The sequence below is a fragment of the Phalacrocorax carbo genome, chromosome 10 (assembly GCF_963921805.1).
Source record: "Phalacrocorax carbo chromosome 10, bPhaCar2.1, whole genome shotgun sequence".
Lineage (NCBI taxonomy): Eukaryota > Metazoa > Chordata > Aves > Suliformes > Phalacrocoracidae > Phalacrocorax > Phalacrocorax carbo.
The window spans coordinates 1,081,329-1,151,114 of record NC_087522.1 but is presented as its reverse complement, the minus strand read 5'-3'; the positions used below and the strand labels follow the sequence as shown (position 1 = coordinate 1,151,114).

The 69,786-nt window shown below is 50.3% G+C and overlaps 1 protein-coding gene and 1 long non-coding RNA gene across 7 annotated transcripts in view; both read left to right on the top strand.

Annotated features, from left to right (window-relative positions):
- Positions 1 to 12,888: 12,888 nt before the first annotated feature.
- Positions 12,889 to 44,639, top strand: RBBP6 (RB binding protein 6, ubiquitin ligase). 6 transcript variants are annotated; one of them, XM_064461319.1, is made up of 18 exons: positions 12,889 to 13,551; positions 21,093 to 21,192; positions 23,142 to 23,180; positions 23,848 to 23,884; positions 28,675 to 28,719; positions 31,087 to 31,175; positions 31,298 to 31,394; positions 32,247 to 32,386; positions 33,297 to 33,469; positions 34,202 to 34,305; positions 34,738 to 35,090; positions 36,175 to 36,271; positions 36,352 to 36,430; positions 36,524 to 36,581; positions 37,492 to 37,854; positions 38,214 to 38,315; positions 39,743 to 41,491; positions 42,641 to 44,639. In XM_064461319.1, the coding sequence occupies exons 1-18, from the start codon at positions 13,386 to 13,388 to the stop codon at positions 44,214 to 44,216; spliced, it is 5,367 nt and encodes a 1,788-aa protein (XP_064317389.1). In that variant the 5' UTR covers positions 12,889 to 13,385; the 3' UTR covers positions 44,217 to 44,639. The 6 variants fall into 6 exon arrangements, with proteins under 6 accessions (XP_064317389.1, XP_064317390.1, XP_064317391.1 ...); XM_064461322.1 differs by lacking the exon at positions 12,889 to 13,551 and adding an exon at positions 13,638 to 14,096; XM_064461320.1 differs by lacking the exon at positions 23,142 to 23,180.
- An 11,961-nt stretch (positions 44,640 to 56,600) lies between these two features.
- LOC135315103 (uncharacterized) overlaps positions 56,601 to 69,786 on the top strand; it is a 25,415-nt gene continuing 12,229 nt past the window's right edge. Inside the window, exons 1-2 of the long non-coding RNA XR_010374549.1 lie at positions 56,601 to 57,142; positions 57,635 to 57,703. This is a non-coding gene — a long non-coding RNA (uncharacterized LOC135315103). The remainder of the gene's footprint in view (positions 57,143 to 57,634; positions 57,704 to 69,786) is intronic.

Genomic DNA, 69,786 nt, shown 5'->3' with positions numbered 1-69,786 from the left:
AATAAAACATTTTAACAAAGGGTGAAATTAATCTGGGAACAATTTATGGAAGGATGTGCAGAAGGTTTTAAAATGGAGGCCACAAATAATGCTTGATTTCAGCTTGCCCTTACTGAGGGCAGTGTAGCAGTGTGCACAGCGCGGTCCTGCTTCTGGGGGTGCAGAGCCGTGCTGGGGGAGGCAGCAGACCCGTGCCTCCGGCGGGGAGCAGGCTCAGGCAGGGTTTGCCCACAGGACAATCTCACACAGGCGGTGGTTCTGGGGGGGTGCAGGAGCCCCCGAGCCCGTGGAGCAGGGGATGCTGAGAGCGCTGCCTCCGGCAGTGCTGGCTGCACAAGGTGACACGAGTGCTGGTGTGACGAGCGACCCCGCGGCGTGTCCTGGAGTGCTCCCACCAGGACCGCAGCTCGCGCGTATTTATTCCCTTTTTTGAAGTGTAAGCTCAGAAGGAAAAGTACCTGCATAGAAAGAGCTGGATGAGGCCGTTATCTCTAAGGGATTAACAGCTGCTGGTGACTCAGAACTAAGATGACTCAAAGAAAGGCAGCATCCAAGGGATAAAGTCAACCACCACGGTCCCATCATCAGCCAATTCCACGAACTCAGCACCGTCTCCTGAGTGCTTAGCGCGACCGCGCAGGGAGTTTGCAGAGGAAAAGTGCTCCATTTTGGCTCGCCCTCTCCTGAAGCTTGGCATCTGTACGTTGTGATAGCTGCCACGCACAGCCAGCCGGGCCTGGCCGGGGCTGCGAAAGGAGGGCTCGAGAGGATACAGAGAAGGGGCCTTTGATCCCTCTAATTAAGTCTGATTTTAAAATGTATTATGAAGCTAAGAATTAGGAGGAAAGCTGGGCTTGCTTTGATGTGTGTGGGTGGATGTGGCTGAGAGGCTGCACTGAGGGCCGCGATTAGGGGAGGCGGGAAGGGTTTGGAGCAAGGACCTGGGAGCAGAAGGGGCTGATGAGCAGCGATGGGGACAGAGCTGTTGGTGCTCCCATGGGAGAGCCCTGGAGGTGCACGGCAGCACCGGGGAACTGCGCAGCAGCTGCCTAATTCCCTGTGGGTTGCTGCAGCAAAGCCGCGGCTGCTCCGTGCCGGCAGGACCTTCACGCTCTCTGCGCTCGCTTGAGCGAGGGCACTGAGAAAGGCCACATGCGTGGGGCTGTGTTGTGCATCCTCCGCTCCCGGTTTTACTGCCAGATGTGACCGTGTGCGTTAACAGGGGACGTTTCCTGCCCTTCCCAAGGGGAACAACCACCGGTCACGGGCACCGGCGCTGTTGCCGGCAGCCATCGCCCCAGCAGCCGCTCGCAGGGCCGGCCGGTGCCCGCAGACCCGCTGCCCTCGGGCCCCGCGCTCCGTGGGGCCGCAGTCCGCCGAAGGACCCGGGTCCGCAGCGGCGACCCCCCGGGGTCACCGGGGGCCGAACTCCCACCCGGAGGCGGGGGGCTTCTGCAGCTGGAGGCGGCGCTTCGCTGGGTGCTGAGGCCAGAGCCCCCGAACCCCCGAACCCGCCGCGCCCCGCACCGCCCGCCGCCGCCGGCCCCTCTCCCGGTGCTGAAATGACCCCTAGCGGCGGCCGGGGCCGGGGCCGGGGCCGGCCCGCGGCGGGGTGGCTCGGGAGGGAGGGAGCCGGGGGCGGGGGGGGTCGTTTTCTTTAAAAAAAAAAAAAAAGAAAAAAAACAACAAAAAACGCGAAGTGCGACCTCCCTCTCCGTGGTTTCCAGTTGCTGTAGAAATTCTTCCCCTGCCCAGGTTTGGGAGCCTACAGAAACACCAGCTCCACAAACTATGGCTTCTCTTCGCTTGCCCCAGTGCCATGGTGACTCTGGAGCCTACTGACGGCTCTGGCAGCAGTGGGGCTGGCTGTTGGTTGCTTCACTGGGGAGCGTTTTGGCTTACGTTTATCTGCTCGAGTAGCATCAGCCTGTTCTGCCCAGCTCCTCTCCTGCCAGCCAGGCCCCCAGCAGGAGGAGGAGGTGGACAGGCACCATCTCCTCCAGGGCCTGCCTGGTACTCCCCAAACTTGGCTTTGGGCAGTTGCGAAAGTCCTTCCCCAGTACTGCTGCAATGCCAACAGAAATGAGGTGATGGGAAGCGCTGCCACGTGTCCCAGCACAGGCACAAGTGCCACAGGGGCTGGTATTGACCAGCAGCGCGGTAGGAGGCACGTCTCCGTCCTTGCTCCAACATCCCCACCTCTCTCCTCAGCTGGGTGCAGAAGTGACCCTGTCCGTGCAGGAGGCAGGCAAGAGCCCGCTTGAAAGCGCAGCCTCTGAACTGAGTGGTGACGTATTTTGCATTGTGAAGTGGCGACACCTTTGCCTGTCCCTCTCCCCAGCATCACGGCAGCCTTGAGCCTCAGATGCGAAAGGAGAGAGCTCTGAGTCACCACCATGGCCACGGGCTAAACGTGGCAGGTCTGGCCAGCTCGGCTGGGACACTCTGGGTGGTTATCTCCATCTCCTGAACTTTGCATTGCAATGGTCCTTTAGGGGAGAAGCCCAGGAGCCTGTACCCTGGACCTTCAGGCTCTTCCACGTGCCAGAGAGGCCTCCATTAGCACACCACCTTCCACCCGGTGGGGGTCCCCCGTCAGGGCCATGGCAAAGCTCTGCGAGCAGGGGGACAGGCAGAGGTCCTGCCTCTAGCACACAGGAGGTAGGGAGGCAAAACCCTAAAGTGAGAGGTAAACCCAAAACCCAGCCCATGGAGCGCCCAGAGACATTTTCTCGCCGGTGCTGACAGTGTTTGGAGCAAGGGCAGACCCAAAGGGACAGTCGTCTCCTCCCGGCCGTGAGCCGCCATCCTCCAGGCTCAGCGGGGCTGCAAGCCCCTAGAGCCGTTTCGTGCTGCTGCCTTTGCTGAAAGGCATCAGGCTCCTTCTTTCACGAGGTGGCAATGGTGAGTTAGTTTGGTCTTTTCTTTCCCTGAGCAGAATAATTAGTGACTCAAAATTCATTGAGCAGCAAGGTCACCCCTGGTGCTCTCCATGCTGAGAGCAGGGATGAGGTTCAGAGGTAGAGCGGTGTCAGTGACGGCGAGATAACGAGCCGGCATCTCCCCAGAGCCAGCAGATTCCCCGGAGGAAGGGGAGACATCCCCACCAGCAGCATGATCCCTCTCTGCGCCCACGATTCCAGGCACAGCGAGCGATGGGAGGGCTGAACTCTGCTGCCCTCAGAAGAAATGCTGGCGTGCTTGCTTCCAGACCGAGCCCTCTGCTCCGCCGCTTGTCTGGTGGTCGGGTCGCAGAGGTCTGTGCTGCGATGCCAGCCCCAGAGGTGGGATCATCTCATGGCATCAATCTGCGATAGGATCAAAGGAAAAACCTCTGCAGAGGAGATCTTGCTTTAAGTTGGGATCGTGACCCAGGGAGAGCACCATCCCACCAGGACAGTCTCCGCTGTGGGGCGCACAGTGCTGGGACTGTGAGCCTTGCCTGCTTTCAGGCGTGAGCAGGGGTGGTCCCAGGGCAGGCTTGTTAGGGGGAAACCTACTGATTAAGTTCTTTATATGGCTTTTATGACTTCTTGGATCAATTAGCTCTGATTATTACAGAAAAAGTGACTTTTAATCCAGAATACTGGTGATATAGGGAGGAGGTGTTTGCCCTGCTATACGTCTCCTGATTAATTTTGTGACGATGGCAAACTCCTGCTGAGGAATGAGCGCTCATCATCTTTCTGACTTGTTGATAGAGTCAATTTTCTCCCCCTTAGTACAAAGGGTAATAAATTCAGACATCCATGTAAATTCATGGCAAAGCATAACCAGACTGAAAATTGCTGGCCTTCGCACTGAAGAGTTTTACTGTTTTACTTCTGTCCATCATGGCTCACATCTAGGGCTTTTATACATGTATATTCCTGTGAACACACTGGTGTGGTCGCCCCAGGGCTCTCGTGGGCTCAGGCAGGCTTGGCCCCGTACCCGGGGCTGAGCGATGGCACCTCCCGCCCGCCGCGGCACTGCCCGGCGTTGGGATCCGCTGCAATCCGGGTCAACGCAACTCCGCTGGTCTCCTCCGTGTGTGGTTTGGGCTGTGTTGGAGGGTGCAAGCAGAGCTGCGGAGGGAGCAGCTCCCAGGACCAACAGGCTCAATTGGTAATTACAGGCTGGGGTTTTGCCTGTTTACTTCCTTGTTTGTTCGTCTCCCATGACATAAAAGCACAGCTTTTGCAGTTTCCCTCAACTCTAAGTCCCTCGAGCCTAAGGGAGCTGGCAAACATCAGAAACTTGAAGTGGGTTGCAAATTCCAAGAGGACTTTGGAAAACAACTGAGGAGGCAAAGCAGATGGGCTGTGCCAGTGCTTGCAGACTTGTGCTGAAAGAATTTCCCAGTGTTCCAGGGCACTAACACCCAGACATGCTCTGTCCAAAGGGACGGCTCTTCTGGTCAGGTTTCCACCGCTGGTCAGCTGTTGGTTCCGTGTTTCCTTGTACTTCTAGGATTTTTCCTCATGGCAATGGGCCTCCCTTATTCCCTGCCTGGTTGTGGGAGAGTTATGGGGCTGACGGTGTGCAGCAGCCTTGGTTTTCTCCCCAGAGTTCTTCATCTGGGGTTCAAACACCTGCAGCACTGATAGGCAGGAACGATGCACAAAACATGGGCTTTATTAAGATGCCAAAGTTTTCTGACGAGAACTAGGGAAAAAAAGGCAGCCGGGCTGTGTAAGCCCTGGGCTGGGTGTCGCGGGGTGGCTGGGCTGGGCGATGCCCTCCCTGTTTAGGGGCCGTCGCTGTGCGCCGCTGGCTGGGCACCGCAGCAGAACCTCACTTCATCTTGAGCTCACATCTGAACTGCTGAGAGACTCCTTGTCTCCTGCTGAGAGACTCTTCTGCCTCCTAAACCTCTGGTATTTAGGTGACATTTTTGCAAAGAGATGTAATACATGCCTATCTCTGCCACAATGGCATGGTCTAAAGTTAAATTATTAACTTAATCCATGATAAAATGTCTTTTTTATTTTTATTATTATTATTTAAAAAAAGAAGCCAGACCTTTGCACAGTGCTACCCTGAGAGCACCCTGGGGGCAGTGAGCTCCAGTCTCGCCAGTGGGCTGGTTGAGGGGGTCTGTGCAAGCCCAGGTCTCAGGTGGCCGCGGGGCTCCAGGACCACGGGTGGGAACATGCCACGCGGTGAACGAGACTTGGGCTCTCCACGTCTGTGAGAAGATCCTGACTCCAGGGTGACACAGAGCCACCAAGGTGTCCGAGTCCACCCCCGCCCCCTGGACCTCCTGCAGGCAAGGCGGGGAGAGCCCATGCCAATCCTCAACCAGGGCAGGACGCTAACCACGGTAAAAGACACTACCTTACAAAAATCCAAAGTATTGTTTGAGCAGGGCACCTGGGAGGGGGTGGGTGTCCCCAGAAGGCTGTGGCAGCAATTGGCTTTGAGCTGGGCACAGCATCACCGCGATGCTCGCCGGTGGGCGGCCAGGCTGCCCCTCCAGCCAGGGCACCGGTGCTTCCCAGGGCTCGGAGCTTTCCCAGTCCCTAGATGGCAACCTGTGCCCAGCTGGGGCTGGAGTCTGGGCCACTTGCTCACTGAATCCTCCAGCTGAGGAGGCTGAGGCAAAACCATGGGTTTCGTTTCAGCTGGTGAAGCCGCCCGGGCGAAAGGAGCAGGGGCTGGGAAGCGAGAGGCTGCGAGGTGTTTCCTGGGGAAGGCAAGCAGGAGCAGCAGGGCGATGAAAGGTGTCGCTTTCTCTGCACCCAGGGGCTGTTTTGCACAGGTACACGGTACTGGTGCCACGTGGGGTGGCAGGGAGTTGGGACCCCCAGTGTACAGGCTGAGGGAGGCACGATGCAGAGCCTGGGAACCCTCTGAAGCTGTGTGGCACTGCTGCCTTACACCTGTGCCTCTCAGCCCTTCTGGAGTGACAGGCTTTCCTGTCTTCTACTGCACTTCAAGGCTTAATTAACGTTTGAGAAGCAATTTACAGATGAAAAGCACAAACACGTAACAATCCCAATAAACAGGTTGGTCAGGAAGATGCTTTGCTGGATGTTTTATAATGGGAGGACAAGTTTCTGTGGCACTGGGGTCTCCAGCAGGGACAGAGGTTGCCTGCCTGCAGCAGGGACATGATCTGCCCATGCAAATACAGCTGGGCCGAAATGAGTGTCTGCTACCACGCAGCTCCCGCCTGCCTCCGTGCAGTAACAGGACAAAATCCACCCAAAATTTTCTTCCCCGCTGCCTGGGATGCCAGACTTCCGCGGAGGCATTGTATTTTTGTTGCCATGATGCACTGCAAAGGAGCTGTAGGAAGAAGTGACCCCAAGGCACGCGAGTGTTTCTGGTGGCCTGTGAGAGCAGTACCAAGTCTGTGGGGAGAGTTAAATCCCTTGTTAATCTTGGGAAATACCTGTGGCGCTGCCAAAAAGACCAAAGACAGTCCTGTGAAATCAAACTGCAATTCAGTGTTGTCGGATCTCTAGGTCCTTCTCCTTTGCCTGCTGATTATATCTTCTCCCTTTCGCTTCATAAACTGCAGAACGGTTCCTTGCAGATATCCATAATATTTATTAACATTTAAAATAATGAATAACACCTTACCTGTGCCCCTGGGCCCGTTCGTCGCGTCCAGTGCCACCCCAGAGCCATACCTCAGCAGAGCAACGGTAGCGCGAGGATGTACGATGCTGCTACATCACCGAGCACCGGCACCCTGATGCAGCGTGGCTATCGCTCCGGTTATAGACGGCTGCTTGGTGCTGCAGCCCGGGCTGCTACGGACGAGCCGGGTGGATCCTGACCTTTAATGGATTGTCCTGGAACTCTAATGGATTTTTTTTTTTCATTAAAGAGTAGCTGGGTAGTTTACAGTTCACTGGTGGGTGACAAGGCTCTGAGGAGATTTAAGAAAACGAGTTTCCACATCGGGGTCATGAATTTGAATTTGGATAAGTAGATAATGGCCAAACTGGGCAATCCACTGGGCAGCCGTGGGGTAAAAGGAGCTTGCGGTCTTTCTCCAGTTCCCAGGCATGGGTACAAAGGTCGTAGCCGAGTGCCTCTGCACCCTCCCAGCAGAAGGGCCAGTGATGCAATTAGGGGTGGTGGCAGGGCACAAAATAAGAGAAACCTGCTTCTTCATCCCATAATTATTCTGTATTGTTCTGAGAATAACTGGAGGATTCAGAGCTCCCCAGCTGGGCTCTGAGCCCCGCACATTTCACGTGTATTCGCCAGGCAGTGCCCAAACCACCCTTCTTCAGTCTTGAATCACAGGATATTTATTAAAAACAAGAGGATGTGTTCTGATTAGCTTTGGTCTGTTTCTGGCAAAGTTCCTTCTAGCTACAGTGGCAAAGATAAGGAAAAGTCTGGATTTCTTTCTCAGCTGATACTATTGTCTCAGGAAAGATACCTGGAGGGGTGGGTAGCCTAGGGGTGGTCTCACAAGGTGCGTGCCTCCCCTCCTTCATGCCACGCTGGCATCTGGGATTCTCCCTCTGCCCTTGCAAAGGCCTTTCTCTCTTGGGAGGCTTTGGGAATCATGAAGCCAGACGTTAGAAAGCTTTATGTCCTCTGCAAAACCAGAAGGATCCAATTCTGTCTGCTTTTATGCTCTGTAGCTGGAAAGGTGTGCTGCACGGGCAGCTGGGGACCGCAGCACGTGAGGGAGGTCCTGCCTGCACGAGGCTGGCTTAGATCCGGGATGAGCAGGGGTTTAAGCTTGCGGGTGAGAGGAGAAATAACAGAAGTGTACAGAAATTGAATCCCACAGCTACAATATGGAACTAAACCAGCTAAGAGTGGGCACAGCCCAAGTGCAGACCTCCTCGCAGAAGACCACAGCGCCATATCCGTGTGCCAGCTTTCATTTCAGAAAGGAGTAGCACCAAAACCTTTTGGAGTCTTTGAATTATCCTCATCGTGCCCGAGGGACCAGACTTAGAGGTGGAAGAATACAGCCAAGACCATGCGTGATTCATCCACTGCTCTGAGTTTTAATGCAGTATGCCGAGGATTATACTAAATTATGAAGATTTGCTTCTTATTCTTGGCGTCTGTGAGCATTTGAGCAAAGTTAGCCAGAGTTCGAACAACAGTGGGGGTGCCACGCTTGGGAAGTATGTTGGTTTATGGCAATAAACGTAAATGGTCAGTGGATATAAAGGCTAAAATGGAAATTTGGTGAATGTGATGTGCTTACTGTGTACAGATAGACATTGGCGTGCTGGTTCCAAGATCAGCTTTCTTCCTTTATACAGCAATGCAAAAGTGCAGACTTTTGCATGATATTCCTCTTGTCTAATTAGACACCTTCATTTACCACCTTCTAGGCTCCAAACTTTGATCATTGTGCTCAAAATGTAGTAATTAATCAATGGTAATAACTTGGTGTGATGTGGTGGTAAGACGTGGTTTGGTGTGTCTGTGCTGCACGTGCATGGGGCAGAGAGAAGCTAAGCAGAAGAGAGCAGGAGCAGATAAGAATCAGTTTTGGGGTTGGTTTAGTTTTGGTTTTTAAGCATATTAATGACATTGTCATCCTTAATTAAAGCTTAGCTTTAACGAGTGCCTGCTCACAGCAGCTGTGCTACCTCGGAAGCTGCACTGATGACACCGAGCTGGGGAACTGTGACTGAGAGAGCAATGTGGATATTCCAGCAAAACTGGCCACGTGGGCCCTCGGCTCTGCAGGCGGTGATCCGGGCTCTCAGGCCCTGCGTGCTCGTGGCAATGCAAGGTCCTCTTCTCTTGCACAGACTCACAGCTAAAGTTAAAAAAACAAAAAAAAAAAGAAGTAGAGTCTTTGCTCCTGACAAAACAATCCAAAGCAGGAAATGCAAATACATGCCTTCCCACTATGCCAACCGGCTTATTTGCATGCCCTTTTCCAACAGACCTGCTCCTGTGGCTACAAAGCTGTCAGAAACAATTTGTCCCTTCTGGTTTTGTGGGGGGGTTTTTTGATTCTTTCTGTATTGCTTAGCTGTACAACAGGTACTTTGCAGACACTCAGGAACAATTCTGGCTCAGGCAGCCCTCAGAATTTCAGGATTAAGGCAGCACGGACAGCTGCGCTCAGCAAAAGGTGCTCAGTACAGCGCAGCAGGACTGCACAGAGATAAGCTGTTTCCTAATCAACAAAGTGGTAAATGAGATGAAGTTCCTGACACAGCTCCTAATAATCTGTAATGGTAAAACACTGCATTTTTAAGCTACATTAAAACAAATAGTTTGTCTTTATTGTTCTTTTTTAACTAATGTGTATGACCTAAAGCAGCGACAACAAAACTTGGGTAACCCATTTTAGGTTGTTTTTGTAGAACGTAGAGGACAATTTACTGCTGAATGCATTAGAAAGAGTTAAAAGTCACACAATAAACTTAAAGTTACAAAAATAGTCTTGATGCCAACAGGTGTGTGGAGAACACCAAGCCTTAGCGCTGCTCTCGTTTTTGAATGACTTTCAGAACAGAGCCCAGCTCGCTCTGAAAGCCACAGGGTATTTCCTCACCTCCCTAGGAGTTCCCAGTTTGCTTTTTGAAGTTATGAATGTGAGTAACTGAGAATATTTTCTTATGTGCTGCAACAGCAAGCTAATTGCTTGTTATGACACGAGCATTTCTGCTGAGTGTGATAAACATTGTTTAACAGGCATGTCAAACCTTTTGTGTAAGATGAATTCGTCTAAGTAGAGATACGGCAGCATTGCCATGCTGGCAGGATCTGGTCGCACATCCTCCTCTGGGTGCAGCTGGGCGGCTGCTGCCCCGATGGCCACCTTTAACTGCCCGCACCACCCTCCTGCCAGAGGTTACTCCTCGGCTGCCGGAGGGAGCATCCCTCATCCTGCTTCGGTCTGAATGAGCAGTGGTAGCTTGAACAGCCCGAGCGGCAGATCATCACCACGTCAGGCCATTTTGGCTGAAATGCTTGAGGGAGCAACCAAGCAGGTTCTGCTGGACTATGGAGGGGGTTTAACCTTGGGCAGGGCAGGGCTGGGCAGCGCTGCGGAGAGCTGGGAGCTGTAAAGCCATCGGCCACCTCGGACACATTATCTCCTGGCTGTGTGAGCAGACCCTAAGGCCGGGATTCATCAGCCACTGCATTCATTTTAGGACACCTAATACTGGATCAAAAGGGCTGAGACGACACGATGCAATGTGCTGACCTGGCACAAACTCTGCTGGTACAAATTTGTTCTGAAGTTTATTGAAGACGTAAGCGTGTCCCATCAGACCTTACCCAGATAGGCATCATCTGCCGTCCAGCAGCCCTCAAAAGCCAAAGGGCAGCGTAAACACGGTATGGCGCGTGCTGTCTGAAACGACGCGGTATGGCTGTGTCCGCATCTGATTCAGGACAAAGTTACACAGCACGTGAGCCACAGCACACAGGTCTGGCACTTATGTGGAAGCTGGTTCAAAAAACGGTAACCTGGGTACACTGACATTCTCAAATTACTAAAAAATAAACCCAAGAAAATCTACTCCCCCCTTTCTAATGGAGACAAATTGTTTCCCCCAGACCCTGTGTAGTTTGGAGACCCCATACACCTGACAGTCTTCTTGTTCATGCAAATCCTTTTTCCCCTGGAGTGGATGAAATCCCATAGTTTCCCGTAGGGTTCAGCTATCAGAAGTTTCCTATCCTAAAATTTTAGATGGGAAGTGTTTTTTCCCAAGCCTGTTAGTCTTCACTATTTTTACTTTAAAAACATACTTGTCTTTGTATTATTTTTTTTGAGACAGCACTGTGCCAGCTGATATTCAAAAGGTTTTCTCTGTAAACACTTGCAGCCAGAGGATTAGAAAATAAATATTTTTAAAGTGAAAGATTGTACTTTGTAAGTTTGGATAAATGGGTTGGGTGTGCAACCAGTACATAACTTTAAACAGTTGGGGGTATAACCATTACATTAATAAAACTATGAAATCCAAAAGAAGGTGACTGATATTAAGTGTATAATTTTCCGCAGTATATTAGCGGGGAAATAAGTGGTAAAGGAAAAATGAGGATTCATACAGAAATGTGCATAGTATAAATTACTTGATCGTGTAAAAAACTTGGATGCCTGGAAAGACAGTAAAGTATACCTCTTAGATTTGTGGAAATAACAAATAGCTCCTTTACTAAAAAGCAATAATCTGCATAATGAAACATTAATAGACATTTTATGTTGCAGTCATTGCCTGCATAATGAAAACTGTAAGATGATAATGATTTTTCTGTCCTCACATAGTTTATTTTGCTGTTTACACACAGCGGTTAATTTCCTCATTCCTGCTCCTCAAGTTCTATTCCCTATTCTAATTAATTTCTTTCTCATTTCTAGTCCAGACTAACCATCCTTCCCTTGGAAAAAAAGATCATTATCTAGTCCATTTGAAATCTGCTCTCATCTGTTTTATCGGTCACCCCAACAGACACATCTGTGATATCGGGGTGATGCTTGGCTGTGTGTCAGTAGCGTAACTGCTTTGTAAATTCAGTCATTTATGTTTTCTTGGGACATTTTGAGATGCAGACACAAAGATACAACAGTATTGTTGTCATCCGTGCACGATTCACCAGTGCCAACGCACTCCCAACACCTGCAGAGCAGTGCGGGACGGGGGCGTGTGTGGCGAGGGGGATCGCTCCTCGGCCGGGTGCCTGGCAGCGGTGGGGCTTTACCAAACTGTTGCTTTGGTGTGGCCCCTCTGGGCAGAAATGGAAACCGAATGACCTGCTGTGTCATTTGTTCGCTAATATAGGAAACAAGGGAAATGCTGCTGTTGTTTCCCACAAGCAAAGTGGGAGGTTGGAGCCCCCCGAAGCTCGTGTGGTGCCAGGAGGGATGTCCCCTCCCTTGGCTGGCCCTGCGGCGCAGGCAGCCAAGTGCCACACAGCAAAGCTGCTGCCTCTCACGCAGGCTGTCCTGCCCTGGCTGTCTGCTGCAGGAGGGGACAGCGGGTGGTGGCAGCCTGGGGGGTGACAGGAGGGACACTGTGCAGTGGCAGGCCCGAGGGGTGACAGGACACCGGGTGGTGACAGGCCCGAGGGGTGACAGGAGGGACAGTGGGTGGTGACAGTAGGACCAGCGGGCAGTGGCAGGCCTGAGGGGTGACAGGAGGGACACCGGGCGGTGGCGGGCCTGAGGGGTGACAGTAGGGACAGCGGGCAGTGACAGGCCCGAGGGGTGACAGGACACCGGGCGGTGGCAGGCCCGAGGGGTGACAGGAGGGACAGCGGGCAGTGACAGGCCCGAGGGGTGACAGGACACCAGGCGGTGGCAGGCCCGAGGGGTGACAGGAGGGACAGCGGGCAGTGACAGGCCCGAGGGGTGACAGGACACCAGGCGGTGGCAGGCCCGAGGGGTGACAGGAGGGACAGCGGGCAGTGACAGGCCCGAGGGGTGACAGGACACCGGGCGGTGGCAGGCCCGAGGGGTGACAGGAGGGACAGCGGGCGGTGACAGGCCCGAGGGGTGACAGGACACCGGGCGGTGGCAGGCCCGAGGGGTGACAGGAGGGACAGGGGGTGGTGACAGGCCCGAGGGGTGACAGGACACCGGGCGGTGGCAGGCCCGAGGGGTGACAGGAGGGACAGCGGGCGGTGACAGGCCCGAGGGGTGACAGGACACCGGGCGGTGGCAGGCCCGAGGGGTGACAGGAGGGACAGCGGGCGGTGACAGGCCCGAGGGGTGACAGGACACCGGGCGGTGGCAGGCCTGAGGGGTGACAGGAGGGACAGCGGGCGGTGGCGGGCCGGGGGACAGCGGCGGCGCGGGGCGGTGGCGCCCGCCGCTGCCGGCCCTCCCCTAGGGGGCGCTCGCCGTTTGGACGAGGAGGGCGGGCCTTTTGTCATAATGCGCTGGGTCACGTGAGGCGCCCGGGGTGAGGGGGGTGGTGGGCGGGCGCGGCGCGCGGTGGCGCGTGCGCAGTGGGGAGCTCGCGGCGGCCCGTGCGGTTGTCGGCCGGGAAACCCCTCGGCGGGAGACTGAGGCGGGGGCGCCCGGTCGCCATAAGCCAGCGGTGGGGCCCGGGAACGCCGCGGGCCGGGGCGGGCGCGCAGGCCGAGCCGGAGCCGCTCCCTGTCGTCCGTCCCGCGCCGCGAGGAGGAGCACGGCGGGCGCTGCCGCGGGCCAGCGACGATCGCCGAGGGCCGCGGGCCGGAGCCGTTGCGGGGGCGGGGGCCGGGGCCTGGCAGCGCCGCCGCCGCGATGGAGCCCTGAGGCCTCCGCCAGCCCAGCCTGCCCGAGGTCGCGGGGCCTGGCCATGGCGGAGCGCCGCGGCCTCTGAGCGCCGCCGGCCCCTCGGAGTCCAGCCCGCCCCGGCCGCGGGGCCTGCCCCGAGCCGCCGCGGCCCTCACCCGCCGCCGAGGCCGCGGTAGCCGCCGCTGTCGCGGAGCGAGGCCACCGCCCGGCCCCGACCATGTCGTGCGTCCATTACAAGTTCTCCTCCAAACTGAACTATGATACGGTCACCTTCGACGGCCTCCACATCTCCCTGTGCGACCTCAAGCGCCAGATCATGGGCCGCGAGAAGCTGAAGGCGGCCGACTGCGACCTGCAGATCACCAACGCCCAGACCAAAGAAGGTGCGTGGGGGGGGTCGGGGTCGAGCTCTTTGTGGGCCGTTCCCCACCCGGCGTGAGCCGGCCCGGGGGCACCGCGAGGGCCGGCGGCGCCGGGGATTACGCGGGGTGGGAGGCGGTAATGCGATTTGGCCGCCATGGGTAGCTGTGGCTTGTGTTGGGGCCTTGCACAGCTGCTCTTCGGGAGTTGCTGTTGTGGCGAGCACCTCCGGAGCCGTGTTCTAGGCACGGAGCTGGGCGCAGGGGAGTACGTGGTTGGTGTGCGACGTGTAGCGCTTACAAACGTTTTGGTTTCCTGGAACTCTTCTGGGTGAAATGATAAGGAAACGTGGGAGGATATCTTATAATAACAAACTGGCCAGATTTCTTTGAAATCTGGCGGAGAAAGCTGAAAGTGATAGAAATAGAACAGATGGCTAATTTGAAGAAAGTGGTTTTGGTGACTTAATGTTGTCTTCAACTTCTTTTACCCCACTTCACTGGAAAGCTGCTTTCGTGCCCGTGGCAGAAACTGCTCGCTAGCAACATTTTGGATCAAGAGTGTATCTGTGAGTTATGCAGACCCTTTAAAGCCATCTTGCACATAAGTGTTCTCTGTATCTAAAAACTACGCTTTGGAATTTCTTGTTAATGTAACTTCTTTGCTCTGCAAAGACATTGTCATTCAGAGGCAATTGAGCTTCGTCCTTCATTTCTAACCTTTTGGCTTTTTTTCCTGGTACTACGTGTTAACCATATCAGGGCAATAGTGAAGTTGTATGACAGAACATCTGTGGTGAATATATGTAAGAAATGTTCTTGGAGAAGTCATAAATTCTTTAGAATCTAATAAACGGTGCTTGATTCTCAGAGATGATAACAGTTTTGAATTACTTAATATGATATTTCAGTTTGGTAGTCTGCCATGTTGGTAAGTTTGAATGTGATTAAAGACTTTGGGATGTGACTTTTTGGAAATAAAAAAACTGTAAAGTGTTTTCATTCCTTAAAAATTAAATTTTTTCTCCACCTGTGGTTGTGTGACACACTTAAAACAGTTGTCTTTTTAAAATGTGTACTGGTGGTTTTGTCTTTTCCTGTTTCATGTATTAAAGCTTAGAATAATACGTACACAGCAGTAACTGTAACTTCAGCCCTAGCCTTTAAAGTGGTCAGACCTAGAGCTCGCTCCTTATCTTACAGGTATCTAAACTATTTTCAGGAGAATGTCTGTGAAGAGACTTAACACCCCAATCTTAGGGACTGTAGGTATATGCTGGGTTGTATGACGTGTAGGTAGAGAAACATTTCAGCAGCCTTGAATTTTTCTAGTAGTATTGAAAAAAAACACTAAGAGCTTTTGAAAAATGTTAAATTTGCTGTCAGGGCTTTGGTGCAGAAGGGTCTGTGTGTTTTGTCTTCAGTTGCTAATGCCCTTTCAGCTTCACACATGCTAGGAGGCCGAATGACCAGCTGGCTGATGTCACTGCTGTGACAGTTGGGCCTATGTAAAACAGGGCCTTAAAACCTGGGTGTTGGATGGTAATAAACTGCAATGGAGCCCAGTTATTATCACCAGGAGAAAAAAACGTTTGAAATAGGCCAAACACGTGGATTCTGTTACAGCAGGTGAGGAACAGAATGCAGAGCTTTAGAAGAAATATTTGTGCTCATAAATACGTTACCCTATAAAGCACTACTCTTAATATGCATAATACCAGTTTTACCAAGCGCGTTGCTTTGTTCTCGTACCTAATCAGAACCCAGTGAAGAAAAAGTATCTGCTTCCCCAGGTCTGTTAAATGTGGGGTTGCCTAGAGGTGAAGTTAAGAGAACTATCTTTCATACTTTAAAGAGCATCACTCTGGTTTAACAGGGAGAAGATGCTCCTGCAGGTAGGTTGTGTTGGACTTTGGCCTTTGTAAAATGAGCATAAAACTTTAAATCCTATTAGTGACGTAGATGCTTACTGAAGTAGTCGTACGGGTGTTTTCCATGTGAAAATGCAAAAAAAAAAAAAAAATCCCCCAGTGGTTTTCAGAGCAGACCTAGAGAATTCATTTCAGTGCAGCATATATGTATGCCAAATTTTTGGCTTATATGCATAACCATGAATTTCAGTTTATTGATCAGATGTAGATGCTTAAATCCACTTTCAGAAGATACAGGAAAAAACTAGACCTGGATATTCTGCCGAAATGGATTGTTGGGAATTCTTACATGTGGACATAAATTGTTGGGGTTTTATAACTGTCTGCGCAGGAGTCCTGACTAAATGTTAATGGGATCTTGGGGAGAGCAGAGTGAGCCGTGAGTGAAGGTAGCCTGCTTGTTCAGATTTTTCCAAGCCCTCTAGCCTTTCACAGTTCAGTAACCGTTACTTTTCACAGTGGAAATCTAGTAATAGAAGCAATACTAATGTAAGCTAGAAATAACCAGGATTTTAAATCTCAGTGTTAAAAAAAAAATTGTGATGGACTCTAAGATGCTGGGAAGGCAAAATGGATAGTTGGGACCTCTTTTAAAAGGGAGGGGCATGTCCTCTTCCATACTTACTGTAGAGGCATGTTCTCTAAAGGCAGAATTCCCTTTGAAAAGCCTGTGCTCAGGAATGATGCACTTGGACTTGTCGCCTTCTATTTTGATCTGAATTTCTTGACCTGTCTGTTATCATAGACATTCTCCTAGTATTGCAGAAGAACTGCAGACTCCAGAACTCGGGTTTCTTGAGTGCTCTTTCCTGCCCTGTAACGTTCTGACTCAAAACACTTGGAGAATGTGCTGTTCTGCTTATCAGGCAAAACACAAAAATATAAAACCAAAAATGTGACTCTGAACTGGTCTTAGGTTAACAGTTTGAAGCAAGAATAGTGCTCTTCTGAGACTGCCTCTTGAACTCAGAACTTGCCCAAGGTCAGTGTTGCAGCATGCGCTTCACAGTTTAGTAGTACCATGATGCAATGTCTTCAAAACAAACTCATGCTAACTCTGAATGAAATCAGTGGGCCTCACAGCTGATGTGTGTCTACTGGAATGTCTTCGACATTGTGCAGACCTGGCAGTTTAGAGAAGACATTTAAGCAACTTTTAAACCTGGCCCTTCACTGTGCCATTTTGTGCTGTGGTGCTAGTGTGGGGGATTACTTTGGTTACAGCTCAAAGCCCAATTAATTCTTGGGCTGCCATGTCGCATTATTATGTAGAGCTTTCAGGAAGGAGATGGAGTTCCCCATTTCCCCAGTCGAGTTGAGGGTAAGCCACTGAAAAAAGATGATTCTCCAGTGGAGCTGGTGCGCTGATGGACTGGGAGTCAGGTGCTCTGGCTCTGTCAGCAGCAGGTTTGGGGCTTCTCAGGGCTGTGCTGTCAGCTGAGTTCATATACCTTGGCCAGGTGCTTAGGGCAGGCTCAGTCTGGTTCATTACCACTGTGTCTCCAGCATTGCTTTCGCTTTCCCAGTCCCACGCTGAAACAGCAAGCAGTGCCAGTGAGACATTAAGGCATTGGGTGGTCTGTATGATCAGATCAATGATTGAAAGTGCGCTAGATTTGATTGACTCATCCTCTCAAAGCAATGTAAGTGCTCTTTTGGGGCACAGCACTGTATGATAATAATACAGATGAAAGTTCTGTGAACCGCTTGGCCTATGGCGCTAGCTAACTCAAGGAATGATGATACACCAGTTGTAGGCGAGATCGCTAATACCTATTCTGGTGGAAGCTGAAAATTCAGAATTAGTAGTCCAGTCTGTTAATGAGGATGTTTCGAGGCAGTGCTTTCAGTGCCAGCTCCACAGACGACGTGTTTGTTGCAAAGCGTGCAAGTGGTGTTGATTAGAACAGTTAAAAGCTCACATAATGAGAAAGCATATTTTTAAGCGCTAGGGAGAAAACGTGTTCTTGGGAGTCACCCTGTGTTCTGCTAGCAACAGTCGGGCACGTTAGTAGTAATTTTCATCTCTTATTCTGCACATCTTTCCCCCAGTAGCAGAATAGCTGGTTAGGAAGGCATCTCAGCCTAATAAAGGCTTTTCTTTGTTATTTCACATAGAGACTTGCCTTCTGATTTACTTCTGTTCTCATGAGCTTCTGTACTTTATCTGGGTGGAAATACTTGCCTAGTTAGCGCTCAGAGAGGCGCTTTTGCGGTGCTATCAGACTCAAAATGGTGGATTAAAGCAGGCCATAAAATAAACGAGGAACTATTTTCAGTAACTCATTTATAGCTTGCACATGACACAAATTATTAAAGGTAGCACATTTTCAGAATTATAGGTGAATTTTAAAATTGTGCATTAAAAGTGAACATTATAAACTTCAGAGCATAACCTGAGCTGTTTGGGTTTTTTTGCAGGAAGAAGGTTGTGGACACTGATGCAACTGTTGATTTAAGATTTCCAAGTCAGTAAGAGGCAGCAAAGTAGCTATTGTTTAACTTGCCTGCCTCCATTCGTTCCTTGAAGTACTTCCTTCCCTCGACTCTTTCAAGCATACTGTTTTCTTGTAGATCAGTTTTAGACTGTTCTGTCTCTTCTGCTCTTGACTTTAATATAACATCCAAATCTCCCTTTGCTTTTGCAAGCTTTCTGAGTTAATTGAATCCTTCTTTTTAAGCACAGGTCAGATTGACAAAAGCCCAGGAGCCAGATCCTGTCCATCACTGTCAGTAAATCAAGTTCTGTGCTAAAAGGGAGTAGGAATCAACAGTGTTGTTACCTCCAGCTGTGTTTAATGTTTCCATTGCAGCTCTGCTCGGACAAGTGTGCAGTAGCCTTGTTGGGCACGGTGTCGCAGCTCCCGTTGCAGGTGTTGAGTCACGTGGCGAGGCAGAGTGACACAGCTTTGCAGGTCCTAGTAGATGCCAAGTCCCTGCTGCGGGATGTTGCTCCCCGCAGGGAACAGGTTCCGGCTGGGAGATGCCAGTTTAGTCTGAGAGCTGTTCGACTAAGCTGGCATCTGTTAAATCCAAATCAAGCAAACAAAAATTTCCAGAAACTTCAGAGATAGTGCTTCAGCTTTAGTCCCTTCCTATAAAAAAAAAGTTAACTTCTTAGTCTACATTGTTTGACTTCACCTTTAGTAAAATTTCATGATCAAAATGAATTTAATAGAGGAGCAGGAAAAATAAATTTATTTAAGCCAACTGATATCAAGTCCCTCCACAGGATGAACTCAGCCATGTACTCTGCTGTATATAAACACTCTTCCACAAATTCTCTGACTTGGGGACCAAGCTAGTGTGATATTTCAAGTACCAAATACAAATAGGTGCTGTGACAAGTGTCCTATGCAAATAAAGCCTTTACTTCAAGCTATTGTCCCTCTTCAGCTGATCTGTTTAAATGTGTAATGATTGACTTTTAAGGTGAATTCCTTTTTCTATCAGTCTGTTACTGGAGGGCTGGAGCTCTCTTCACAGCGCACTTAGCAAGCGGGCTGAAAACAAGCAGTATATACATATACATGCAAGGATAGGGTATTCAGGAGGCAGGTGTTAATGCTTCTCTTCTAATGGTCAATTAATTGTCACAAAATACTGAAAGGACTTGCCTCTCTCTTTCTTTGCATCATACACCTGTTGTGCGTGTTCAGATTGACCTCTGCAGGCTTGCATAGGTTGTGAATAAAAGCACTCTTGCTGTCCTCATCTGCACAGCCTCTTTCTAGGAGGGGTGCTGCTACTTGTAGTCTTCTGCAGGGGTACTGCAATCCTCTGTTCTGCACCAGCGTAGCAAACTACTGCCTTTTTGTGGAGCCACTGTTGCTTATCCTAGATCTCTGAAGTCTCCCTCCAGTGGTTTGTGATCTGCACCAGAAAGAATACTCTATGACTCCATTCAGCAGGTAGCAACAGCTGCTTTGGGCTTCTAGAACTGCAGCCAGCATGATCTGCGGGTTGTTTGTCTGGGCCTCAGAACTGTTTGAGCTCCTTCTCCACCAAAAAGTTCCAGTGCAGGCCTTTCTTGAGAGGTGGCTGCGTAATGGTTAGATTTTCCTTTTGAGAAGAGCCCTAGGGGCTGGTTTCAGGCTATATGAATTCTGTAAAAGCTTCTATTTTCATTGTTAGTAGGCCTTCCTCCATTGTTAAACTGCTCTGTAGTCCAGAGGAAGCTTGCTGTTTCGTTCCCTGGGGGGAGGTCAGGAATTAGTTTCAGCTACACGATTTCTCAGTTCTCCGAAGAAGTGTTCTGTCATTTGGAAATAGAAGGAAAAATTTCATTTCACTGTTGAAATGATGTCTTCTGGTAGGTATGTTTTGCTCTAAGAGAGGTTCCAGTCCATAGGAATAGTATTCTGAAAAATGGAGCATAAACTGTGAAATGTTCATGTTTTGTGTGTGATCACTGGGCAAAACCACCCTGACAGAGCTTGACTAGACATACAGCATCTTTGGTTTTCAGACCGTGGTTCCGATTTGGTCTGCAAAGGTAAGGGCTTTTAATATTTAAAACTGTAGGCAGATTGCAGGGAATGGCTGCAGATAGTGCTTTAAAATATTTAGTCATACCCAGCTTGTATAAGCACAATACAAAAACTGGTTCTTGTGGAGATCTCTGCATTGTAAGCTTACTCACTCCGAGTGTCTCAGGTAGTTGGTTTTTTGTGGTTTTTTTTTTTTTTTTTTTTGCTTGCACCGTATGTAGAAGGTCTGAATGCTTTCCTCCTCTTCGGAAGACTAATGTGGTGTAAGCCAAAGCAAAGCACAGATAGCTTCAGGCATGCGCTGTTTTCAGAAGGCTTTTCACGGCTGTCGTCTTAAGCAGTTTTGTTTGAGTGTCTCTGCTCTGCAAAAAGTTAATCAGAAGAATTTGTGTCCCTTTGGTTAATTCGAACTTGATGATTAGCTTAAGAGGGAAGATACCACTTCAGCTGGAGCCAATTCTGCCCTGCTTGTGAACGCAAGCTCAGAAACCCCGCGGTGTTTCTGTGATCCCAATTCTAGCGCTGCCTGTTTTGTTTCCATTTCGGTGTAAAGCCCTGAGCAGCTGAGAAGTGTGGTTGTTGATGGATTAAGCTCCCAGAAACAGACAGCGATGGCAGGCTCTCTTCTGTGTGCTGTCAGTTGTGAGCACTAGCAGCACAGGTGAATCGTTTGCATTAACAGCCCTGAAAGCAATGGCGCAGGGTTTTCCTGCTTTAGCTAAGTGCTTGTCCTGTTGCAGTACAAGCTAATCACACTTTAGAATCTGGTTTATGCCGGTGAGACTTTGCTGTGGTTTTTCTCCATAGACCTATTGGTTTTGTAGCTCAACAGAAGCAAAAGCAACTTAAGCTAGGTCGGGAAAGAACCTCACGCTCTCCTTTAGTGACCTGTGAGACCGTGTATTTTGCTGTTGGCATGCAAACTATTTAAAGAAAAAAAAATTTGCTGTTTGTGTTTAATTCTCAAACCTGAAAATTTCTTGAAATGTACTGTGAGTGTGTTGAGACGATAAAAGCACAGTGTTACATCTGAAATTCTGCATTCGTACCTGTAAAGGGATTCTCTGAAGTGCTGTGTAATGACATACTAATATGCATTCTTACGAATGGACTAATGTTTTTTCTGTACTTATGTTGTTTTCAGAATACACGGATGACAGCGCGCTGATTCCTAAGAACTCGTCGGTGATTGTTAGAAGAATCCCTATTGGAGGAGTTAAAGCTACCAGCAAAACATATGTTATGTGAGTATCCATAAAGCATTGTATTCTCTGTTAGGGGTTTCAGTGTGTTCAATTTAAATGGATGCTAGTATACAGAGGCATTCAGGTTCTAGCTTTCTTGTTAAAGCTGCTGTTATTTTTATTGTAATGGGGTAGATTTTAATGGGTCTGTGCCAGAGAAGACCTACATTTTTAGGCCTGCTGGGACACGGGGTTCCAACTCCCAACAACAGTTCTAAGATGATTCTCTTGGTTTGTTCTTGGGGTTGGTTGTTCTGAGACCCAAGTTATAGATCCTGTTTCCTCTGGGTGGAGAGATTGCTTATTATACGTGTCTGCTTTTATTGCTTTAATAGTAAAGACAGATACACACTGTAGTGTAACTTGGAATTTGTTCCATCTCGGAAGTGTCTGATTGTCAGTGTTTGACTATTTCTTGTATTTGGGGGAGAGGGGGCGGGATATGGCAGATATTCTTGCCCCGCAAATCTGGGGGGTTTGCATACTAGCTATAGAGGAAAGACCAAGGGTTGCCAGCAGGCGAACCATGCAAACAGCAAGTTCCATTTGTAAGTGATTCCTACTAGTTTCCTAAAGACAACATCTGTTTCAGGCAAGAGAAAAAGAGTGATAACCTTAAGTGTATTGCCTTTTGTGCAAGTATGATGAAGGAATAGTTAATCCTTTCCAAACTTGAAACTCAGCAGTTTATCATGTTACCAAATGCTACTAGTTATCTTTCTGACTCTGTACCCTAAGCTGATACCTGTGCTCCAGGTTTTAATTCTGTATTCCCAAGGTTTATGGAGCACAGAGAATTGGATGTATTGATCCAAGTTACAGCTATTCAAGTGCAATCCTGGCTACAGGATTGTTGCTGTCGCTTATGTACTCATACAGACCAGTTCTATATCAGCTATGTTAGCGTTGTTTGAACAGTCATGTTTTCCAGCCTTCTTAAAGATATGCCTCTCCACCACAGTTAGTAGATGTTATTAGCCTGTGGTTTTGCCATGTCTTTCTAATGTTGGCTCTCAATAGAGTAGTCTGAGTTACAGTGTGTCTTGAACAAACAGTACAGCAGCATCCAGGTACCCATGAAGCATTTGCAAGCAAAAAAAACCTGGAATTTATGTGGCTCTGCGTGTAAACTTTGAGTGTATTTCTGCAGTAGTTGTTGCAATGCTTTCAGATGCTCCCTATTAATTCTGGACGCCACAGCGTTGTGCTTCTAAACGTGGCCTTGTTTCAGGGGTTAATTGAAATATGTATGTCGATGCATCATCCTCCATTTCTGGTTGGGTGGCACCCTCTCCTCGTATTGTAATGCTGCCCTAAAATGAGAGGAGAGGTGTAGCTAGTGTCAAAGGCCAGATAAATACCAGTATGTGGGGAAAAGGAAAGAATGGCACTGCTGTTCTAACACGGAACATTAACCAGGCAGATGAGCTTTCTGTTCCTTCAGCTGGAGACATTGTAGAAACAACTGTTAGAGTGGCTCATGTCTGGGAATGAGGGATTTATGTGTAATGGTGGAAAGGCCTTTCGAAATGCATTACTCGCCTTGTAGTGTGTTCTTCAAGGTAAACATGTGAAGAAACCCTTGTGTGGTGATCTAAAGTGCTTCCTTGTACTTCCTCACTGTCAGGAGGTACGTGGCTGCAATGGCGAGCCTGGGGGCGTTCTAGCAGTGGCAGCAAGCACGAGCCTTTCTGTTTGTGCATAAATTCCACAGCAGCCTTTGAACTGCCTCTGCTCATGGGACGCTTTGGATGATGTATGAATTGTTTGTTAATGCTGTCAATGGTTGCATGTCTGATTTGTGATGAGTAGCATGCATATACAGATCAATGAGTATGCGGAATCTCAGGAAGTTTTCAAATGTATTAAATATTTCCTAAAATACTGTAGCATTTTCAAGATTATCATAAAGCAAATTCTGGCAATTAAGACCTTTTTTTTTGTCACAGGACTCCTAAATCGCACAAAATCGTAGAAACTGCTTTCAGGTGACATTTCTACTACTATTTTTAGTCGATATAGCATATGTAACACGTTTAGTATTTTGACACTTCCATGGCTAAATGTAGTAGATATCTGAACACAGGGCTTGGGCTTCCACAAAGAAACACTGTTCTAAAGACGATGCTGCTGACACTTCTGTTATTCCTTTGTCAGATGACTGATTTTTTTTTTCACTCGAGTAAACTTGCGCTTGGAAGTGTCTAGACTATCACTGTTGGTTCTTAGGAACTAAAGTACGTTCTGGTGCCTGTTTGTAATAGTAGAGATCTACAGACTGGCTAAAGGTACCTTTGTATTCTGATGGTTGATTATTTAAGAACGCAAGAATTGTAGTACAGACTCTGTATTTTTTTTTTATAATTACATAGCAGAGACAAAATACATGAGGATTTCCTCTTGCACTGTTGTGTTCTATAGCTGTAAGTCTTAGCGTAATTTGTGATAAAGTAGAAATGTGAATTTTTTTGGTGTTTTTAAGTTGCACTGAATGTACCAAGAGAGAACAGTTTATGTATATGAATAAATTTCCACAGTCACTAGACGATCGGAGCATAATGTTTTGATGTTCAGGTTTTATAATGTTTTCACTGCTTGATGTTGGGTTACAAGTGCTTTATTTTAAATTCTGATCACCTTTATTTCTTCTTCTAGAAGTCGAACTGAGCCAGTGAGTGGAACATCAAAAGCAGTATGTAAAAACACAATCTCACACTTTTTTCTACACACTGCACTTAATTCTAAACAATGTAGCCTTTTATTAATTTTCCAAACATTAACTTAATATATTTTCCAGTAAAATATAGTATATGTTGTAAATACAATGTATTTGATTCAGCATAGTAAAAACTGAGTAATGCCATCATTTGCACAGTTCTAATGTGAATATTGGTATTTGTGCCCAGTAATGCATTGTATTTCATCTTGACTATGACTAGACTATTTCCTGTATGACTCTGTGTTGTACAGATAATGTATGATCATTTTTAGATCATGTAGGTTCAAGGTTTGCACAATTGAACATGGTGCCATGTTCTACATCTGTCTGTCTATAGCTAGTAATATGTATGTTTGTATAGGTTGTTGTGTGCTTTTTGTTTCTTGCAATAAAAATTGTTTGGAGTGTATTTTTTGCCATTTTCACATTGTATCACTTAGCTTTTGTTTTTAAATACTTTTTTTGCCTAATGGTTTTTGAAAATGTTATCAAAAACCACTGAGAAACCATTATTGTTAAACTTGGTACTGTTTCTTACTTTTGACTTGGGGGTTCAAACAAATACCAAACCCAACATATCCCCTACATTTTGAGGACAGTTCTGTGCAGCTAAACAATTCCTTTTCATGTCCTTAAATACTTGGGTATTTGTTCCTGTATCATTGAAGTGATATTGTTTGGGCCCCTCTGAGTACATAAATGTCTTTAATAGCTTGCCGTGAATTTTAAGTATCGTTGCTACGCAAAGTGGTATTCTAAAGTTCTGCATTTGCTCTTTCCACTTTATCAGATGACGCCATTTAGTTTAATAGTTCGTCTGCAAATGAAAATACCTAATGCAAGTGTTGGCACAAGGTTAGAGCCTGGTGCCTTTGTGGGACAAAGCCCTGTGATTTTTCTTAACTCGTGCCTGCAGTCCATTTTTGGATCTGGGTGACCTCAGGGTTGGATGCTGCTGTAATTCCCCAAAGGCTAAGCCTTTCTTTAGTATACCACCGCTTTGAATTTGCACTTGGAAAAGGGGCAGCATTTTTCTTCAGGTCTGAAAACTCTGTTGTCCTGTTGCTAGAATATAAATGAGTAACACACGGAAATACTTGACTGGTAATGGTCTAGATCTTGATTTGCCACTTGGGTTGAATACTGTGTGTAACTACGCATTTCAAAATAATCCTTACAGTTATAAAACTTACTATTTGGTCGTTTTTATTTTTCATCTTTATTTTAAGTATAACTGCTTTTTCTTCACTAGAACGGTGTGAGGCATTACACTAACCCTGGATCATTGGATCTGATCTCTTGATAAGCTGTTAGGGTAACTTAATCTAGAAATTCATGAACCCTGGGTCTGTGTTCTGTGAAGAATACAGCCTCTGATTCTCGTGGAATGGTATACAATCAACTTAAAATTGAAAACTCTTTGTACGTAGGTCTAAAACTACTTAAGTCTAAATCTGGATCTGCAATTCTATTGCTGATTGATTCTGATTCCTTTTTGGACTTGAATGCCTCTCATTGTGAGTTGGAGTTAGTTTAACTGGCCCAGTGACCCTAGTAGTTAATGTAATGCATTGATGTAAACCACGTTTATAGTATTTGATCTAATTCAGATGGGTTTTTATTTCTTGAAAACAGTTATTTTTCTTTTTGTTTACTAGCATGTGTATAAACACAAATCACATGTTCATAAATAAAGTTAACGTTCTTTTAGCCTCGTGTGTTCCCTGGCATGTCTGTATTACATTTTGAAGTAGCATCTTACCATGAGCTGACAGAGATGTCTCAGAAAAGAAAGGAAAAAAAAATCCTGGAGTGGGAGGGAGGAGTTAGTGTTAGAACTCATTAAATTAAATGAAAGGCAGAGCAAAACCTCTCCCTCCTTGTTTGCTCAGACTGCACCTGCTTTGGGCTGTGGGTAGGTGTAGGGAGGATGGAAGCCTTGCCTCTCTCTTGACAAGCCCTTTCTCTCTCTGCCCTGTAAAAGCACTGCAGCCTCGGGTGCTTCTAGTGCTGGAGGCACAATTAGGTTTCTCTTAAAGCTAACTGAGGTCTTGGTCTGAAGGGTGGGGGTTTTGTTTGGTACACATATTTCTGTATGTATTTCAGAGCAGAACCTGGATCTTAGTGTGGCAGGAATAAATCACTGGAAAGCTTGCCAATTGTTGTTGAACAGTAAAGCAGCAAAATTAAAATTAGTGAAGATTTTTTATAAAGGATGCACAACAGCTCATACTTTGAATATTTCTTCATTGTCTTGCTTTTACGTTAGCTGCCATTCTACACTTGCAAATTTGTGCTGCTGTCCTGCTGTAGCTACAAGCAGATTAAGGAAGTGGATCTCCTTTGTTGTAGTCTTACTACTTCAGTTACTGCAAGGATCTCTGATTGGTGTTTGTCCTCAGAGACTGCAGAAATGCAGAGTCATGCCCATTGTTTTAGCGCTGTCAAGCAGAACTGGGATCCTTCCTGGCTGAATCTTTAGTTTAGCCAAGCTATCTATCGGGTTTTAGGAAACCGCTGTAATTTAAATGTAGCACTCGAGCAGTGAGATCAGCCATTTCCTCCTATCTTCTGTCCGTTTCCCACTTGCTTTGTGTTAGTTTCTGTTTAGACTTCTGTTTGAAATGGGAGTTAATACATTGACTTATTCTGGGGTTTCGGGGTTGGTTTTTTTTTTTGTTGGGTGGGTTTTTCACCCCAGATCTTCTGCAGTATTATCTTAGGGTTGTATACAAGTTTCATGGAGATGTTGTTTCTGCTTGACTGATTTGAGGGATTGGCAGGAAATACTTCAGTAGAAATCTAAAGGGGGGGGGGGGGGGAACCCAGGAATGTAGGATCTTTGGAAGACAGCTTTGGGCAAATGTACTGAACAGTATGTTAATGATCTATTTGCTGCTTTTGATAACTGTTTAGTAGAAAGGAGTGCTATCACCTCCTTAAGAAATCAGATTGTTGCCTGCAGGCTGTATAACAACTGCTTCCTTAAAAAATACAAGAACTGATTAAGAGTTTATGAACTGTTAGGTTTCAGTTACTGGTCAATGCTAGAGTGCTTAATGCCAGACTCCAATAGGGAGCTTTCCTAGTTTCTTGTTTGCTTCTGAAAAAAACACAGAATGAGAGTGGTTGCGCCTGCCGTGAGAGAACATAGGCCTGTTTTTCCACATGTGAAAAAGAGTGGCATATGGAGCATGAAGCTTCTAAAATACTTGATCAGACTTCCTTCTTAACAGAACTAGGTACAAAATGTTCTGAAAAAGGAGAGTTGAGTCTTATGGTAAGACTGGCAATGGAAAGAAGGTCTCTTTTTTTCCAGCTCTGGCTGTTCCTCTCCAAAGGCACGTTTTCAAGAACTTTTTGGTTAGTGATGCAGTCATGTTATATGTGCTTTCCGAAACATACAGAGCAAGAGTGATAAATGGAGGGAGGAATCATCTGTGCGTAGGTACTTTTTCCCCAGAGTCTGCTAAAACTTGAATTTTTCCACTACATTAGGTAATAAAGGACTAGAGCTTTTTCCAAGGAGGGGTATTAATCTCTTCTGATTAATTTAGTGATCTTTTGAGGAGAGCTGTTTGGTTTACATTGTGAAATTTTATTCGACATTTCTGAACAACTTAAGACATAGTAAGCAGTGATGCGATTGTCTGTCTTTCTGATCATGTTTTAATAGTGTAAGCTTAACGGCTGCTTGTGACATAATATAATTCAATATACTGGAAAAGGAGCTGGAGAAGGGTTTACCCTTTTCACTTGTGGAAAAACTGCACTTCAGCCTTAGTTCTCAATAAGCGCAGCAGTCCGTGAATAACTAGCGGACTTCATTCCTGCAAGCTGTGCCAGTGGGTAGCTGGGAGGGAGGAGTGTGGTTGCAATGGAGAAAACAAATACAGGATCGTGCTCTGAATCCACGTTTTCATTGTCAGGAGTATGCTTTACACTTTCTTGCTTTTGTTTATTTAGTACTGGGCTGCTATTAAAAATTGGTTTTAGTCTGATAGCAAGGAAATTCTCACACTTCCCAGCCTGATTTGGATAGTATGGCCTCTGGTCTAACAGAATACGAGAAATCGGTTTTCTCAGTTTTTATAGGCTACTCTGTCATGATAAACACCTTTAAATAATTTAAGCAAGTTTGGTTTTTTTTCTATACAAAGTGTTGGGTTCCTCTTATGGCTGATGTTTGGGGTTGGTGGGTTTTTGGGGGCTTTGTGGGCTATGGTGAGTTGGCATTTTTAAACTTCCTGAGAGTATGGGTAGAGTTCATGTTTCAGGGCTGATATGCCTGTGCTTTATTCTGACATGCAGCTACTGTGTTCATAAAAGCATAACCATGTGCATTATAAATGATGAGACACGAACTGATTAATTTACAAACTACACTGAAAATAAGTTTCCTGTAGTGATGCATCCTTCTCAAACTCAATTTTTTTTTCATCCTTTTTAAAGGATTAAAAAATTGACAACTTCCTTGCCCCTTTGACGTTTAAGCAGTTGTGAGCATTTGATAAGGGCCCCGCTCTGAGACACTCTGGAACAATAAGTTGTTCTCAGGCGGGTTTGGTTATTAACCAGATAGGCACTCTTAAGCTGTCATAGGTTTGGACTTTGTTTTGAACAAATACAAGTTACGCTAGGTTGGAAATGCCTTTCAGTGACACTCAGTGGATATAGCGCAGGCTTTCAGACTACAGTAGAGGTTAACTGTTGCTATGTTTTGATTGTAGAACTTGAATATGTGTTTAATTTTTTGTGAACAGATTGATGACTCTTCTGCATCTATTTCTCTGGCCCAGCTTACTAAGGTATATATATATTCTTGTCAAATACTTTAAAAAAAAAAAAGTGTTTGCTTCATATTTTTAAATATTACACTGTGATCTATAGCTGGATAACTGTTGTAATTTGAACAAAAGTTTAATTTTTAATAATTTCAAGTATTTTAACTTTAAAATGTGTGTATATTTTGATACTATCCTGTAAAGAGTAGTTCCCAGTTTGGGAAGATAGAAGGGGAGTACCTTATCAGCCTCAACATAATGTTGCAGTATTACTCATCTTCAAGACACAAAGAAGAAGCACTTCAGAAGCTGTTTACCGTTTTTCATACGTTTCGTTAATTTTGCGTTGGAAACTAACACAATTTTTACAGAAGAATTTAATTGGCTGTAAGTTATGGACATTTCAGGGGGTTGCAACAGCCAAAATAGAAGCGTTTCTGTAACATGGACAATTGCATGGCTATTTTTGAATTTCTAGTCATTATAGTTATAGATCCAGTCTTTGAATGCTGCACAGTTTCATAAATTGTAGTATATCTACAGTGGACAACACAATCTAATTTGTTTGAACGCAGACTGTAAATTGTGTAAATGTACCTAATTGTTTATAGGAATATACCAATGTGTATGTGTGGCATATTAGCAGATGTGACCTTCTGAAACTGTTGTAATGCCATGTTTTGCTCTGGAACTGCTTGCATTTTTTGCTCAACAATGTGTAACTCTGTCTGGGAAAGCACTAGTGATTGCACTTTGTGAAAGGCGTAGTGCTAGCCAAATAAATTATTAGTCCTAAAAGTCACCAAGATTAGAGAAGGCAGGGCCTAATGCACAGGAGCTAGTTCTTTCGTCTGAAAATGAAGGCTGGAGTTCATTTCCAAGAAAGAGAAAACTCTTCCCACTGGTAACTTCTTCCCTCTCTCACTGCAGACATTAAATGGTGGACATTTGGCCAAAAAAAAAATTAGTTTGGAAGGTAGCCACCAGCAGAAATTGGTCTCCATTAGTGCTGTCCCTAAATGTGTCCTTGGTTCTGTAAACTCCTGTGTAGTTTTACTCTAAAATGTTAAAAACTGTCCAAGTGCTGTACACAACTAAGCTTTCGAGAAATTTAAGTATTTCAGAAAAATACAGGATCAAAACATAAAGCAGCTCAAAACTGTTACTTCAACCTCGCTAGTGCAGGCTGGCTCAGCATGGAGGCGATGTGTTAACAGTTCTCTGGTTTATTATTACTCTGTATGAAATGCCATCTTTGAATTTTGGTCTATTCCTACTAATGTTTTTGTGGTTTTTGATGTGTTTTGTAAACTGTTTGGGTTCAAACAAATTAGTCAAGTATCTGTAAAGTTTTCTGTAAATGTTAATGGAAATGATTTCATAGCTGTTGATCTGGATTATGTTACTGTTGAGAAAAAACTGTGTATATGAAACAACCATTTAATAAAATGTTGAAACTAGTTGGTTGCTTTTGTGAATGAATGCATCTAAAAACAAATACATGAGTGGCTGATCTGAATGCTAGGTGCTTGAAGGTCCAAATAATTTACAGTCACTCCCTTAGACCCTGCTTGTATCTGGACTAGTGTGTAATAAAAACATGTGAACAAGTAATACTTAAAAATCAGCTGTCTTCAATAATTTGAAGATCTAGTTCTGCATAAGGTTTATATTGCAGTTTGCACGTTAAAAGGACACAGCTAACTGGAAAAAAACCGCAGGTTTTGCTTACTGTAGTTAAATCACTTAACACGAAGAAGTTGGGGGGGGACCATGCAGTTTGGACTGCCTACAGCACATGGTGGTCAGATTTCTGCTGAAAGGAATCTCTTGTCTTGCTGAGGGATTATAGAAAGCTTGATTCCTTGTAATGCGTCTGTGTCTGAAGCTGAATTTCAGTAAGCAAAAACAACTTCCCCGACTCTGAAGTTGTGTGTCCTTTTAACCTGCAAAATGTAAATGCCGATACTTGCCTGCATCTTTATCAATTAAATGTACAGTGGATATATTCTCCTTCAAATAGTCTGGAGCTTCAAAATCCGTTTAAAAATACCGGCTAGAATATTTTTTTCTACACGTAGCTTCAGTCCACTTTGAAGAAAATTGGATTGGTTACACGAGTCTTTGTGTAAGGTACAAACAGAGCCTAAGGTTTGGAGTGCCCAAGAATGTTCTTTTCAAGTAGGTTAACAGGCACATAAACATCATGTAATGGCGTAAGGACTCCCCAGAATCTTCAGGACAAATATATTTTATATAAGCAGCTGTTTTCATGCAACCTCAGCTAGTGTTGTGCTGCTCTTTACAGGATTGGATGAGTGGTGTTGTCTTTGGCTGTGTGGGCTTAAATGTGTTTCTAATGTGTGTGTCAAATAATTACCTGTTAAACAGACTGCCAATCTGGCTGAAGCCAATGCTTCCGAAGAAGATAAAATAAAAGCTATGATGACACAGTCTGGCCATGAATATGATCCGATCAAGTAAGTGTTGAGAACGTCAAATCTGTTTTTTGAAGATCATGGAAAAAATTGTACGGATGTTTGCTTTAACAAGAGAGACACATGCATCCCTTTTTCTTTTTTTTTTTCCCCAAAAAACTTAGTTACATGAAGAAACCCTTGGGTCCACCTCCACCATCGTATACTTGCTTTCGTTGCGGGAAACCTGGCCACTATATAAAGAACTGCCCAACGAACGGGGTAAGACTGGGGGGGACTTCTGGTGTTACTTCATTTTTTTATTTTTTTTTTTTACCTTGCAGTTACTTAACCAATACATGAATATTCATATTACGACTTGTTTCTCTTGGGGTGAAATACAGAAATTATATGGCAGTGTTGCACAGTGTTTCAGAATTCAAGGGAAACCTGGAGTTATAGATGTGAAATTTCCTTTGTTTTTTCCCCTGTAGGTCGTAGGCATTAAATATGCCTATAAATCTTCCTCTGTGAACTTTCATGTATATTTTGATATATTTTCATATTATTGGAAAATTTGTTCTGTTTTTAACTCTTTTTAATGGCAGTTCACAGTTTTTAGTATTTCTTATAAAACGAAGATGTCTGTTGGCCCCATCTATTGAATACTTGTGCGTTTTAATTACCCAAGCCTCTGGCTGGGTATTTGTGCCATTTAATGTTAGTCACTGAACGTGTGTGTATGCACGAGGTATGAATTCAGCCTTCATATCTAGATGGTGAACGCAAGTTTCTCGGTGACTGATTCAGAGCACCGAATTAAGCTCTCCCTCTGAATCGGGTTGGAGGAGGAGCAGGTTTGTGTCTCCCCTCTGAGCGGATGGTGAGCTGAGGGGTACGTCACCCTTAAGGAAACAGAAGTGAAGCCAAAGAACGTCTAATGAGTTCAAAACACTGCTCGGGGCTCTGGAATGTCCTGGCTGTATTCACTTGGGGGGAAAAAAGTATTTTAGTTGAGCAACGCTTATGCTAGGTAAAAGGAGAAGATTAAAGGTATTTGCTGCTTAAAATCATCACTGAAATCTCATTTTAAGTGTGGGTCTTGAGATATGTCTGCATTTCTTTTCTTAACAGGACAAAAATTTTGAGTCTGTTCCCAGAATTAAAAAGAGCACAGGCATTCCAAGGAGTTTCATGATGGAGGTGAAAGATCCCAACACGAAGGGTGCTATGCTGACAAACACTGGAAAATACGCGATACCAACTATTGATGCGTAAGTATGGAATTAATCGGGCTGACCAAAAAGTGAGCAAGGGAAACCACGCGTAAACGCCTGAGTGGCAGCGCAGCCAAGCTGGCCAGCATTTGTAATTACAGGGGAGGAAGCATCGTCATTGTATCTTAACCTTAAAATCTGTGATGCTTTCTGATACTAAAATAGGGTGGTCCAGTTGTTCATAGCCTGGCAAGTTGGTTGACCTTGTGGTGTGCTAAGAGCCTGTATTTCTGCAAAACCTTTGTGGTGTTTATAGTCGGAATCGTTCTCTTTGACAGCTTGTTTTGCTTGTTTGGTGTTTCAAAGGTTCCTTGCAAAATTTAACAAATAGCTGTTGGACTGAGATTTCCTTCCCCTCTGACTTTTATCAAATCCCATGTGTAGAACAGACTGAAGTTTTCCTGTTGCTATAGACGTCAGAAGATGGTACTGTGTGCTGACAAGAGTGGCTGTTCTAAAACACACCTGGTAGCGCTTCTGTTTTTCTGCCTCGGATCTCCTTTTGTAGAGGCTGTAACATAGACTCCTTCTATTTATAAAATGTAATTACTCGGAGATGACCAGCTTTATCCTGAGCCTGCAATTTACATTCACCCTCTGGCAAAGGAGAACTGAGATTCATTTCACCTGATTTCTAGCTGTCAAAAAAATATTGTTCTAGTCTGAGCTAATTTCTGAGTTGATACAATGAATGGGAGAGTTCTGCAGCAGGAAAATTGTTCCCCCCTCCCTCTTGTAGTGTTGTGGGTATAGAGAAGTAGTTTAAGCTAAATGCCTGTGCTTTAGAAGGCTGGTGTGGAGTGAGAATTCCATCTGTTCTCTTCCTTTGATAAAATCCAAAGCTTGGAAAAGTTTCCCTTTACCCATCTTTAATTTTTTTTCTTTTTTTTCCCCACCCTCTCTCCAGGGAAGCTTATGCGATAGGAAAGAAGGAAAAGCCTCCCTTCTTACCAGAGGAGCCGTCCTCCTCCTCAGAAGAAGATGATCCTATTCCAGATGAGTTGTTATGTCTCATCTGTAAAGATATTATGACCGATGCAGTTGTTATTCCCTGCTGTGGGAACAGTTATTGTGACGAATGTAAGTGTGATGTGTGTCTTTGTTAATTTAAAACATCACATCTGACATTTTGAAAGCAGAAATAGGAGATAACAAAATTACTCTGTTACCAGGTCCATTTAATACTTAAGTATACTCTGAACAGGAAAGGACTCTTTGTATGTATTTAAAACAAAAAGAGGCAGAAAGCCTTTTTCACTTTTTGCGTATCTAGTTAAATCCTCTTTGAATGCGGAAGAGCGAGTATAAGAGCGCATAACTGCGCAGGTGATTACAGTAGTAGATACCGAGTGCATTTTCTTTGCTCACAGCCCTTTCTCTCGTGCAAAGTTACGTCTCCAGCTCTGGTGACTTACTGTTGTCTGCAGCAAACGGGTGGTTGGGCGTTTAATCCGCGTTCTGCTCCGCGGGAGAGTTGGTTAAAGCCTTCAGAACTCAAACCTACAAATGTTTTTTTTGAAATTGTTTAATTCACTAACCTTGAGGTTGCTGGCATCTCACTGCACTAGATAGTGGAAAAAAGACACGGCCTACTCTATGTTGTCAAATGTTACCATAGTGAAATATCGAAGCTGTATAGTTATTTGCTGCATACTAGAAGTTTTTTACACTATTGAACATTTATAGCTTCCTGCGCTCAGTTAAAGACTGCATTCACCCATGAATCATACATGTGTTTTTGTATTTGATTACAACCCCAAAATTTGCCTGAGTTTGGCTAAAAACTATTTCGATGATTCTAATTATTCGCAGGTATTAGAACAGCGTTACTGGAATCTGAGGAACATACATGCCCAACGTGTCACCAAACAGATGTTTCTCCTGACGCTTTGATTGCCAACAAGTTCCTACGCCAGGTAACAGGATGGCTTTTACGTGGACAGTTTGTAAGAAAAGTCTATTTATAAAAAGCTGAAAGGGAAGAAGATATTAACTGACATCCCCTTAAGCAAGGGTAAATTGAATTAGGCTAAATTTACTTTTCAGATACACTATCTGTTGTTACAGAAGCTTACAACTCTTTAGAGACCATCTAGCAAATTCGGGTCACGCTTTTGTTTAATAAGATTGCCTTCCAAATTCGGTGTTAGCACTGAAGTACTTTACATACGGGAACCCTGAGTTACCAGACATTAATATCAGCGTTTAATGTGATGTGCTTCTATACCTGTGTGCTGCTTTATTTTAGGATTAATAGCATTTACAGGAATGCGCGAGTAATTTTGCTCTCATTCATCCATCTACCGAAGTTTCATATTACCTTTTTGTAAATGTTTTTCTGCCTCTAGGCTGTTAACAACTTCAAAAATGAAACTGGCTACACGAAAAGGCTCCGTAAGCAGATTCAACAGCAACAGCAGCAGCAACCGCCACCTCCGCCACCTCCACCACCCCTAATGAGACAAACGATAACACGTAACCTGCAGCCTCTACTCCGGCCAACAATTTCCAGACAGCAGGATCCACTAATGATACCATTAGCTTCTCTGGCTTCTCGTTCTGCTGCTTTGTCATCGCTGGGCCCTGGTCAGTCATCTGTGGCAGCTGGGTTGCCAGTAAATCCGTCTTCTGTCGTCGTCTCTGATCTCCCTCCAGCAGTGTCCCTGTCTCTCCGTGGTGAAAAGCCAGATGGACCTTTTCGGTAAGTAAGTCTGTAGATGTACATGAACATAAAAGACACCAAAACACTTAAGTTGGATTCTTCGTCTCGAGCTTCTCCGCTAGCGATCTATATATCATTAGTGACAGTTCCAGATGATTGTGGGAGTTCTGGTTTTTGTTTTTACTTTGAATGAGAACACTTTAGTAAGTGCCTCATGCAAGAATTTTCAGAAGTACTTCTTGTTTGGTTCCTTTATCCGTCATTCAGTACAGGTTCACCTTGAAAGAGGAACTTTTTTCCCTAGGAGCCCCTTGCTTTTAAGTGGCTAGCAATTCCTAAAGCAACCATGTAGCTATGTCAAACCATCTTGGGTGTGGTATTTTCTCTTTAGTACTGAGGAAATAGTATTTTCACGAAAAGTCTAAAAGTATGATTGTAGGTAAAATTGACCAGGTGTTTTCACGTAACTTTTTTTCTACAGTATTCCTACCATCAATATGATGAGTCGGAGTCATCCGCAGGAATACACGGTGTAGCCAGGGACGCGTAGTAAACATTGAAACACTGTAAATTTGAGGTATTTACAAACATGAAGGTGTAAGTTTGCAACCCAGTGAAGTCATATGAAAATACATGAAAAATCTGTACTGTTGTTTAGGGCTTATATTCTTTCAACTTCATGCCTTGCACACAAACAGCCACTCTGTCCAGAAGACTGTCAGGCTCAGCTGTACCCTTGAACACAAAGGATCACAATTCAAAAGAACCTCTAAGGCAGCCTCTGAATTAGCACATAAACATTTCCTAACAGCATTTCAGTTCTTGCATCTTCCAAAACTGAGATTCAGTGTGTGGGTGAACCATACTCTAATCCTTCCATGTGCAGTTAGCTCCAGAAAATATTTTTTCAGCAAGCTTCCTCTTCAAAGGCCACTAGTCCGCGGAGACTTCTCGGCACGCTTCATTCGGAATCAGCCAACTTCACTTTTGTAAATCTGATTAAGATTATTTTTTCTTTTTTTTTCCATTTACAATAGTCAACCTTTTCTAACCTTAGACTTTGTGTTTCCAGCAGCACTTCAAAACAGTGTTTGACTAATAAAACATGTGGGTTTTGTTGTAGTGATGCCGATACGGTCATACCTCCTGCTGCTCTGGTGACTGCCGCCGAACTTTCTAAATCTTCCTCTCTGTCAATCACCAGTTTGTTGGAAGAGAAGGTAAATTTCATTTCAACATCTGCAATGATTCTTGTATTTTAGTAGAGCTTATTTTCTAACTGTTTGCATTTATGCACAAGGGCTATCAGGTTCCGGTACTGAGACAACCAGCGTTACCAAGTCTTCTGGGCCCCCAAGGACAATCAATTCCCACAACTGGTGAGTAACTATAACTTGAGAATTTCTTCTGAAAGATTATCTTCACATAAACTGAGTAGGGTTTTTTCTTTTTTTCTCTCCCCACTCCAAAAGGTCATCCAATGAGAGCCAGTACAATTCGTTCAGCAGGTGGCAGACCAGGCTGGGAACTGTAAGTATTCCACAGAAATTCAATATATTACTACTTGTAACCTCTTAAATTAGGCCATAACACATAACATACACAACAGCTGATTTGTGATGAAATAAGTATGCACAGATAGTTGTGGAGAATACAAGTGGTAATTAATTTTTAAATGGCTTAATTTGAATTAGCTTTAGCAAAGGAGACCTGTGCTTGCAGTAAGATTATTTAAAATAAAACTCCAGTACATAATTGAAAAGAGGACTCTGGAAAATGAACGCTTTTTGAGGAAACCATAATTACATCTGAAAATCAAATATAATTAAAAGATCAGATGGAAAGCCCCCCTTTTGATTACTGGCTGAATACGGCTGAAGAAATTGATTTCCCAATAGAAATCAGCCTCCAACATTCTTTTTTTAACAACTTAGTTGATACCGATTGAGCAAATTATTGGAAAAGTCAGCGCTGTTAATTTATGACAATTTTAATTTCTTCCATTTGGTCATCTCAGACAGCCAAGCTGCTTTCTCTCAGATGGAGAGAGAGGAGCCTGTTCTTTCTGTTATTGCAGTGTCAGGTTAGCCCTTCCTTTTGGTATATATTTGTTATGGGTAGATCGTAAGGGTGCGTTGTGCTTATAAAATCTTAAAGGTAAATCAAAACAAAACGCAGGATCCATCCCACAGATTATGTAAAATCTCAAATTCTGTAAGCAAGAAGCTAACAATTCAGGGACAAGAACAGGGAACGGTTTTGGGTAGGGGTGTGGGAGGGCAAGTATGAGGATCAAGAAATGAGTGTAGTCTCCAATGCACAGAAAGCAGGGAAAAAATGCTTGAGAACCAGAAGTGCTCGCCACCACGCTCCCGCTTCATTCGCTTTCCTCTTCAAGATCGGGGCAGAGTGTAACAGACACGTTTTTGGATTCCTTTAGTTCAAATCGAGGACGCCCGCACAGTGAACGTGCCCAGAGGACTCAGGCCCCGACACTACCAGCATCAACACCAGTCTTTGTGCCTGTGCCTCCACCTCCCTTGTATCCTCCACCACCCCACGCACTCCCTCTTCCACCGGGGGTGCCACCACCACAGTTTCCTCCTCAGTTTCCGCCTGGTCAGCCTCCATCTGCTGGGTACAGTGTCCCCCCTCCAGGATATCCCCCAGCTCCTGCAAACATGTCATCAGCCTGGGTACCAACAGCTGTACCAGCGGCTCATTCAAATACCATCCCAACGACACAGGCACCTCCTTTATCTAGGGAGGAGTTTTACAGAGAGCAGCGGAGACTTAAAGAGGAGTAAGTATTTGGCTCAATGAAGCCGCGTTGTTTTTCATTTTTGTGTTTCGGTAGCGTGTCAGACTGCAGTTACACTAAAGTGCATCTGGCATTAAAAAAAAAATGACGTAGTGGTTTTTCCGATATACTTTTTCGTTGCAGACGGTAAACATGCAAAGCTAAACCAAGACAAATGTAATTCTAAAACTTTCCCTAAAACTTTTAGGAATTCTAAACTGTTTTTGCTTAAATAGGATGTTCACCTTTTGCATTTGCATGCAGTATACGTTTTCTCATATTGGCCATGTTTTGTTTCTTAATGTCTTTTTGTAATAAAGGTCAAACTATAATTGTAATAAAGGTCAAACTTATTTTAACAGGGAAAAGAAAAAGTCCAAACTTGATGAGTTTACAAATGATTTTGCTAAGGAATTGATGGAATATAAAAAGATTCAAAAGGAGCGTAGGCGTTCGTTTTCCAGGTAACTGCTTTACATGTCCGTAATGGAGAAGCAGATTGTCTAGAAGAATCAGGAGGAGTTCCACTCCACCTCTCTATCGTTAGATGGATTGGATGATGCGAGGGATTAGCAGTGATCGCTAGCTCAAACACGGCAGAGGTTACAGCTGGCTGAGAGTTATAATTGGGCAGCGGTTGTTAAGGAACAGGTGTCTTTTCCTAAAGCTTCTCTGCAGTGACACCCTTCACCTCCTGCCAGCCGTGAGAGGCTGGAAACTGAATAGGTGGAGTTGCTGGATTTTCTGCGTCTCCCTATTCTGATTGTAACCATTACCTGAAAGCACTTCGGAGGAGATGTGCGAGAGGAGTTGTCTTCATTCCCTCTTTCGTTTATCTCATGTGGATACATGGAGAGATCTTAACCTGGACTGCAGACTGGTGGCTTTCGCTAGTGTTTTGTTGACATTGTTAAATTTTTCTTAGGAATTTAAAGATCAGGCTTGTTTGTAAGGAAATCTTAAACTGGTGAAGGACTTTGAGAGAAGGAACAATGCTAATGAGCATATGTGGAATAATGTGGAATTAAAAGAAAAAAGAAAAAAAAACAAACCAAAAACTTGTGAAGAAAAGACTCAGGGTAGCTGATGTTTTCTGTCCCCAGAAATCACTTGGGCAGGAGTCTGAGTAGGTCTCTCTTAGTAATGCTGTCAGTATCTTTCCTAGAGTAATGGCACTGAGTCCTCCTAATAGAGGCTGAGTTTAGAAGCTTTTAGATACGATATTTCTTGAGAGCGGTCACTAGCCTTGGTTAGAGCTAGAGGTGTGTGCAAACTTTTGCTAGGACATCTGGCTAGAAACGTTGCTTAAATAGCCCTGCATGTAGGATCGCAGTACAAGTATTTTGCATCCTGTACAAATTGCCAAATAACTAGTGAAGTTAAACAGCCTAAGCTGGCATTTTAAAATTGAGCTTTACTGTCTTCAGGCTAAATCGTGTTTTCTTGATGTTTGATACTGCACTGTAGCCACTGAGGCTTGCTCTTTTTGCGTCTTGCTGCAACAAAAATGATTTGACTGCATGTAGTTGCTGAGTAGTGAAAGATGTCCGTGTTCACATACCAGTAGAGGCCAGTATACACCACCCTAAATCAATCAATAGCTATGGCAGTTCATGTGATAGAAGTGAGTGGAAATAGACTTACCCTTCCTGTATGTTTTTACACTAACAAAGCAGCAGCTGTTCTGTCTTGTAAGCAGAAACTTTTACATGTTATCAGTTTCTTCAATTTGCAGTAGTATTATGTCAGCAGCTGAAAGAAGCTTTGACATAAGCATATGGAGAGAGAGAAAAAAAAAAACAAACCAAATTTGGGAGGAAGAAAACTGGGGAGAGTGACTGTTTAGAATTAACTTCATTTATGGGTTTTTTTGTGTTGTGTTTTTTTTAAGGTCCAAGTCTCCCTATAGTGCTTCATCTTACTCTAGAAGTTCGTATACCTACTCCAAGTCAAGATCAGGTTCTTCCCGCTCTCGCTCCTACTCTCGATCATTTAGCCGTTCCCATTCTCGTTCCTACTCACGATCGCCACCGTATCCAAGGAGAGGCAAAGGGAAGAGTCGTAACTATCGCTCTAGGTCCAGGTCACACGGGTATCACCGTTCAAGGTCAAGGTCACCCCCATACAGAAGATACCATTCTCGGTCAAGGTCTCCAGTATTTAGAGGCCAGTCTCCCACTAAACGGACTATACCTCAAGGGGAAGGAGAAAGGGAATATTTTAACAGATACAGAGAAGTTCCACCCTATGATATGAAAGCTTACTATGGCAGGTCTGTTGACTTTAGAGATCCATTTGAAAAGGAAAGATACAGAGAATGGGAAAGGAACTACAGAGAATGGTATGAAAAGTTTTACAAGGGCTATGCTGTTGGCGCTCAGCCTCGACCTCCAGTAAACAGAGAGAACTTTTCTCCAGATAGGTTTGGTCCACCTGGGACCAGGCGAGAGAACTCGCCGTACGCTCGGGGACGTAGGGAGGATTATCCTGGTGGGCAGAGCCACAGAAATCGTAATATTGCTGGAAATTACCCTGAAAAACCTTCTGGAAGAGAGAGCCATGGCATCAAAGATCCTACAAAATCAAAAGAGAAGGAGGTGGAAAACCCACTGGGAGATGGCAAAGGAAATAAACATAAAAAACACCGGAAGAGAAGAAAAGGGGATGAGAATGAAGGATTTCCCAATGCTGAGTTGTTGGAAGGCGCGAGAAAACCAAGAGAGCCAGCTGCGGCAGAAGACGTTAAAACAGACTCTCTGTTCATGCTCCCAAGCAGAGATGATGCCACCCCTGTGAGAGATGAGCCTATGGAAGCAGATTCTATTGCTTTCAAACCGGTGTCTGAGAAGGAGAAAAAAGAGAAGGATAAGCCAAAAGCAAAAATTGACAAGACGAAGCGGAAAGTAGAAGTGGCTGTTCCTCCGAAGAAAGACAATACAGTAAAACCAGCTAAAGCCTCCCAGGAGAAGGCGGATGCCGAGCGTGAAAAATCGCCTCGAACAGAACCTCCTGTGAAAAAAGTGAAGGAGGAGTTGCCAAAGACAGACAGTGTTAAAACATCTTCCTCTCAGAAGGATGAGAAGGCTCTTGGTACCCCACGGAAAGTTCACCCAAAAGTGACAAAAGATCACCCAGAAACCAGACCAGCCAAGGAGGAAAAGGCAAAGAAAGACCATCCAAAAGAAACCAAGTCAGAGAAGCCCTCCAACAAAGAGGACAAGTCAAAAAAACCTGCTGAAAAAAGCAAACCTTCTGATGCAAAACCCGAAAAAAGAAAAAGAAAAGCAGATGAAAAAGTCGATAAAGAACATGAAGCCACTTCTGTAAAGGCCTCTAAACCAGAAACCGCTGAATCGAAAACATCGCCGAAGGGGAAGACGGAGCCCGATGGTGAAAAAGGAGAGCGAACTCCAGAAAAGGATAAATCTGCTTTTCTTAACAACCCTGCGAAAAAGATTAAACTTAATCGAGAAACTGGCAAAAAGATTGTGAGTGGAGAGAACGTGCCACCTGCAAAAGAACCTGCTGAGAAACCTGAGCCCAGCAGCAGCAAAGTTAAACAAGAAAAAGCAAAGGGAAAAGTGAGAAGAAAAGTAACAGCAGCTGATGGATCTGGTTCAACTCTTGTAGATTATACCAGGTACCTCATCATTTCTTTTCCTGTTCTTTCTTTCCTCCTCCCCACCCAGAACATGTAAGATTCTTTATGGTGACTAATGAAAGGCACCGCTAAATCCGTGCTAACTGAGCGAACAGTCTGTGATCTTCCCTGTTAAACTGGAGTTGGGTCAAAATCCAATTCTGCTGAGACAAGCAGTCAGCGCTGCACGGAAAGCGAATGAGGTTAATTCATTGGTGGGCTCTTTGACCCTTAGTTCTGCAAGTTTCTTTGCCCTCTTCTTACTCAATATATGTTGAGTACTCCTTTTTGAGGGGTCCCCTCTACGTCTTCCTTCAAATCCAGCTTACTGCTGAAGGCAGGCTAACAGACACATATATGTATATATACACACACACATATATAAAATATACCGTGCAATATTCTGCGTCTTAAAAATTGCAAGGTTTCGTCAGCACGACATGAAATTATACCTTGCAGAAATAGCAGCTTGGTTGCCAATATGTTGTACTGATCTTTGCTGTGAGCGCAGTGCCATGTTGACACTGCTTCCAGCTCAGTGCCAACTTTTTTTGGCATTTACCTTGGAGATGTCTCTTCTATATTCCTCCGTGTGACATGGGGAGGGAGGAAAAAGCGTTCTAGTGTGGACCTGTTGCTACTTACATTTCAGTGTCTAGAGAAGCAGGACTATGCAAAGTCAAAACGTTCGAGACATTGCCGGAGACTTAAGATAGTGGCTTGATAATTCTAAAGGTTTTTAAACCGTACATTTTTTCTAAAGAACAATACTGGGACATGAGGATAAAACTTTGGTTGTGTATCCCTCTCCGTATTTGCTTGCTTACATGTTGCAACAGGAATGTAGATCTAATTTATCTGCCATTGGTAGAAATAGGACATGAAGGAATTACCAGACCAGACAGTCCGCAGTCTGATAATCTTGTGTCTTTGTTAATTAAATGTATAGTAGGAAGATACTAAAGGTACTGATTGCTCATAATCTTAGCTAGTGGACTCATCCTTTCTCTTGTCTGTTCCCTTAACTGAGCATATTTTGGAAAAATACTGAAGATTTAGGATTGAAACAAAAGCCGTTTTATAGAACGTTACAAAAGACGGCGGTGTGTCTCTCTCACCCATCAGTAACGTGTGCTTTTTCCCTCTTAGCACTAGTTCTACTGGAGGAAGCCCCGTTAGAAAGACTGAAGAGAAGCCAGATACAAAACGAACTGTCATTAAGACCATGGAGGAGTATAATAATGATATAACAGCCCCTGCTGAAGACGTCATTATTATGATCCAGGTCCCTCAGTCAAAGTGGGATAAAGATGACTTTGAGTCCGAAGAGGAAGACATTAAATCTACTCAGGTGCCTGCAAACGTAGGAAAACCTGCTAGTGTTGTAAAGAACGTGAGTGCAAAGCCAGCGAACCCCGTAAAACACAGTGAGAAGGAGATGGAACCTTTGGAGAAAACGCAGAAAACGACAAAAGAGGCGAGTTATGAAAGCTCCCAGCATGATGCAAAAAGTTCAAAAAGTTCCGTGTCGAATGAGAAAGGAAAAACCAAAGACCGGGATCATTCTTCGTCAGACAAGGACACTTCTGAGAAGAGAAAGAGCAGTGTTCAGCCAGAAAAAGACCACTCGGAACGTGCGACCGAGCAAGGAAATGGAAAAAATGTTTCTCAATCTTCCAAAGACAGCAGGTCTTCAGAGAAACACGATTCTAGCCGTGGATCCACTGCTAAAGACTTTACCCCGAACCGAGACAAAAAATCTGACCACGATGGCACCAGAGATCATTCTGGTTCCAAGCGGAGAGATGAAAAGAGTGAATTAGCAAGGAGAAAAGACTCCCCTTCTCGAAACAGAGAATCTACATCGGTACAGAAGAGTAAGCCAAGAGAAGAACGAGCAGAGCCGTCCAAAAAGGGCGCTGGAGATGCCAAGAGGAGCAGCTACAGCCCTCCACGTGAGCGGAAGCAGACTGACCACAAAGCTGCTCACGATTCCAAGCGTACGTTGGAGGAGCACAAACCTCCGGATAAAAACCCAGGAAAAGAGAAAGAGAAGGAGAAGCACGTGCCAGAAGTAAAGAGCAATAAAGAGAAAGAGCCAGCTGGTAATAAACCACCTGTGAAACAAGAATCCCCAGACGTAAAAAACGAGAAAGAGAATGTGGCTGGACAAAACGATAAAAGCGCTGTCAAGCCCAAGCCTCAGGTAAGCAGCTCCTCACGGCTCTCTTCTGATCTGACTCGAGAGACTGACGAGGCAGCGTTTGTACCAGACTACAACGAAAGTGACAGTGAGAGTAATGTATCTGCGAAAGACGAGGACGCGGCAGCAAAAAACGCGAAAGAACCGAAAGAAAAGGCTGTTGAGAAGGCGAAAGAGGAGACAGCAGCGCCCGCTGCGGCTGCCCAGCCCGAAGCCAGCCGAAGTCAAAGCCAGAGCAGCCCCAGCGTTAGCCGCAGCCGGAGTCAGAGCCCTTCCGAGAGTCAGACTCGAAGCCACAGCAGCAGTGCCAGCTCAGGAGAGAGCCAAGACAGCAAGAAAAAGAAGAAGAAAAAGGAGAAGAAGAAGCACAAGAAGCATAAGAAACACAAGAAGCATAAGAAACACATTGGAAACGAAACGGAATTGGAAAAGAGCCAAAAACACAAACACAAGAAGAAAAAGTCGAAGAAGAGCAAAGATAAAGAGAAAGATGACCAAAAAGTGAAATCTGTCACTACATAGGATGACAGATAATTAAAAAATGACTTAATTCCTAAGTCATCTGTATTAAATTTTGTTAAAATGTAAACGAATTCAAGCGTTGTAAATAATGACATGAAAGACCCTGTGCTGCACTTAAAATATTGCTGCTTGATTATTTGATTTTTACATCAGAGCTTTATAAAAGTGAACATTTTGTACAGAATTGTGAGTTGTGACCATGTAACATGAAAGGTTTTGCTGGGGCATCTTATTTTTAACCACCGTTAATTAGTTTGGGTGGAGTTTACTGTACTGTGAAAATTTTCACATTTGAATTTTTTTTTAATTGCCTGGCAGAAGAAGCTGGTATCAGTTATAAAATACCAGCAGAATGATTTGCGGAATACATTACAGCCCTGTTATGTCACTTTTTGATTACAATAAAAAGTTTTCAGTAAACTACCCGATGTGCTGAGGTTTCCAGTGGTAGCTGAACGTCGGCAGGGAAGGGACCCGTGACAGACGGCGGCCTCCCGGGAGAGCTTGCTGGCGGCCGGCGCGTACGGAAAACACCCCATCAGCGGGTTTGCTTTTCGAAAGGCAGGTAGGACTTCGCAGCTTCTGAACTGGCGCCGCGCGGGGAGGGGCCGCCAAGAGGCGCGGGGTTTTTCGAGGGGCCGAGCGGACCTTTCTTATACTGGAAAAGGCGGCGTGTGGGCCCCGAGCGTTCAGCCCCCCGTGACGGCGGGTACCCGCTGCGGAAAATAACGTTGGGGTTTGAAGCTGGCGCATTTCAGCATCGCTCCAGCCTGTTTAGAAAGCTGTGGTCATTTGCCAGCAGGCATCTACGCACGTTTTAGGGTGCCCCGTCCTTTGTGCTTCCTCTCATAACGATGCTGATCACCAAGAACTGTATGGTTTTTAAGTAGAAGCTTTATTAGTAGCATGTTCGTGTGGTGGTGCGACACGATACAAAACTACCCTTCCATTAACCGTGGGCTTCAGGGCATGAGCGTGGCAGCCAGAAGAAAGCCCCCAGGAGAGGCAGGCTCCGGCTTTAAACTGCTTCGAACAATGACAGGGAATCTAGAAAATGTAGATTTAATGAGCTTCATAAATTTTAAGACGGGTGTAAATAAAAAAAATAAAGGGGAGTGGTGGGTGTTGCCCACCTGTCAGCCAGCACGGTAAGAAATCGTTCTCGTGCGTTAGGGGCGTAACATCCCGGTAACGACTGAATTCGGTAGTGGGAACCCTCGACTCTGGCTTTGGGATTTGCCCCAGGAGGGCTCGGTTCGAAAGTTCCATTAATTAAAGCAGCATTTCAGGGCTGCCTGCTTGCGGAGGCTGGTTTGTTCAAGAAGCGTCGTCGTCTGCAGGTGCCGTTCCTGGGGTGTTGAGCAGCACAGAAATAGCAAATTAATAATTCATCTTGCTTTCCAGAGCGGGTGGCTGTCACATTTTAAAAACGGGGTTAGAGACGGAGCAGCCTGCGCTTCTGACGGTTAAAACAAGAACAAACGACAATTTGCACTGGATTTCACGGCCCGGAGTTTGTGCCTTTCCCTGTTGAGGCGTTCGTGGTGGGTTTCGGGTGTGCAAGGTAAAGCAAGCTTCCTGATAAAGCCGCCCAGATTTTCACGTCCTGGAATCAAAAAGCACACGTCCGTGAGAGCCGTTAACTGTGCTCGTCCGGCTCTTCCCACGCGTGGCCCGGGGAGCTCGTCTCACCGCAGCGAACGCGCGCCGGGCGGACGGGGATCGGAGGCAGCCTCCCGCTCTCCCTCGGCATCGTCCGTGCTTGTCGCGACGACGCCAGCCAGGATTTATTTTGCACCTTTCTCGATGCACAGGCTTTGGCCTAATGAAGTACAGAAAACTGAGGGCTTGGTGGAACGGGGCGCTGGCCTCAGTTGGCGTGTGTTAAGTGTGCTTTGTTGTCAGGCTTCAGAATAGTGAGTAAATTCGCACAGAAATAAAATTTTTTTGGTGTTTCTTTATGGAATAGCTCTGTAAAACCGGGCAGAATGGTGTATTTTTATATAACCTTGTGCTGAAAAAGCTGTAGCCGATGCCTGGCTTAATCTCTGTTAACCTCTCCTCCACCTTCAGAGCACTACAGCAGCATTGCTGGTGATTTTTCAGTCCCCTGTGAACTTAGTTTACCCTGCACATGGAGTTTCTCAAGATGACTTTTTGCCAGTTTTCTGAGCTGAAGGCACCTGGAACGCGGTTATGCTCAGCCTGAATAGGTGGGGTTTGCTTACAGTCGCGTTTCACAGCCTTCCGACTGGGTTTCCGAAGTTCCTATGCAGCGCCTACACATGGGGCGGGTGCTGGCTCAGTGACTAAAGGCAGCACGTTCCGTGTGGAACAAATAGCGCGTGGCCGCCCGCTAAAGGCGAGCGATCGATCGCAGATCCTGCGTCTGCCCGCAGAACCCGAGGGCCAGCCCGTCTCCCCCGCCTTCGGCTGAGGGTTTGAGCGTACCGAGAGGCAGCAGCAGCTCTTAAGCTGGAAGAGCTCAGGTGGGAAAGAAGGGGCCGTGAAAATCTTAATGACCCAACAGGAGCTACCCCGAGGTGGGCGACAGGTTGTCATCCACGACTCGGAAATAAAGGAGCTGGGGAAAAAGAAGGCGAGGGCGTAAGGCGCAGGGTGGTGTCGTGCGTGGGTAGAGGGAAAATTAAACCTAGGACACAGCGGATTTTAGTTAGGACCCCTAATTGTTTTGCATTTTAAAAGTAAAGGCCAGGAAGGAAGAGCTTCTAGCGCTTGTTTAAGGAGAGAGGAGTAACGGTGGGAACAGTAGTGGCAAATACGCCTTTCCTTAGCCTTCACCAGAAAAGTTTGTAACTGGCTTTAGGGGAATTCACTTTAGTAAAAGACAAGGATCACAGGCCGGAGAGAAGAGCGTGTTACACGATGTTTGGGTAAAACTCTGCTTGAATGGTAAAGGTACCAGTCGAAGTGCTTTTTTTTTTTTAAACTGAGGGATGGCGTTGTGTCTCGGGTGACTGAAGAGCAAACCTCGTGCCTGCCTTCAAAGGGGAACAGGATCGGAACGTATTTACGTACTTGTGGTACTATTGATCCAAATTTGCCTGAATGTTTTATAGCGTATAAACACACAGGAGGTAACGGGATGAAGAGCGGTCGTTGCCGAACCGAAGAACAAGGGCCGGAGCTGGCCCTGTCTCCGCAAGCCCTGGTGGCTCTGCTGCAGGGGGGCACGCCGAGGCAGCCCTGGGCTCCTGCGAAGCTGCTCGGTGTTGGAACACCAAGGGGATCGTGCCCGGGGGCTGGAGTGTGTGCCCTCAGCCCGAAGCTTCGCAGCCCTGCGCTCCCTGCGCCGCCAGGGACGAGGGGCTTGCAGGGAGCCGGGACAGCCTCGCTGCGCCCGCGGGGCACGGGCACGTTAAGCCTGAGCTTTGACGTGGCAGTATTAAGCCTGAGGTGCAGGAAGGGAAACCTGGGGTCGACTTTAGTGCCGATGCTCGGTGAGGGTGGCGAAGGGCTGGCCTGGATTCTGCCGGCGGCTGCAGACCCTCCTGCGCTGAGCGCGAGGCAGGTCTGGGAGCTCAGCCTGGCGGGGGGCACGTGAGCTGAGTTCTTCACAGCTTCTGCAAGTGCTTTTTCTGATTCAAAATGGGGTTTTGTAGGTGTGATTGTGAAGAGGGGGGTGGTGTTGGTCGGTTGCCTAAGTTGTATTGTCTGATGGGAAACTGCCGAAGTGAACAGTGGGCACGGGGGGATGCTGTGGGAGGCATGAGGGTTCCTTCCTTACAGGTGGGGAAGACAAACGTATTGGGCACCTGATCTGCCCCGGAACAAAGACTGAAACAAGTAATTTGAGCCTATGACTGACTTATCACTGGAACAGAAATGGCAAGGTGCGAAATCCCGAATGCCCCCGCTTAGCCAGAACCACCGGAGGGGCTGCACGGAACTTGCCTGCAGGTTGAATAACGGCAAGACCAGGTCCTCGGGTCGGAGTAAGCTGCAGAGGCCAACCCTGACGCTGAGAGCCGGTTAAAGAGGGGCTCAGTGTACAAAATCTTGACGTTTACTCTGGGTGAGAAGCATCTGGCTGTCGGGGCTCGATGCCCCTCACAGTCGTGTATTCTTTAGTAGCTTTCAGGTTTTCTTAAATAGCAAAAGCAGCGCGTGCCTGCCCAACCTAAAGGGGTTGGACGTGCAGCTCACCCCGCTCATCATCAGAGCAAATACTGGGGGTTGTGGAAGGAGGGCGATGGAGATTAGTTTCTGTACGCAGCCTGGTATCCTCCAGGACTGTAGCGTTTGTTACTGAACTTCTTTGGAAGTTCCTGGTTGAACCTAAACGCCAGGCAGAAAGCATGGCTTTTGAAGAAACGGTTGCCAAATTGTTTCTCGTATTCTTGCCTGGCAAGCTGAAGGGCTCGCTCGCTAGCGGCTGGGTTTTATGTTGAAATGGGATTGACTGAGATTTGCTTTTTGCACCGTTGCCCTGGAACTGGGTTCCATAGGAAGAATTTTAATATAAAATAACCACGTTGTGCGCTTAGCCGTCCGCTCGGCACGGATCCTGCGTGAATACAGCAGCCGTCAAGCCGTTCCGTCTGCAAAGCCGCCGGAGCAGGGCGCGGGGCTGGCCATGGGGTGCCGGGGAGCGGGGCCGGGTCTGGGCAGCGATCGCACCCCGGGGCTGCTCCAGCGCCGGTGGCTGGTGAGGAGGGACCTGGCAGGGAAACCCACCTCCTCGTGGGCACCAGCCCGGGGCGGGGGGGGGCAGCTGCTGCCCCCTGGGTTCAGTTAACAGGTCAGGAAGAGAAAGCAAAGGCAGCCCAAGGTTGAAGGAGGCGACACCTCTGAATGAGACTAATTAAAAGGAAGAGATAATCAAGGCCTGGAGCTTTCAGGAGTCCCGCTGGGCTGGGGGATGCTGGGTGAGCTGGTGGGGGAGTGCACCTTTCAGGGGAAGGAGGCTCCCTAATTAAAAAGGGAGAGCAGCGCTCGGCGGTGGGGGCTGGTGGAAGCTATTGGGGCCCCGCCGGCTTTGGGAGCGTCGCTCTCACGTAGCTGCTCCGCTGCGCGAGGGTCCCGGCGCGGCTGGGGCAGGGGAGCGGAGCCGGACCCCTGCCCGGGGTTGATGAATGATTAACTCGTTCAAGAAACAGGCAGTAAAGCTCATGCCTGGTTGGAGGACGGATTCACCTGCTCTCCAGCTCCAGGACGATTAATCCAGGGCTCGCACGGGGAAGCTGGGCTCCGGCTGGGAGGGTGGCTGTGGGGTGCCAGGGTACCGGCCCCCGGGAGGTCCGGCTGGGCTGGCAGCACGGCATGGAGCTGGATATGGAGGCAGAGAGAAGGGTGCTCCTGGGGCAGAGCTCTTGTCCCAGCCCCGTGGGGGGATCTGGTTGGTGGCAGCCCTGCCCCCCCCACCCTGGCTCGCTTCTGGGCCCCCACCGCCCCCAGGGAGGAGGCAAGGGTGCAAAAGCCCCGGGGCCGCCTCGTCACACTGCTCAGCTTCTAATTACGGCCCATGGTCTAAGAGGTGACCCACCAAGGCAGGGTCCCCAGTCCTGGCTGAGGAAGCAGCCCCCCACCCACGGCCGGTGGGGGGGGTCCCTCTGCTCCCTCCGCACCTCCGGATGCACGCCCTGGCCCCGAGCAAACCCACTACCCGCCCAAAGCCCGGCTCGTGGCGCGATGCAGCAGGTTTTGCGAACAGAAGGCGTTGGTTTTGCCAACTCGACCGCTGATCTCGCCCGTCCTGGGCAGACGCAGCCTCCTCCCACCCTGCCGGGAGCCCCCCTGCCCGCGCCCACACACGACACGCTGCTGGAATTACCTGCGATCGGTCCTGGAGCTGGGAAAACTCCCCGGATCAAGTTAGTGGTTTTTGAACCGAAGCTAAAAATTGCAATCAGTTTTGTGTTTGGGACACTTTAGGGCTTTTTTCCATTCGCTGTTTAATTTCTAAGCTGTTTAGCCCCATTTGCGGCCGTGTAATTGCGTTGTGTGAGCGATTCCTGGGTTTGCAGAATTCCTCTGTGGAGGTAATAGAAACCTCCAGCTTTGTGACCGCTGCGCTGACCTGCCTGGGCAGAGCCAGCCCCTGAAATGCGTATGCTTATAGCGTGAGTGGGTGGAAGAGCCGTGGGTTTTTTTGTAAGTCTTTCTTTGCAAACGATTAAGATTTTTGTTACAATTTACATTTTGATCGGAATCTAAGCCAGTACTTTAAATTGTTTTCACAGACCTGGATGAAATATTGCTGTGCTAGGTTTTTATTTTATTTTTTTAAATACAATTTTCAGCAACAATATTGATTAAATCTTTTGTGATAATGCCAGAGAATCAAATACGTGAAGAACAGGAGGAACAGCTCAGACTTTCCCATTCCCACAGTGCCCTGAGAGGGGCAGGTATTTAATGTGCGTGAGCCTGTAACTTCAGAAAGGACACGGTCTTTGCTTCCAGTTATGAATTTCACATCTTATTTTCTATTTCCCATATCTATTTCTATTGTCCAGACCCCCCAATCCCCATCGGTGTGCTCAAATTATTCGTAAATATAATCTGATAGGAAATATTTTATGAAGATAATGCCTCTTCCTTATCTCTTGTTTATTTTCTACTGCAGCTGTGGTCCTTGCAGACGAGCTGCATCTGAACGATGTGCTCTTACTCCTGAAACGTGCATTTATCTTTATCTGTTCCCTTCTAGCTGAAAAATACATTACACGTGAGGGCAGAATAAAATAATACAGCAGTCACTGTCTCTTCCAAAATACATTTAATGTTTTAAATGTCTGCAGATGGGTTTCTCTCTCTCTGGATGCCGAAGAGGGGAAGCCGTGGGCTCCTCGTTATCCGTCACTTCTTGGTTTTTGACACCGCTCGCGCTGAACACATTAATTACAGTTATTTAAAGCTCCGGGAGGTTTCTCCTTTAAACATCCAAACCTTTTTGCTGAACTAAAGCCGTTGGTGAGGTTTCGCTGGCGTCTGTCGAGCGCCCTGCCCTGCCCGCAGCTGCTCCATCCCCGCGCAGAGCCGGCGCCGCGCGGCGAGCTGACGCGCTGGTATTTTCTTAAAGACAGCAGGTAGAGCAGTTTGCTTGGGTGTAATGTCTTTCATTTAGCCTCCCTAATGTATAATCTTGGAGTCAATTTCAATTAAAAGTGAAATGTTTTGATGATTCCCAGCCTTATTTTAATTCCCCTCTGCGTAGAATACGCTGTAAATTGATAAAGCATAAAACCAGGCACCGCAAAGCCGGCGCAGGTGCTTCCTCGTTGCCTTGTCCAGGGGGGCACCAGCTTATAAAATTAACAAGCTTGCTTTTGTCCAAAATCTACCTTTCTGGGCTTTTATTTTTTTGCTAAGTATTTGGTGTCTCTCCAAGCGTTTACCTGCAGCCCGTCCCGGCGTTAACACCGCTTCTCCAGCCATGTTCAGTCCCGTTGGCTTTTGGCTCTTCTCTGGCACAAAACCAAGCCCAGACCAACAAGGAAACAAGGCAATGGCACCAACCCCGCCGGCCGCCTCAGCCGGGCACCGGCACCCCCTTCCCACCGGCCGGGTCTGGAAAGGCAAACCGGGGCGCCGGGGGCGTGGAGGGGCCGAGCCCCCTCCCGCGGGGTCTCTGTTCATCCCGGGGAGGTGCTCCCCCAGCGCTGCTCCGGGGCATCTTCTTTGTTTCCCATCGGCGCAGTGTTTCTTTGCAGGAAACATATTTTCCCGTTCCTGGCCTGACTTCCCAGATGCTGCGTGACACCTTCAACCCGCCTCGGTGGCTCGCTTCCTTCCGCCGGCGAGCGTCTCCCCGCCGGGCACGCCACGGGGGCGCGGGGTGTCGGTGCCTCCGCTCGCGGGTAAGAGCGCGTGGGCGCAGGGCAGCGACTCGGAGCCGCCGTGTTGCACGTGGGCTCCCGCAGCGTTCACGTTGGCTCGGTGCGTGCGGCAGATGAGTTGGCGGCGCCCGCCCGGGGTGGGGGTGCGGGGCACGCGGTGCCGGCAGGACGGCTGCCGGGTGAACCTCGGCGCCCTCGTAGGCAGCCCCAGCTCCGCAGCGCGGTGGGGACGACGCCTTTCCAGACCCATCGCGGCTGTATCCATCGTCCGTGCAACAGCAAAATAACGCTCTGTTGGGTTGGGCCGGGCTCATCTGGGCGGGGGAGATGGCGGGAGGGTTTTGGAGGAGGACGATGACGACGGTGATGAGGAGGAAGATGCTGCGTGGAGGGACGGGGTGCCTGGCAGGACTACGGGGCTTCGGCTGCCTTTGCAGAGCTGCGGGGGACGCCTGGCACCGGCGCTGCCCCAGCTCGGCAGGGCTGACGTCACCGCCCGGCACGAGGGACCGACCGCGCTCGCTGCCGAGCCTGTGACCCGGTTTCCCTCCCCGCGCAGCGAAGGCTTCGCTCACAAATTCAAAGCCCTAATCCAGCAGAGCCCGCCCCGGCCGGTGCCTCCAAACGCCCTCATCCTCCTCCGCGAGTGGAAATGCCTCCGCGAGGTCCGTCAACGCCCGCTCCTTCGAGAGGTAAACGAGAGTTGAATAATTAGCAACGATGCGTTCGGCGGCGAAATTCCTCAGCTTTAATTTATATCCGCTCCGCTGTTGCGCATCCCGGCCGGGCCGGGCGGGGGGAGGTGGGATGGGGCAGCTCTGGCCGGGCGCTCGCCCACCCCATCACCCCTCCGCGGGGCCGGGGCAGGATGAGGCTTCTGCGGGCGCTTTCCCCATCCAAATTTCATGCATGCGTAAGCGCGCACGCCTGGGCTTTGTCGCCCTTTTGTGAGCGAAACGATTGTTTGGTAGCAACGAGCAAGGGCTCCTTGCCAAGTCTGCCTAATTAAGATTAAGCATATGCAGATTTGCCTTGTTTTCGGCTAATGACAGCTGCAAACAATTATTTGTCATGCTCGCTGACTGTTGATTGGTAAAGGCGAGGACTGAACGCGGTCTGCCTTTGCGCGGTGGCGCTGCCGGCCGCGAGCGGTGTCTGCCACCCCGGCGCCCGGTTGCCGCTCGGGGCTCGGCCCGTGCCCTCGGTGGTCCCCGGCGGCGCGGGTCAGCCCTGCCCGAGGGCTGCGGGGCGGCCGGCTCGGGCATCGCCCCCGTAGCTGGGTTGGGATCGGCTGGCGGTGGGATTGGTTTATTTGGTTGTGTTTTCAGCGTTGCCATCGGCGTAGACGCATCGTGACGTTTTCACAGGAAAAATAAAGATGTCTGCAAACGTATCTGACGTCTGCAGTTGCCAAGCCAGCAGCCTTCATCAATTTTCTGCAGGCTGAGAACCAAAGCAGAGACTAAATGAGGCGGGAGGCTTCCTGCCCGCAGTCCTGCTCTGAGCGCAGCTCAGGGAGCACCTTGGCATCCCTCCAAAATGCCTGGGCTTTTTAAGGACATCCTTAAAAAGAGCCTGATTTCCTTTTATTTTTATTATTATTATAATTACGACGATGAAAGGAGAGCGCCTTTTTGACAAAAGGATGCCTGAGCAAATGAAATACTCTGTGTCGCAGATGAAAACACGCTGCGTTGTTTTAAGGACGGCGTGGAAATGAGGACGTGGTGAAAAAATAGTCACTGCCGAGGTATAATTATGTTCTGTTTGGCGCACGCCCTGCTCGGTGCTGTGTGCCTCGTGGACGCGCGCGCCCTCGCAGCCTCCCCTGCCCCGTCTGCAGCCCCAGCCCGGCAGCCGAGCCCGGCCGAGGTGGGTGCACGGGGGTCCGTCTTCAGATGCATTCAGGATTCCTTCCTGTGTGTTTCGGCTGATTCCTGTAAATCTCTGTTTCTAACCCGGGGCAGGGGTGGGACCCCTCCAGCCCCAGGGGACGGCCAGGGCAGCTCCGGCTCTGCCCCGCAGGCTTGGGGCAGCCTGAAAGGTGGGTGCCGGGGGGGGGGGCTGCGCCCCCAGAGCTGCTCGTCTGCCGGCTACGCTCAGGCTGCCCGTGTTGGGAGTTTGTGTCCTCGACCCTGAGGGCCAGGAGCAAACCGCGCTTGGAAGCAGAGACAGGCTGACAGGCAGCAGCCCCGAGGAGGGGAGGAGGCAGAAGCACCCCCGACCCACCCGCAGCCCCAACCCTCCGGCCGAGGGCCCGTGCCCAGCCCCGGTGCTCGGTGGCCGCGTCTCCTGCCCACCGAGTCCTCCGCGCTGACACGAGCCCGCGCTGCTCCCACGAGGAGCCGAGTCAAACGCTCAGACGCTTCTGAGAATATTTTGGAGCGTTCCTGATTTTAATTGGGTTTACTTAATTATTATTTACTTTGACTGAAGAAACTGTTGTATTTAAATAACACTGTTTTTGCCAAAACGCTGTCACGGAGAAGCTGCTTTCCCTTTAGGAGCCCTCAAACATGGGCTTCCATCCAAGCCCCTCGGCTCGGCGGCGCGTGGAGCATCATCGTTTGTGCTCCTGCTCCTTCCCTGCCGGGAGCGCAGCTCTGTGCTAAGGCGAGAGCACCGGGCAGGCAGCGGAGAGGGCGAACGGGAGCTTTGTGCCGTTTCCAAATGCACCTTTAGCACTTCTTGTTGGAACCTGGCAGGGCTGAAGGTCTCGTCTGCGAATGTCCTGCGGCTGGTCAGACCCTGGTGTGCCCTGAGGAGTTTGTGAGGCGAAGGGAGAACAGGTCCAAAGGGCATCTGCGAACGCGGGAAGGATAAACGACTGCACTCGGAAGGCTGGTGGGGAAGAAAGCTGAACCTCGAGGGGTGAAAAGCAGTCCGTAATTATAGATAGCAGCAATAACCAGCAGTTGCACTGAACTACGAGCAGACACATTCTCATTTCAAATCGTAGCGTGGGGTTGCTCTTTGTTGCTTCTTTTTTTTCTTGTTTCTTTTTTTTTTAAATCACAGTTAAACATCATCCAACTCCTCCTTGGAGCTGGCAACGCCAGCTCTCAACAGCAGCGACTTCCCACCCACCGGCGATGCTTTGCCATCCTGCGGTGCGGGGCAGAGCCAGGCAGGCAACGCCCCACGGGGACCCCCGGCCGGGGGAGCGGAGGGTCTCCTGCGCTTCGGGGTTTCTCCACTGTGCCGTGGGCAGGGCAGCCCCGGGCAGGCGGCGTGAAATCCTGCCTCTGCTCATTTGGGCATCCAAACTCGTTGACTCAAGAGGGGCCAGGGTTACATTTGGGATCCTTGTTTGACAACGGGGCCCCTTCCGTATGTCAGCTCATGTGCCGTGAGGGCCCCGGCAGCTCGGGAAGGCTGAGGGGAAGCAGCGGGTAGGAAGGTACTGGGCACCTCAGAGGATGGAGCCCAGCAGCCCTGCATTAGGTTATTGAAACAGCCTTTCTTTTAAAAGCTATGAAGAAAACTAGATCCTGGGATAAATGCATGTCTGCAGCAAAGCGGTGCTTTCCTCCCTGGTCAGGGTTGCTCTTCAGTGTGGGATACGCTGAAGCTCTGATGTTTTGACGTTGGCTAATGAGCATCTTGTATCGTCCTGCTATCGCTGCCTGGCGCATCGGCAGGAAATCTGTAGCCGTTACACAGAGGAGGCAGGAAAACCGTCATTTGTATGTGACTGTTTTCTGATTCAAGCTGCTGAATATTCAACAAAAATCATTTGTGACCTATATTCAGCGTAATCGCTGTTATTGCAAGGTAGGTAACGGAAACGTCGCCGCAAGCGCCGCAGAACGCGGGCCTTGTCTCTGCATCGCGTTGTGCAAGAGGTATTTGGGAAGGGGAAGGAGGCAGCGATGGTGCAGCAGCCTCCGGCCGCTGTGCCGGCCTCTCCCTGCTCCTGAGCCTGCCCTCGGGGAACTCCTGCTTCCCCAAATCTGGATGTAAAGAGCGTGCAGTTCTGAAGAAAATACAAAGTAAATCTGAGCGTTGGAGGCGGTAAATCCCACCGTGGCGCTCGGCGCGTGGAGGACCTCCGTGCCCGGGGCTGCCCAGGGGACGGGGCGTTTGGGGCTCCCCAAAGGTGTGTTTCTGGCTGCGGGGCTGGTGCTGGGGAGCCTCGCCCCCCATCCCTCAGACCATTTTTCCCCCCGTTTGCTCAGATCGGCCTGAGCCGCGCTCTGGCAACGGGCGTTGCTGCCCCTTGCTGCCCCCCCGGCCCTGCTGCTGCCAGGCTCGGGGCTGGGGCTGGCGGGGGGCTGCGGCAGCGGCGCCTTCCCCCCAGCTCGGCAGGGCTCGGGCTTTCCCAGCCTCGCAGGGACGCACCCCTGTGAAAACACCGTCCCTTCCAGCATGCGTGAATGATTTTTGCACCCAGGAACATCACTTTTCTATCATTCGGTCTCCTTATTTGGTATTTCTTTAATAATTAGTGGCAGATTTTGTACTTATGTTTGCAATTATCTAAATGCCTTTGGGACATGTTCTGCCAGATAATTGAATCTCCTTGGTATGTGACTGCAAAGATATTGTTAGTGAGCGCGGGCTGGAGCCGAGGAACGTTTTGCCGGCTTTTGGTGTCACGTTAAGACAAATTAGCCTTTTTCGTTTTAAAAAACTGACGGAAACAAAGCATTTTGCTCCGCTCTCCTCAGCAAAAGCTTTGCTAGAAGCCTGTATTGGAGAGGGAAATACGTTATTATTAGTAATTAACTGGATGTACGTTTTAATTCTACGCAGTGGTTCTTTCCCGGGCTGCAGCAAGTCCCCCCCGTGCCCGACTCGCGGCTGCAGCGACTACCCAAGTGCGAGGTGCCGGCAGGGCGGGGAGGAGCGGGCCCTGCCTTGGCAAGACGGTGGAGCGGGAAAGCGGGGTCTCCGGCCGGACAGACGGACGCCTGCGCGCAGCCTTGCTGGCGGGAGCAGGAGGGGGCCCCCGTGCCCGGCACCCCCACGCTGGCGCTGCCCGGCCCCCCGGCAGCTGCCGGGTCCGTGCGGGGCGCGCGTCCCCGTCCCTCGAGCGCGCTCCTAACGTTTCACTTTTTCTGTCTTAGCCTATAACATCGGGATTTGAAAGGAAACCTCCCACCTCAAGTGCCGTTCTTGAGAGTAAGTGCAGAGCTATTTGGTTTCTAAACCCTGCTAATTTAGGGCAATTCAGTGAAATCCTTTCCATCAGCATCGCTGTTTCTCGTAGGGCCTGGGGAGGCAGGGGATGCGGAGGCTCGGCGGGATGCCCCGCGTTGGCCACAGCCGGGTGCGACCCTCAGCCCGAGCTGCTCGGAGCCGACGTGGCCTCCCGCAGCACAGAGCCCACGTTAAACGCTCGGGGTTGCTCAGAAAACGTTTTTCTCACTTTGCCAGGTTTCGGCCAGGTCAAAGCTGCGCGGTCGCTGGCCGGTGAGCTACCGAGATGAGGCTTTGGGGTGTTGCTGCTGCTTTTCTGTGCCCCAGGCTGGAGGCAGCTGGCAGGGCTGGTGCTTTGTGCCCCTGCGAGACCCTCCAGCTGCCTCTCGGGCTGCAGAGCCACCGGGGCGGCTGGCGGCGAGGGGAGACCCACCGCGCTCCAGCCGAGTAAGCTTGTGTTGTGCTTCAATGCAGGTAATGGAAGAATTGTCAAATCGTGCCCAGGAAAATGTAACCGGGGATCTCGGAAGCGGAGAGGAGCAGGTAAGTGGTGCGACCCACGGCTCTGCCTCCGCCGAGCCCCTCGGGGCAGAGTGGGAGGAAGGGTCCCCAGGCGGAGGCAGTGGGGGAGCAGCTCCTCGCAAACTGAGCCTGCCGGCCGTGGCAAGTGCCACAGGGGGATTGGAGAAACCAAAAGGCTATGGTTCCCTTCACTCGTTGCACCTTGGCTTTATCGGATGTTTTCCCCATCCAGCTCATCCCCTCTGCAAAGAGGGCCCTTTTTGCAATGCCTCGGCCGGGCGGGGATGGCCCCTGGCTCCCCGCGGGGATTTCTCACGCCCCAGACCGCCCCAGGTCCCCGTTGCACAGAGGCTGTGCAGGGTCGGGAAGGACGGGGCTTTTCCTGCGGGGCCGAGAAGGTCCCCGCCGGCAGCTCAGGGTGGGTCGCCCTGCACCGGGCAAGGGGTGCATCCCCCCGGCCGGCGGCTCCGGCCTCGCTCCTCTGCCCGCTCGCACGTGGGGTGTTGAGGAAGGGGGGAAAGGCATTCTGTGGGGAGGGACGGCACAGGGCTTCTTTGGTTGCAGTTTGTTTGCAGGCTGATTTTAAAACTGATCTCGGTCTCGCACGAAGGCAGTCGGGGCAGGCATCGGCTGTGGCAAAGGAATGGAATGATTTCGGGTCTGGCTGCCGCTGGCTCGGGCGTCGCGGGGGCCGAGACCGCTCCTGCGGGCACCCCCGCGCCGGACCCTCGCGCTGCTTCGGTCCCTGGGTGAAGGCAGGCGGACGCGTGGCTCCGGGGAGGCTCTGTGCGGAGGATGTCGTCTGCTCCTAGGGAGGGCTCGAATTCATAAACAAAAAGAGAAACTGACACAAATCAACCCATAAAAATTAATACGGACAGGCTGGGTCTGCCCCAGCGATAGCTCAGCACTGCGGATGTTGAGCCAGCCTGCTCTGAATGATGGCTCTTCTGAAGTGTCCTTAGGGTTGCCAGGACTATTACTCATCTCACATTACTTTTTCCCCCCAAATATTGAACGTTCTCCTTTTTAAAATACGGGTGCAATTTGCCTCATGCTGCACCCGTCCCCCTCACAGCGCCGGGCTGGGCGGCCCCGCAGAGCGAGCGGGAGCTGCTGGGCTGCTGCGGGCAGGGGACGGGCGCTGCGGGGATGCTGAGCACGCTGGGGCAGCGTACGGCACCGGCGGCCAAGCGGGTCAGGCCTTTGCTCCTCTGGTCTCCCCCCTTAGCGGGCTGCGGTTCGCTGGGAGATGCAAGCAGCAGCTGAGGGCTGGCCCCGGAGAGGCTGAAGGTGCAATTTGCTGTGAAGCACCGTTACCGGGGGCTGATCTGGGGTGGTTTGTCCCGTGGCACAGGACGGGGTGGGGGATGAGCCTACGGCTTGTCCTGGTCCCGGCTCTCACCGTGGCCGTGTGGGCTCTGCTTTGCCAGGCGCCCGGCAGCCGGCTGATGGGGATCTGAGTCTGTTCGTCAGTGCAGGCAGTGGGAGCGGGCTTTTCTCTAGAGCTTGTCGTCCCCAGAAAGTGGGCAGGGTGCAACAACCGTAGAAATCTACTGAAGCTTCAGTGCCAAGCAACAAAAAGTAGAGATCTCTGCAAGGAACACTTCTCAACACACGGCTGCACAGCTGCTGGCCTCACACCAGTGGCTGCTCTGGAGCTGGAACCTGGAGGGGTTTACGCTCCATAAATTAGGGAAAATTGCCCTAAATTAGGGAAGATTGCTCTTCCTAGGTTTCTGTGGGAGAAAGGGAGCAGGGTGTATGCGCAAACCCGCCCTGCCTTTCCTGCTCCCTGCCTCCGGCTGCCGCCTGCCCTGTGCCGGTGCAGGGATGCTGGGATGCTGGCAGAGGGGCTGGCACTGCCCCTTCCCTCGGGAAAAGCACTGGTGGTCCCTCTGTGCTGGATGGCTTCGCTCCTCCTTCAGGTTCGGTGCTTAGTTTGCTTTTCTTTTAATCTCCCCGTGGCTGGGACGCTGGTGGGGACCTGTACACCGGAGCTGCTTGTTTGTGGCTGTGCCGGCTCTCACCCGCGGCCGGGATGCTCTGTGGCAGTGGCTCGGCTGGCACCGCGTGCAGGACATGGGCCACGTGAAGGCGAGGAGGAGCAGGGGGTGGGTACCCGCCCTTCAGCTGCTGCCAGAGGCTCGGGGATGCCCCTGCAGCCGGGGACAAACCCTCTGGGTGTCTCTTTGCTCATCTGAGCAGGTCAGGGCATTTGATTCCCCCTTGACAACCTGACCAGTGCACGTATCCCTTGGATAGCTTCTCCTCCACGGAGGTCCTGTAGCCACCGCCTGTAGGGCAGCTGTGGGGAGGGATGCTCAGGCAGCCCTGTGTGCCCAGATGGCCTCGGAGGGGACCTGTGAAACCCCACAGGGCAGAGCATCCACGAGCACCACTGGTGCAGAGGTGGAGGCCTCTGAGCATCCGTGTTGTGTAGCCTCGAGGCGCACCAATGCTCTGTGTCCTGCCAGCCCGACCGAGACCTGCCGCTGGCCCCCGGCCTGTGCGTGGGAGCTGCCCTTGCCGGAGGGATGCCCGGTGCGGGGTTAACAGCATCCCAGTCCCCCGGCTCCCTGCCGAGCCGTCCCCCCACGCACCTGCGCTTCGTCCCAGCCACAAAGCAGTTAATATTTGTTGATCTCGGCGGCGTGCTCGGCGCTCTGCGCGGCTCTCGGATGCAGCGCGATACTCCCCGGTCTCCAGGGATCTCGTGGCATTTTGCCCAGATGGCATCGGTCTGTGTCTCAAGGACATAACACGGCGCCTACGGCTCAGTGCAGCAGCGCTGGAGTGACAGATGAAGCCAGGGCGCTCCTTCGTCTCTGCCGAGAGGGAAGAAAAGCTCCTGAAAATGCCGGGTCTCCAGCCAGCCGCTCCCTTTCGCCTCCACGAATGAGCCGGTACCCGGCGTCCGCCCGCGTTGCTTCGTGCAGGGGCAGCGCCGGCCGAGCACGCGGGGTCCCCTCTCCCCGCGAAGGAGAGGGCACGCTCCGCTCCGTCCCCTTCCGCTGGCAGAGCAGGTAGGTGAGACGTCCCCGCCGTGCCCAGGCCACCGTGTGCCCGCCGTGCCCTGCTCTGTGTCCTGCCGCATCCCAGCATCATCCCTGCCCTGGCCCACGTCCACCCGTTGGCGGCGGCGGTGCCAGCATCCCGCCCGCGGTGTGCAGGCGGGCGGGGGAAGGCGCTCCTGCTCCCTGGGGAGGGCGACCCCTGCCCGCTCCGCCGCCCACCCTGCATTTAGCCACAGGCAGGGCGGGCGGCCCAGCAGGCACCGGTGGCCTGGTGATGCCATGGCTCTGCGGCAAGAGGCCGGGGCGTGGCGCGGGACATGGGCAAAGCAGCTGGGTGTGGGGCAGCGGGTGCAGCTGGGGGGCCGGCGTGGCTGCCCGGGGCTTGGGTTGGGGCGAAGGCGTGGGCTGAGCCCACACGTTTGTTTTCGGTTGTGTCTGCCACGTCCTGGGCATCCCAGCAGCTGCGCGGGGAGGGGGGCTGCAAACCTGCGCCAGCGCAGGAGCTCCCGCTCCATCCACAGCCTGTCCATGGGGGGAGGCCGTGAGCAACGCCCTAGGGACCCTGCTCTGTGGGCTCTGGCTCCCCCCGTACCGGCTCACCCTGACGCTGACAGCACCAGCGTTGTTAAATCCTGCCCTCCTGGGCCTTCGAGCATCAAGATGTGTGTGATCCCAGCGGGTGGCAGCACGAGGGACAGCGTGGTGTTTCAGGGACAACCAGAGAAGTGTTTTGCCGCACTTGTACCGCAGCCATGGCTGGGTGTGGGGGGTTTCACGGGGCACCGGGGGCTGTGCATGCACGTCCTTCCCACCTCGTGGTGGCCCGCAGCGTGGCCGTGACACCAGCCGTGTCCTTCCGCAGCTGAGCATTCTCCGTGCGTTGGCCGGCTGGAGCCGGTGGGGAGGTGACGGTGCGGGGACAGGAGCGGCCCGGCCCCGAGCAGGAGCGTGCGGGAATGAGCTGCTCCCGGGTGGGAGCTACAGCCACGGGTCACCCGTTCAGTGGCAACGGTGTCTTGGGGAGGGACCCACCATCAGACGACGGGTGACAGCCACTTGCGCTGCTGCGGGGTCCCGAGGCTGATGGTTGTCCCTGTCCCTGTACAGGTGGGGCCCTGTGCTACAACAGCACGTGCGGGAGAGCTGTGTTCCCATGTGCTTCGGTGGGCGCGGGTCTGAGTCTGGGGGGGACAGCGGTGACCCGGTGTGCGAGGTGGCTTCTGCGACCCCCCGCCCCTGGCGCCAGGCTGGCACGGCAGAGCTGGCCTGCGGGTGCCGAGCGCTGCAAGTTGCCTGATCCCAGTGGTTTTCCACCCGTTTTGGACCTCCCGGAGCAGGACAGTGCTGGCATTGATTCCCCTCCCCGTCGGCTGAGCCGCCTCCCCTTGCACCAGCCCAAAGCCCCCCACGATGCTCAGGGAACCGCGGCGAGCCCCCGTTACGGCAGCGGCACACGCCGAATTAACCAAGCGCGTCCCGCCGGCGGCAGCGAGGCACCGGCCCCCCTCGTGCCCCGGTGTGCGGCGAGGTGCCGGCACGGCCACCGGCACGCTGCCCACACCCCGTGCCGGCAGCGTGCCGTGCCGGGAGCGGGAGCTGCGGCCGCCCGGCACCCCTGCGCAGGAGCCACCGCTTCCCTGCTGCGCACGCAGCTGATTTAATACAAAATGGAAATTGGGTTTGTTTTACTCTTTTTTTCCCCCCCTTTTCCTCAGTGTGTGTCCAATCGAGTGTTCCCTCGCCGCGGTTCGTTAGAGCCTGGCACAGCCGCAGACACCGTTCCAGTGGCTGCCGTGTGCCGGGAATGCCAATGAAGCTGCCGGCACGCCACACGCAGCAAACTGCGGAGCGTGTTTGTCCTGAATGCAGAATAATTAATGGTTTAGGGGGATCAAGTGAATTATGCTGGAGCTGTTGCCCAATTAGTTAAACTAATTGTGAAGTAAGGAGGGCTACCAGGGACCCGGCGGCCCAGGCGCCCCGCGGCGGCCCCGTCGGCGCACAGACCCAGCCCCGCCGCAGGGACGGGGCCGTACCCGGATCCTCTCTGCAGAGCTGAGGTGTCCGGGTTTGCCGTACTGCTCGGTTTTCATAGCGGAAAATTGTCTCATTTCTGTATCTGGCTCGTGTCGCTGTGTATGTGCAGAACTAGATTTTACATCCCAGCCCGTGGATGCCCGGCGGGGCTGTGGCTGGGTGGGAACCCACCCCTTTCGCGAAACACCACATCCCCCCTTGCCAGGTCTGGCCCCCCGGGCGGCCGCAGCCCCTCCGCGCGGGGGATGTCGTGACTCCCGCTGTCCTTGCCGACAGCGCGCGCGGCGCCCGCCGGTCTCACAGGCGTCCAGGGGGAGGTCGTGGCGGGGGGGGGAAGAGATGTTTATTGGTGGAATCACAGAAATGCGTGCGCCCTGCTACTCTCTGCTTGAAATTAAGAAAAATTTCAAACAATGCAAAATTCTGCATTTCGTATGGCAGGAGCGAGCCTTCCGAAGCTTCCTGCTGCTAATTCTGGCTGGAAAAATACGGCAAAACCATATATGTATTTTTATATATATATACATACACGTACGTACATTAGGGTCTCTGCATGGGTGGGGGAGCGCCCTGCGTGCCGCGGCACCAGCCCTGGGCTTTGTCCGGCAGCGCGGCAGGGACGGGTGGGCGCTCATTGAGTTGCGCTTCCCCCCCCCGGCCCGTATTCGCCGTGACAGATTACAGCTTGATAGAGCCGCAAACACCGAATAGCAACAGAGGCGTCAATTTAGTTATTAACAAAGGATGGTATTCAAATGGCGCTGGCACGGCTCCAAGGCGCGGGAGCTTATGAGGAGCGCGGAGGGTGTATTAAATATTCATCGAAATCTTGGCATTTCATTCCCATCTCTCGCTCTCCTGCCCCCCTCCACGCCTCTCCCCCCTCCACGCCCCAAATTATTTGGTTCTAAAGGTTAGAAGCCTGCTTCAAAAATTAATTATTTCATTAACGCGTTATAAATTAGATTTTTACAGCGAAGTTTTTTTAGGGTCGACACGAAATGGGTCGTAGTGGCACTTCATCAGGTTTGCTCGTCACGTGAGCCCTGACCCCGGCCACGTGACGGTGCCGACCGATGCTCACGAAAGCATGTGACCCTAAATGCTACGTGAGCTCAAAAAAAAAAAAAAAAAAGAAAAAAAAAAAAGATTTAAATACAAAAATATAAGCAGGTTTGTCTCCTGCCTTCACCTGCCCTGTTGTAGTTGAGCCGTCCCTGCCACCCGGAGTCCGGCGGGCGCGGGGAGCTCCGTGCCGCCGCGGCGCTGCGAAACCCTGCCCTCCGATTCGGCACCACGGCTCCCCGGTTGGTAAGTTAACAGATACTTCCAGCAATTAATTGGCGCGGCTCTGCCGGCGCTGCTCATTAGCATGCAGGGCGCGAGCGGGCGCTCCGCCGCGTGCAGCCTCGCGCCGCCGCCGCGCCACGGGAGCCGCTCGCCGGCCCCGACGGGCCGCGGCGCTGCCCTTGGCGGGGGCTCGGGGCGGAGGTCCTGCACCGAGGGCTGCGTGGGCTCGCCGGCCCGTGGCGGCGTCTCTGTCCTCCCGCATCCCACCGGCTGCCGCCGTGGGAACATTGCGATGCTCCACAAAGGGCTCCTCGCGGGCGGGGGTCAGGGCGCCCCGCGGCTGACGGCTTTTAGTGCCTCCACGCTAGGATTTAAAAAACGACGTGTCCTGAGTGGGGTGGGTTGGGGGGGGGGCTCTTTCCCTTTCCTTCCACAGCCGAGGGGTCGTTGGCGCCGGGTGCTCGCAGGGCCGGCGATCCGCGCCTGCCGCTGATGCTGTTCAGCCCCACCGGCGCTGGGCTGCCGCTCCCAGACAATGCAGGTTTTATTTTGGCGCTCGGCCGGTGCCTCGGCGCTCCCCGGCGATGTCCCCGTCGGGGCGGAGCCGCCGTGCGGGAACGGGGGCTGAATCCGTAATGCTGGGAGCGCCGGTGCCGGCACCGTGCAGCCCCAGCCTGGAAGGGGCCGGAGGGAGCCGGCTGCCGCTCGGCGGGCGCGGGCGATGCCGGCCGCCCGTCATTAGGATGCAGGTCCATCGCCATCTCCCTGGAGACCATGGGAAAGGAGGGCTGGGTGAATCGGTGTCTGGTACGGCTGGCAGCCGTGCTGGGAAGAGGGCAGCTGTGTGCAGGCGCTGAAGGGCACGGATGAATTACTGCCCCTGTTCAGGCACCAGCCTTTGTTCCCCACGCATTGTCAGCAGAGAAATGGGAGAGAAAAGTAAAATGGCTCGGGCGCAGCCCGCGATGCGGGGCAGACAATGGGCCGGGCCCGGCTCGCAGCCCGGACCGCGCCGCAGCGGCCGCCGCAGTTTTAAGCATCAGTAACAATTTTTTTATTTTTTTTTCTTTTGTCCTTGAACTAATTATCCACAAAAGCTCTTTTGAGCTGACACCGAATATGAATTGCCATTCTGGTGTGGTATTGTAACTGTAGCGATCCCATATTTAATACTCAGGGCATTCCCGGGCGATCATTAGTCCCTTTGTGCCACTGAAGGAAGCCATATGTTTCAGAGACATCTTTAAAGATGCTTGCAGAAACAACAAAAAAAGGGATTTCTGTGTGTAGCTGAATGCGGCTGCCAATCACCCGGCGTCCCGCGCCTGCTCCCTTGTGCTCGCCTGGAATGCGAGGTGGCGGAGGCGGCTTCGGTAAATACGGGCTCGTGTTTGTAGTCGGGATTTGCCGTCTGGGGGAATGAGCTATGCAAGCTTTAATTGGCACGAACGTCCGCCCTGCCCCTTTCTCACATTTGCTGGCTCTCCCAAGTCTTAACTCTTTTTTAATTCGATCGCGAGGAAGCGGCTTCCGCGGCGTCGCTGCTTGAGAATAATTTTTCTCCGCTGCTCATGCAGATTTCTTTTTTGACTTGTGGCCAGCTGTCCCCGCGAACGAGCACTTAAACAAACAAACAAGTGACCCGGGCCCTGCCGCGCCGCGCCGTCCCCCGGCTCATTTCTCCAGCTCTCCCCGTAGCAGTTTGCTCAGACCCTCTATTTTTATTCGGCTTAATTGGCTCCGTAATAGTTCTGTGGCAAGCAATTCTGCTCCCATCAAAACCTGCTCATGTGAACGTTCCCCTGTGGTACGAAGGAGATAAGTAATGAGGAAAATTAATCCCGGTCAGCTGCAGGGGCCCCGGCGCGGGCGGCGGGGCTGGCTGAGCCCCACGCGGTCGGCCGGCACGGGGGGTGCCACCGGCGGCCAAGGTGGAGGTTTTCAGGGAAATAACCCAGGTCGCACTCGTTGCGAGGAGTACAAGGCTGCGGCCGCCGCCAGCCCTGCAGAGAGGACGTGTGGAGTCGTGTTCAGCTGGTTTATAATTTGCAAGGGCTTTTTGAGTGCCGGGGTCCCGGGGCGGCAGCAAGCCATGCTGCGGGGAGCCCTGCGCCGGGGCTGGGGCGGCTGCAGAGCCTGTGCTCGGGTCACAGCCTGCGCGTCTCCCCGCCGGGCGCCTCGGGCTCGCCCACGCCCGGAGAGCGGGTTCCTGGGGTCCCTTACACGGGGTGATGGAGAGGGCATGGTGGAAGCCCCCGGCCAGGCTGGCGTCCCTCCACGTGCCGTGCAAAGCCCCCCACGTTGCACACCCGCTCCCCGGTGAGCAGCCCCTGGCCCGTGCGGCCTCGCCGCCGGTCTCACCGCGCCGGGAGCTGCAGGCACGGCTCCTGGCGGGTGTCAGGACATCGCCGTCGCCTCTCGGCCGGGTGCCTCGGGGGAGCAGGACCACCCCTGGGTGCAAACCTCCAGCTGTGCACTGGTAGGGCTGGTTGGCAAGCAGGGCGGCCAAATTCCACCGCAGCAACACCCCAAACCACAGTCGGGCACAGGCTGGCCCAGAGCTGTGGGGCGGTGGGTGCTCCCCAGCTGCCTCCCCTCCCCATGCAGGGAGCCTTCCTCCCCTCTCCTCCTCCTCGCTCCCATCGCCTGTCTCTCTGCTGTGGAGCTGTCGAGGGGGGCTGACAGCAAAGGCCCATCTTGTCGGGACTCCCCAGGGAGGACAGGCTCCCAGGGCTGTCCCGAGTGCTTTTCTTTCAGGCTTTATTGCTGCCTTCCAGAGCGCTTCACATGCAGATCACTGTCCTAAAGAGCTCAGAGAGCCGCAGATCAGCAGAGATACCCCATGCAAAGGGGGGACACAGTCACCCTCCAGGAGCCAGGTGGGTGCCAGCGCCAGGGACCTTCCCCCAGGACCAGGGACCTTCCCCTGGGACCCTCCCGACCACTAGGCTCGGATTTGCCCAGGTGCTCCTTTCGCATGGACCTCGTGCATTGCTGGACCCGCTGCCGGCTCCGCTTCTGAGTTTGCTTCATCACTGCAGCTGCCGCTGACATTAAACATTTAAACACAAGAGCTGAAACCCTGTAGGAAGCCAGAACTCTGCCGAGGGCCCCAGAGTTTCCCAGCCCTTGCAAAGCCTGGGCGATGCTGCGCAGCCCGGGTGGCTCCAGCCGGGGAGCTGGGCGCTGCCTGCAGCTGAGAGAGCACCGGAGAGCAGCCCACCTCCATCAGCATGAGGAATTAAGAATTAATTCAACAAAGGCTGTTAACAAATGGTCAGTAATTAAGGCGGAAGCCGGCAAATGGAGAGTTTGCTGCGTGCGGCACCCCTGGGAGGCTGGTGGAGGAGCGGGGTCGGGGCGCATCGTGCTGCGGCGGGCGTTTGGGCGTGCTTTTGGGGATGCTGATGGAGGGGGAAGGGGTCCATGGGCGGACAGCCTCACCGCTGCTCATGCCTTGGGAAGAAGGGCCACGAGGATGGTCCTGGGCTCGGCACAGTGCATTCAGCTACAGCTGAATTTTCTCAGAGATCCACGCCTGCGTCTTCCCGTCCTATTGACAGGGGACACGAAGAGCAGCTTTTTCTTTTCCCCTTTGTGGCAGGTCCTTGTCCCCTGCAGAGAGCTGAGCAGCCCTTGGGAGAGCAGCCAGTTCTGGGGATGGTTTGAAGGGCCTTTGCCCCCTGCACAGGGCAGGGACGGACGGGACCCCAGGCGGGAGGAGCTGTGGCGAGAGGAGCAGGCTGTGCGGCTGGGGAGGCGAGCAGCAGGCAGGGGCAGGGTGCACCGAAGGCGATTTCACAGCTAAGGGTCTGGCTGGCACTTCTTGGACTATGGTTTTATTTCTTCTCCTGCTCCTCTTCTCTCAGCCTAACGAGCCCAGTTCCCCATCCTCCGACGGCCCTCGGCTGCCCACGTCCTGGACATGCATCCTCCAAAGCTGGGCCCGGTGTGGCACTGAGCCGAGCGGGACGGCAGAGCTTTGCGGCAGCGCATCCTGCTGTGCTGCCCTTTTCATAGCCAAGCCCCAGGCGTTTGTGACTGCCGGAGCCCTCTGACAGGCGCTTGCTCCTTTTCCGAGTCCAGCAGCCACCTTGGCTGCTCTTTGAGGGGTCCCCCAGGCCAGGGGGCTGCCTCCCATCGAGGGTGAGGACTGCACCGGGCTCGCCGGCCGAGGCTCTCAGTGAGCCCCTCGCCCCGGTGGGGTCGTGGCGATGCCGCAGGGCACCCGCGTGGGTCTGTGTGCGCTGCACGCCGGGGTGAGGCGTGATTCGTAACGCCAGCAGCTGCCTGGAGCCACATCTCACCGCGCTCCAGCACTGCCACCCCCGCGGCCCCGTGGGCATGGCCGAGGTCTCAGAAGAGGCTGGTGCGGACAAATCTCAAGCATTTGGCAAATGCGTGTGAAAAGCAGCGGAGCCCACCTGAGAGGGGCTTCTGGGGTGGGGGGAGCAGCCATCCCCCTCGCAGACTTTGTGCTCAGCCTCTGCGAGCACAGCGGGGCACGGGGGGAGCCGGGGCAGGCAGAGCTCTGCAGGCACCCTGTGTGCTGCTCCGCGCCCGGCATAGGCAGGGCTCGGCTGGGGTGTCCGCTCCGGCCACCAGCTGTGAATGGCCCCAGTTTAAATCTCAGCCTGGGCACGCTGCGTAGGATTGTCTCTGTGGGCTTTCTGTTTACTTCTGCTCCTGAGATTTATGCCCAGCCTTCTCTTGTGCTGGAGTAAAACCCGGGATCCACTTCTTCCCAGGATGCAGGGCCACATGCTGTAGGAATGAATCTAAGCCCACATGGGCAAAGCCCATCTGTGGTCCCATTAGAGGAGGGTCCCCCTTCCCCTGGCACTGGGCTCAGCTCCCAACGGGCAGCGTCTCCTTCTGCAGTGCCCCAACCCCTCCAAGCACTTTGTCTTGTTTTAAGCAACAACCTGTGCCCCGCAGCCCCTGCCCCGCAGCCCCTGCCCCGCAGCCCCTGCCCCGCAGCCCCTGTCAGACCCTCGACACCCCTCCAGAGCCTCAGACCAGCCCCGCGTCCTCTGCCCTGGCCGCCCAGCACGGGGCTGGGGCACCCCCACTCCCCCCCGCTCCCCACCAGCCGGGGGTAGCCCGATCCGGACCCTCAGCTCCAGGGGTCCCCGACTGCTCCGCCTGTTCTCCAGGTTCCCCATCAAACAGCCAGTGCACAAAGCAGAGCTCTCCATCTTGATTTAATAAGTATCTGGAAATGTCATAAAAGACGTGATAATAAAATATCAGATGCAGGAAAATGACTAGCCAAAAGGCATTTAAAAAAGGGAAGAGTGTAAACGCAGTAGATTAAGACACTAATTCCCATCCCTTGTATGTTCTCCATCTTTCCTGTGTCTTGACAGACAGAAATAAATGCCCCCTCTTCCTGCGAAGCACTATCTGCCTCTTTGCTGTATTGTAACCACAGGGTGCCCACAGCTCTAACAGCCCATTTATTCTCAAGCTTTGATGCTTTATCACTTTCAAAGGAGCGGCTCGGCTAGTTCATCATGCATTCCCACGGCAGGCACTTACTCTTAAAGGGCAGGTAGAATTTTGATGGTAATAGCTAAATTTGATTTTTGATGCTCTGAAGTATCTCTGCAAATTAAAGACCTGCAATTTGTGCCTTTGTTTAGACCATGCGAGGAGGGAACAGGAACAAAGACAAAAACCTAAAAGAGAAATAGTTCACATGAGTTCGGAGGCGCCAGAGGGTCCCTCTGTAACTCGGGCTCTGTGAAGGTAAGAGCT

Bases quoted from the DNA above. Each gene is read 5' to 3' on its own strand.
- RBBP6 (XM_064461319.1), top strand. From the start codon at position 13,386: ATGTCGTGCGTCCATTACAAGTTCTCCTCCAAACTGAACTATGATACG. The intron at 34,306-34,737 runs GTAACAGGATGG...TTCTGCCTCTAG, and splicing joins CCAACAAGTTCCTACGCCAG to GCTGTTAACAACTTCAAAAA. The intron at 36,272-36,351 runs GTAAATTTCATT...TTTATGCACAAG, and splicing joins CCAGTTTGTTGGAAGAGAAG to GGCTATCAGGTTCCGGTACT.